This window comes from Nicotiana sylvestris, chromosome 8 (assembly GCF_000393655.2).
Source record: "Nicotiana sylvestris chromosome 8, ASM39365v2, whole genome shotgun sequence".
NCBI lineage: Eukaryota > Viridiplantae > Streptophyta > Magnoliopsida > Solanales > Solanaceae > Nicotiana > Nicotiana sylvestris.
In genome coordinates, this window is record NC_091064.1 from 60,878,468 (window position 1) to 60,950,556 (window position 72,089).

The following is a 72,089-nucleotide window of genomic DNA, read 5'->3' on the forward strand; positions in this document are numbered from 1 at the left end:
ATAGTTCGGGCATATCGTGAATAGAGAAAATCAAATAAACCTAGAAATCAAGAATACGTATTTTTATTATATTTTTTTTGAAAAGAGATAAAGACATAAAGAAAATATTTATTATTTTTTTTTAGGAAATATTTGGACTATTAGTCTGAATTTATAAAAAGGGGTACTGCGAAAGAAACAACATTTTTTTTTGAATTATGAATTTTCCGTTTTTTTTTTTACTTTTAAATAAATACCTTCTCTTTTTTGATTTTGAAAGTGATAAAAAGAAAACTTATATATATATATTTTTTTTAAAAAAAAAAAACAAAGTAGAAGACAATCTTTTTTTTATATATTTTTTAGAAGAAATTCCGGCGAGGTTTCGTCACTACTCGGACATTGGTTTTTCCAAAAGAAATAATTATCTCCCTACGCTGTTATTTTCCCTTTTATTTTTAGAAACCGGTCAGCATGCGGCACTGAAGCAAATAAATGCGCAAAACAAATAGGATGCAGCAGGATGGTCTTTTCATCTCAGGTTGCTTGTCCTAGACAGACCCAACCCCTGTGTTGAGTCTCCTAAGTCCAATGCAACATGATACAAACAAGCGTTCCTACTAGGGATCCGGCATGAAGTTTCGTTATACTAGGTTCACAACCTGGGTATTTGTTCTAGACTGTGTACCCGAGCGGACAACTCGAGTCGAGGAGGGGGCTACGTACCGGGGACCCGCGAGATCGTCCGGCTTTGTAACTTGTCCGACCTCTTTCTTATTTCAGGTATTGACACTAACAGAATAGGGAGTCTCGACCAGCGAGCTTCTCCCCGGAGGTAAGAAGAGAAAGGTTTCGGCACAGTTTATATACAGTTCAGATAATATCAAAGCGGTAAAAGACAACATTTAGCACGTTATGCAAAAACATGTAATAAAGATCAGATAATAAAGCCAAATATAACAATTATTCTAAGCTCGAATTCTTGAACCCTGAACCAGAGATTCTGGGTTCGTGTTCCCCAGCAGAGTCGCCAGAGCTGTCACACCTCCTTTTTGCGCGCCCGGCCCCGAAGGGTTAAACGCGCGAGGGGAGTTTTTCCAATTTAAGTGACAATATTCGAAATGGGATTATTTATTTAATTCAGAGTCGCCACTTGGGAAAGGTTTGGCTTTTGGTGTCCCAAGTCACTGGTTTATCTTGAATCCCAAATCGAGGAAATTTTCGACTTTTCCAAATGAAGTCTGCGAACCAGAAATTCTAAGTAAGGAATTCTGTTGACCCGAGGGAAGGTGTTAGGCACCCTCGAATCCCGTGGTTCTAGCACGGTCGCTTAAATTGTTATAATGGCTAAATATCGGATTTAAATACATGTTGTGACTTATGTGCTTTTATTAAGTTTAAAACCGCTTTTATTATTATCATTTATTTTTATAGAATTGCAACGTCATGAAAATGCATCTCGAACCACGTCACAATCAATGCACCCGTAGTTGTTAACACATTTCGACTCCGTTGAGATTTGGATTCGGGTCACATCAATGCGCACCCAAGTTTAAGAATGTAATTTAATTAAGTCGCGCCTAAAGAGTCTAACGCGTTATTGTTTTTTGAGAAGGCCATGAGATTCACTAAACGGCCTAGCCTGAATTCTAAATATTATGATTAGTTGTTGAGGGCCCCGCAATTTGCATTTTTTATTTGGCGAGGCTCGTCTCATTATTTTTAAAGGATATCCTAAAACGACTACATTTCTAATGTGTTTGTTTCTAAAAAAATACGTGCTAATTCAATTATGTGCTTTGGCCAAATCCGGATTTTTATTAATTATCTGCTTAATCATTTACGAAGTGAAGAAGCGTCATACCTCATGGAACGTGCTTTTAATTGAGTAGAAGAATTATACACGAGATTGATGAAACACTACACTTAGCCCCAAATACTCCTCGAGTTAAAACTTTGAATTTATTTTAACAGGATTAAAAAAAATAAAATTCAGAACTCAACCTAAAACTGCCTACCGAAACTTAAGCTCCTAAACTTAAAACTGTGTTGTACTCGGCAAGATTTTTCAAGCAATCATTCACCCTACATACTCAAAACATAACTGGAAGAAGAGTTTGAATTAACAATTCTACCAAATGATAGCACATTCCATAAATTATATGACTACATCACGTGTACTTCCAACAACCATATCGCAGTTTTAGACTAGAATATTTTCAATTAAGTACAAACTTACTAATGTGTTTTCTATTGGACTACAAATAAAAGAATTTATACAACTTTAACAATATTCGCAAAAGCTGTAAGTAAGGCAACAGATGATTAGACATTCTTCAGATCTTTCAATTCATGCCTTTCATGGTTACATCAGTATGAAATTGTGTACCTGGATGTCGAATACAACAGAAGAAGAGGAAGAAGATAGAGAAAATCAGCAGCAGCAGGAACAAAGTAACAGCAGCAAACAAAGCAACACAGCAGAACAGGCTCGAGTGCAAGAATGCAACTATAGCTGATAGAAAGAGTAGCCAAATGACAGCAGCACACAGTGGAGTAGAATCAGAACTCCAGGCAGACCAAAACCAGTAGTAAACCAACGAAAACACTCGACTAGTAGACTCAATTGGAACTTCAAAGAATCAGAATTGATTGAACAGGTTGAACAAATGAAACCCAAACAACAATAGGAAGAAACAGTTTCTGATTGTTGACTGTATGCTTTCTATCTCTTAAACTCTCTCTATCTGTGTTTTCCTAAAATCAGTTCTATCCTTTTTCAATCCTCTCTGTGTGTGTATCCTTCCTTTATCTCCCTCTCTATCTATTCTGAAAATCCCAGCCCCCAGTCCAGTCTGAGTTCCCTCTGTGTGTTTTTGTTGTCTCTCTATCTCTCAATGTGCCTCCCCCCTCATATCAGATGTCCTTTTTTCTGATGGAAGTTCCCCCTTTTATAGCTTAAATTCCAACCTTTTACAGCCTGTTAAACAATCAGCCCACCTCCCATGTGCTATCTATCTTTTTTCAGTTTCCACTTAGCTATTTAAGTATTAACCCCCATCACATTTCCTTGGCAGGCTTCACTTTTAGTAAGGTTTATTATTTCTGAAACTAAAGCAAAGTATGGGCAGCAGAATATATCTGACAACATATGATGTCAAACTATTTTTAAATCAAAAAGCCCTTTATGCAGGGCACAGGCTGTGCACAAATGCACATGTTGTGCAAAAAGTGCACATGCCCTCCAATTCAGAAGTTAAACAAACATTCCTTTTTACATTTCTGATTCAAATTAAACAACTATAAGTAAACAAACTCAGTTCCTAATCGATTCAAACAAATATGTCCAGAAGCAAATCGATTTGTTATTGTTCAGGCAATTGAAACTAATTGACGACACATGTCGACTCGACTATATTAATCATAACATGCACAATCGTAGCCAAAAATCAGACATTTAACAGTATCGACACATGATTTGAATTATACTGACTAAACAAAGTGGTATTCGAGGAATCAATCAGTCAGTTCAAATTTGAAAATCAGCTAATTGCACAACACTTACATACACATTATCAGAACAAATAGAAAGACTCAATCAAACAACAGAGGTTCAGGCAAAGTGGACAGGGCACAGTTGATAAAATTCAGGGACACAAACAAAACATGAACAGACCTTTAAAACAATCAGATGAACCAAAACAAATAAAGAAAAGAAAGCAAACTTACCTTAAAACCCGAAAAATCAAAAGCCTTAACTTGGATTCGGACAGACCTTTCTTAAGGCTGAACGGACTTTAATCGAGGTGTTTCTCAGATGAGAAACACTTCGATTAAGGTCCATTAGACCTTAATCTCTTCGGCTCGAACAAGACAACGGACCATCGATGAGGAACTTCAAAGTTTCGAAAATTAGATCCGGGATTCGTGCTTCCCTAGTCAGATTCGGACCAAACCATGCATGGTTTGGTCACGAGGGGGGTCTGGGGAGTGTCTGGTGTGAAGCTGGGGTTAAACGGTGTAGATCGAGTTTTGACTCGAATCTTCAAATGAAGATTCGAGAAGGTGGGATGGGATTCGAGTTAAGTAGTTGGATCCATGTTCAGGGTGTCAAGGTGGTCCTAGGGTGTTAAGGTGAAGGTCACCGGCGTTCATGCCGCCGGGTTTCTGGTGAAGGGAGATGGGGGCGGCTAGGGTTTGAAGGGGAAGGGTTTGGTAAGGATGAAGGCTGGGGTATTGGATAGGGGGGGCAGGGTATGGTAAGGGGCTTATATATGGAATGGGTGGGTTGATCTCAGCCGTCGGATCAATCAAAATCAATGGCTTGGATCTGAAGGCTTGGGGGAAACGGTGTCGTTTCATCTAAAGGGGGTTTGGGTTGGTCCGGGTGGAAATGGGTCGGGTTCATCATGGGTTGTGAGGAAGTGATCTTGGCCGTTGATCATTCAGAGATCAACGGCTCAGATCAGACTCAACCATTACGACGTCGTTTGGACGTCCTTGGTGTCAGCTGGACTGGACTGGGTTGCACATGGGTTTTGGGCTGAGTTTGTTTGGGCCAATTTATTTAAAATTGGCCCAAGTCCGAAAAGATTTTTTTTTCTTTCTTTTTTTTTTTCTTTTTATTATTATTTTATTTTCTTCTTTGTTTAAAAAAAACAAAACCTAAGTAAATCAAATTAAAATTAAATAAACACTTAATACAATTGTTTGCACAAACCTTAAAATATTTTAAAACAGGTAAAATCAAGCAAGAACAAAATCACGGACAAAGATGCCTATTTATGATTTTCTATTTAACAACCGGATTACGGTTCAAATTATGCATGACACATACATTTTTTGTATTTTGTTTTAATAAAATAAAAATGGGCAAAAAATCATAAATAATTAACAAAGTGCCATGTAAAAATCCAAAAATTGTACAGCAGGACCAATTGTTATTATTTTTTATTTCTTTTGGAGCGATTGTCGCGCGAAACAAAAATCACGTGCTCACAGCTGCCCCTCTTTGTTCGGAAACACGAAGAGTTTTCGTGCAAAGATAAAGTGAGCGTGTATGAGCGATTTTTGCCTATGGACTACTCCGTATGAAGCATGTTTTTTGAAAGATCTGACCGAATCTTGCTTCAAAGATTTCCTACATATCCTGGGCTAAACAGGAATCAGGTCAATGTAGTTCGGGAAGTTTTGGTAGCTGGGACTACCATGGGATTGCAATGCTTGCTGCTACTGCTGCTGCTGTTGTCACTGCTACGTTACTGACCGCCTTATTACAACCAAACGAAAATTAGAAACTGAACTAACTACTTATACGTATGTCAACTGCTAGTTACAAGATTCCTATCTACCGTAATTGGAAACTGGGCAGAATTTTGAGGAGGACCATCAAAATTCCGAAGTAAACTGGGGCAGAATTTTGAGGAGGACCCTCAAAATTCCCTAGCAAGAGAGGTTGCAATGTCCCGAACCACATCACAGTCGTCAGTTCATCTACAAACTGTTTTAATTATACACTTATGGCATGCTTTTACAAAAATCATTGCATGTTCATTATCAAAACCGCTTTGTTTAGAAACGCTACCCCAATGATACATATGGTATCACCAAATTCAAAGTCGAGCAAGTTAAGCAAAGCCAGCGGAAATATGAATTGACCTTCCCCTTTACAAAACTCACGATTTTTCTTTGGATACAGGCACTAGGATTGGAAAATCTTCAAACGCACATGGGACAAACATCGTCGAGAATACGACTCTATGAATCACTGCACTTGCCAACATTTGCTATCAGCATACACCAGTAACGTTTCGTCTGTCACAATGCTCTCAGTAATCACAATAACACAATCTGCTATCAGCTAAGAAAACTCTACTGTCACTCGTTATTTCTTCTTTGCGTAAGGCCACTCTACGTTCCGAGACTAAACATTGACTCCATCTGCATTCTTGCATGAGGCTACCATTCTGCCTTCTGAGGATAAGCTCTACCTCCATCTGCATTTGCATTGTATAAGGCTACTATTCTGCCTTCCAACTTGCATAAGGCTACCATTTTGCTTTCCGAGGTTAAGCTCTAACTCCATCTGCATTTGCATTGCATAAGGCTACCTTTCTGCCTTCCAATTTGCATAAGGCTACCTTTCTGCCTTCCAATTTGCATAAGGCTACCATTTTGCCTTCCGAGGTTAAGATCTACCTCTCTCCGCATTTGCATCTTTGCATAAGGCTACCATTCTGTCTTCCAAGGTTAAGCTCTACCTCTCTCCGCATTTGCATCTTTGCATAAGGCTACCATTCTGCCTTCCAAGGTTAAGCTCTACCTCTCTCCGTATTTGCATCTTTGTATAAGGCTATCATTCTGCTTTCCGAGGTTAAGCTCTGCCTACAATTTCCTTCGAAACTAAGCACTATCTCAAGCTTCATTTATTTCATTTCTCTTACGGGCTAAGCTCTGCCATTCAATTCGCAAGACGAAGCTCTGTCTTATCCGCATCATGCTATTGTATCTCATGGGCTGAAAGATCGCCTCATACTGCATCTCATAGGCTGAAAGATCACCTCATACTGCATCTCATGGGCTGAAAGATCGCCTCATACTGCATTTTATGGGCTGAAAGATTGCCAAATTATCCAAAGGCATCATCGTTCGGAGGCACCATCTTCATAGCCCGAGAACACCATGCCATGGCCTGAGGATCCGTTTTAATCTTTTGCATATCATTATTCAAAGGCATCATGGCTCGGAGGCACCATCCTCATAGCCTGAGATAATCATTTCATGGCCTGCAAATCCTTAATCATACGCTTCATGGCCTCGGACGGCATGGTCTAAGGACGTCATTCTAACCATCCAAAGACAACATTCATGGTCTGACGGGAATTTGCATCATGTTTAAATTCATGCACAGTATACGCTTGTGTTGTTCTAATTGTAGGTACACCGGTGAGCGACGGCCATCCTGGCAGGAGAAATCCCTCTCTAGTTCCCGCAACCATATCAAACCTTAACGATTCCCACAAGCCGTCCACTCACCCGACCCTAGATATTGCGCCCGTTCTTGAAAAGTCTCCATCGGCATACTCCGCCGGCATATCCTAAACTACATATGGCCTGATTCCTATAAAACCAAGGATATGTAGGCAGCTCAGAAGCCAGGGTACGGCCTATCTATTTCAAACTATTTCGCTCGATCAAAATTGGCCATCATATCTTTACCCGATAATTCTTTTCATTCTTCTCGGGTAAAGAGGGGCAGTTGTTGATACCCAATGTTTCCCTATATATTTTCAATATGCAAAATACCTTTAAAATAGCATATATGGATATATAAGCATGTCCAGATATTTTATTATTTTTTCATAATTTTTAAAGGCTTTTAAATCAATTTATTTCCCTTTTATATCCATAAAAAATCAATAATTATCTCCAAAATTATAATTTTTTGGTGATTCATTTGTTGGACATTTATATCTATGCTAAAATATAGCTAAGGTAATTTTTAAATATTTTTACAAATTTATTTAGTATTTTTAAGCTAAATTGCATATAATTACAATATTAGCCCTTTTAAGATTCAATTGTGTTTTATATTCATAAAATTAACTCCTGTATTTTTAAATTATTAATTATACATTATAAATAATTTTAGTGCTTCAATTTATTTACAGAAACTAATTTACTATTTTTATAATTTTAAAAGGAGAAAATTGGCTATTTAAATAATAGCCTAATTACATTTCAATTGTAGCCTAAATTTGATCCCAAATAAAATCCAATTTCCCAGCCCAATTCCCATTCAAACCTGATCCCTAACCTAATTTAAACGACCCAACCCGGATTCCCCACCTAACCATTTTAATCCTAGCCATTGATTATTTAGATCAACGGCCATCGTCCTCCCTTTCCATTTTTAACCTTAAACGACCCCTTACCCTACCTCATTCTTCACCAAACGACGCCCTTGAATCCCTCTTCTCTCTCAACTCTCTCTAAAACCTCTCATGAACCCTAGCCGCCGCCATCTAATCCCACCCTAATCCACCTCAACCCTTGCCTAATCCATGGCCTCTCATGGTCATTTGAGATATGTATCAGGCTCATATGGCTCCTGGGTGTTTGTTTCTATGGTTTCATGGCCAGACCTCGAGGGAATCTAGTCCAGTCCTTGCTCGACTTCTGTGCATGGCCTTTCTCCGGCCATCCATGACCTTTCTCCGGCCATTCATGGCCTTTTAGGGCAGATCCTTGACTTTCCTAGATAGATCAGAAACTTTCAAGGTCTTTCTCACCTTTTCTGGGTTTTTCGAAAACCTAATCTTTAAGATCTTTCAATTTTCTTTTAGATCTACCTTAGATCTGTATTTACTATGAATTTCTTAAGTGTTTTCTCGAATGTTCTTCAACTTTTCTTTCAAAATGACTCTTTATTTTTTCGATTAGGGTTTCTCCTAACCTCTCTTTTAAAGATCTCTTCTCTGATTTTGGTGTTGTTTCATGATTTATCTATGTTACTTGTTTATGCTTTCCTTCTACTTGAGTCAGCATGTTAAAAACCCTAGTTCCCTTTTTGTCTTATCCGAGTTCTAAAATTGTTTGCCTAAATATGTGCTTATTTTATTAAGTTCTTTGTTTCTGACTCTTTTCTCCTTGCTTGGCTTACTGATTTTGAGTTCTTAACATCTCTAAAACTCGACTACTATCAAAGTCCTAATTTCTTAGAAGGGGTTTTTCTCACCTATTACTACTGTGAGACCTTTACTTGTTTCTGATTTCTCTTACCTGATACTATGTTCTTCTTTACTGTTGATTCTATATGACTACTTGACCTACTTGACTACTAAGCTTCGAATATTTTTCTTACTACTGAATCCTAGCTTATTTCTACCACTATTGTATGTTTGTGCTATCTTTTTTGTCAATATGTTTGGCCTCGCATGTCTGATGTTTCTGTTCGCTCTATTTATATGCTGAAGTTTCTTCCTTGATTGATCTTGATCTTGTGACTGATTACAGAAGCTTTTCTTTTATGAACTCTAATTTCACTCGCCTGTTTAAAATTAATTGATTCATTTTCCTTTACTGTGATGTTTTACCTTGCTAAATTCTTTCCCAAAATAAGCCTACTTTGTACTTAGACTTGATTGTTTACTTCGTACTTTTACTGCCCCTTATATGGCAATAATCAATCTGTCCCCAAACTGATTTTCTTTCCTTAATTAAACCTGTTACTACCTATTAAACAGTGATTCCTTAATTAAAGGGAATCACTTGTATTAATTGATTCTGATTGTGATTATTTCCATGTTTGTGTTTACTTATTACCTCCTCTTCACTCATTTTCAAAACTATAAATACACATCCCCTCTTCTTTCAAGGACACGAACAATCTAAGTTAAGAACACACACTTACAGTCAAAACTTTTTTTTCTACTACTACTTGTGCTACTGCTCTGTCTAGCCGGCTGAAAGCCAAGGCTAGACTGTGGAATCTTGCTTATTTCTTTCTTTCTGCATTTTGCTTCTCTACTGATATGTCCTAGTTAATTTTCAAGCATCAACAACAACATGTTTCTTTAGCTGTTTTAGTTTCTTTCATTCTTGTCTACTTCTGTTTATGTTTCTGCAATCAAGTTACATTACTAGCATGTGAAATATGTTCCCTTCTCCTTTTTAATTAATGCTCTCCTATGTGTATGAATCCCAAACCCCACATCCCCTTCTATGTGTTTGTGTTCTCTGGCTAGTTTGTGGGCATGCCAGCATCATTTATTGTTGTGCGTGACCAAACCTGATCCTTTCTGGGGTCATATGCCTCATACAATGTATTCCCAAAACCCCTTGACCCCTTTGTGTGACTGCTGATTCTGTGTAGTTCGAGTTTTACTACTACTATTTTCAAATCACCTTTACCACTTACTATTTTCAATCCAGTTTTAAATAAATCTCTTTCAACTATGTTTTTCACTTCCACTATATTCTTAGAACCTAGGTTCTGCCCCTCTTGTGTGAGCCTTGCCTTGAGACCCTTGAGCTCCTTCTAAACTTGGACACATAAGGGTTGACCCTTCCACACTGCACTCATCTTTGTCTGGGTACGCAACCTGGGTGTAAGCACTGCCCCGGGTCCCTTGAGACCCTTAGGGAACTTTGACACCCCAGGTATGAGAAAGGCTTTGAACATCATTGGCATTTGAGGTAGTTTATTCCATAACTCAGAGAGGAAGTCAGAATCAGGCTTCCTATGGTTGTAACTTCTTATTTTGCTTTTCTGGTGTAATTCTTTCATTTTTGGGTCTGTAATAATTTGTAACAAATATTGGGAGCTGGTTAGTGAAAAAGAATGGGTGATTATGCATGCTTTAGCTATTAGAAGGGTAGATAACATGCCTATAGGATCTGTTTTAATACAATCTGCATGTTTTAATTCCACACTTAGACAACATGCCTATAGGATTTGTTTAATAAATTCTTCATGTTTTAGTTACACACTTAGACATCATGCCTATAGTATCTAAATGGCTATAATCAGACATCATGCCTACAGGGTTAAAATCAGCTTTGAAATTAGATGTCATGTCTATAAGATTAAAATCAATATTTTTATAGAAATCATGCCTATAGGAATCTTGCTATAAATCCTGCCTGCTTCATGTCACGTTCAACTAGATACCATGCCTATAGGATCCAAATCACTCGTTTAAACTGTTTACTGCTTTGCTACACTCCTAGTCAGTAATAGGCGTCATGCTTATAGAACATCACCAATACACACTTAGGCAAGCCTTAGGTAATAACAACAAAACTGAATCCGCCTTTAATTAGCAACTTCTACAACCAATAGGCTGGACTGATTCGGACTCCTTATTTGAGTTATGTAATAAATTAGTCTGCTTCAACAATTAAAACACCCTGCCTTAGTACTTTAAATTCTGACCCTACTGTATTTAAGTCATGCTATTTATGTGCATTGTCTACGGAGGTATATATGAACCTCTTAATTGTTTATATGTTTCCCCTAATATGCAGTCCTATGTGTTTTGTATGTCGCCTAAGCCTTTTACCTTTAAAACCTAAGAGTCAGCTTAAAAATCATCCCTCTCATAGGAATAATAGTCCTAATTTCCTCCGGGACCGATAGGAATGGGACGGGTAATAGCATGCAATAGAGGTCAAGACCAATTCGCTCTTTAATACCTTAATAGGGTGGGAATGGTAGATATGGTTATGATGACCGGTGCGCAAATACCACGTGTATCCCCTCTTCCGATGAGTGTCATACCGTATCGCATTGATGTGATCCATATATAAATAAACCTACCCCCCCCCTCATTTTCCCTTTACATTCTCAAGTATTTATAAAAGTGTAACTCTTTTTTCAAAGTTCGCCTTTTAACAATTGTTTTCGAACTCTTATGTGTTTAAACTCAAATCCCCTACTATTTGAGTATATACATTGTCTATCTGCTAATTGTACAAAATTCACAAAAAAACTGTCTGACCGGGAACCACACTAGTGGATCCGAGGGGTGCCTAACACCTTTCCCTTAGGATAATTTCAAAACCTTACCCTATCTCTGGTTATCAAACAAACTTAGAAATAAACCCTATAGGTGTCTTAATGTACCTTAAATCATTAGGTGGCGACTCTTCAAATGCAAACCCAGTTCCCAAAAGGAATGAGTTGTTCCATAGCAAAAATGTCATAAACCCGATTTTCCGATGCGAAGAGAGAAAAAGGGGGCGCGACAAGTTTCAAACGGGCAAAAATTGCTCGTAATTGCTCACTTTATCTTTGCCCGAAAATTCTTCATGTTTTCGAGCAAATAGGGGCAGCTGTGAGCAACTAATTTTTGCCCTATTTGAAAATAACTCCTAACGAATAGACCAAAATAATTTTAATTAATTTTTAGTAGTTTTTCTTAAATTAGTTGTATTTCATGCATTTTTAATATTTGAAAATCTTAAAAATATTATCACGTTTTAATTTCATGTCATCTTAGGTTCAATTCACATGTAGAAATTAATTTATATTAAGCAAAAAATCACAAAAATGGTCATTTTTATATATTTAAAGTTTAGTCTTTAAAATTAGTATTTTTAAGTTAATTAGTTATTTTGATGTTAAAAATAGATAAATAATTTCATTTTCTACAAAAATAGATTGATTTAGGGTTTTAATTAATTAATAAAGGCAAAAGAAAAACAAAGAAAAGGAAATTAGAAAGATTATATTTTTGGTCTTGTTTCTTTAAAATTGGGCCAATTCCTAAAATGGCCCAAACTAATTTTAAACTCCAGCCCAATTCCAATACCAATACACATTGACTCATTACCCCTTTCCCATTTTTATACCCCAATCCCTCACATAAAAGGAGACCTAACACATCAGATAAAAGGATCTTTCCTCTACAAGACAGAATGGCGGATCTCAAGGAGCTGAAGAGCATCAGCCAAAGAGAACAAATATTTTCGCCGATAACCATGGAAAAACATCAGGCCACCGATTTTCGTCCTCTACTCCATATTGAAATACCTTTAATTTCCATAATACGCCCCCTTTCACTAGTAAGGAACTATGGTGACCACCATTAGATCTCATAAAGAAATAAAGGTTTTAGCTGCTGACATTTGAAATTGTCGCTCAAGCTGATGTTTGGATTGATTGTCGCTGAAATTTGGATTTTTGGGTGTTCGAGTTCGATTTCGATTTCAGAAAGTGAAGCTGCATTTTGTTGACTCTGTTGTTGTTGAGCTCCGATTTTCTGTCTTTCAGCCTTTTATTTGGCTCCTCTAAGTTTATTTCTAGTTGTTGAGGTACCTATCCTTATTTTAGAATGTATTTACTGTTTAGATATTCTTATACTATAAAGTTTTCTTAAATATACGTCATTTGATTCGTGTGAATGTTTCATGGCTGGATGTTGTTAGCCTATTCCCTTATTTGTTTGTTGATTTCATATGTGTTTGTCAGGTTCTTTAGATGAATCAGTTCTGGGTTGTTAGGATTTAGTTTTTTATTGTGATGAATGTCTGAATTATGAAGAGATTTGATATGTAAAATCTTGAGATCTCCTTTAACTCACCTGGGAACGAAACTTTAATGCTTGTTCACTTTTATTTTGGTTAAATATTTTTGATCTTTATACTGATTCATGGTTAAGAAGTTAAGACCTAGTCTACCATTTATAAGTGTTTTCTATTTACTTATTTTGTTTATGTTAATAAAAAGAATGATCATTCAATATGATAGATGGCCGATGTGTCTCTTCTTGACCTCTCAATATCAATCATATATGTGAGTATTGTGTAGTTGAGCTAGAACATTTGGCATTTAATGTGAAGCTATTCCAGTTGCAGATTCTATCATGATTTGATTCACTAGAATTGGACAACACTAAACATGAATACTCTTTATTCTTTTACCTTTTGATGTCAGTCCCCAACACTCACACATGTAGGTTTAATGCATTTGAATTGCATTTTTGAGATCGTTTCATTTTTTTCTCCATGTCGTTCTGGTAGATTTTCCGGTGGTCGTACCTTCATTTCACCATGAATTTGTTGGCATGTGTATTTGCTTGAATAAGGAATTTCCATATTCAAATTTGTGGCATCTTATGGTTCACATTTCCATATTTCTAGAATGCATAATTGAAGTAAAATTCATACTTAATGCAATCATATGGAAGTTCAATATGTGCAATAAAAGTGAGGTAAAGTACTTTAGGTAATATAATGTCATATGAATTTAGAGCAGCAGATACAACTTATGAACACCGTAGTTTGCTTTAGGCGCGATAAATAAATCATCGTGACCATGGATACGGTTCATGTGGCATGGTCACGATACATAATCCCCAATTGGAGTGTGCATTTCATGTGACCCGATCATAACAACTTCGAATAATAATAAAATAAACATATCGCGAATCGCGGGCGCATTTCACGTAGCGTGGTTTGCGGCGTGTTCCAACACGAAAAATGTACGACAATCGTAACTTGTTCAAAAAATAATTCCATAAATCCTAAAAAGCAGTTAAATGAATAAAAGTGGTTATAAAGTTAAAAATGCACAATAGGTTTAAAACATGTAACAAATCAGATAATTAGGTCAATTTTAATAGTTTAAGCGACCGTGCTCGAACCACGAAATCCGGGAATGCCTAACACCTTCTTCCGGGTTAACAGAATTTCTTACTTAGAATTTCTGGTTACGCAGACTTTTATGTAAAGTCAAATTTTCCTCGATTTGGGATTTAAAATAAATCGGTGACTTGGGACACCAAAATAATTATCCCAAGTGGCAACTCTGAAAAATTAATAAAATAATTCCATTTCAATTAATGTCGCTTTAATTGGAAAAACTCCCTTATATTTGCCTCGGGCGGGTAAAAAGGAGGTGTAATAGTACCCACCTCCGAGGATTGACAATTTATTTGATCAGTTACAAGGTGCCAAGTGTTTTTCAAAGATAGACTAGAGGTCCGGGTACCATTAGGTAAGGGTTAAGGATGAAGATATTCCAAAGACAACATTCAGGACCAAATACGGGTACTTCAAGTTTCGTGTTATGTCGTTCGGTTTGACCAATGACCCAACAGTATTCATGGATTTGATGAACTGTGTGTTCAGGCCCTTTTTAGATCTATTCTTAATTGTTTTTATCGATAATATATTGGTGTGTTATCGTTTAAAGGCTGAGCATGCAGATCATCTGCATATTGTGCTCAGAGTTGTACAAAAAGGGAAGTTGTATGCAAAATTCTCTAAATGTGAATTTTGGTTGAACTTTGTAGCTTTCCTTGGGCATATCATTTCGGGTGAAGGAATCTGGGCAGATACACAAAAGATTGAGGCAGTAAAGACTTGGCCTAGACCCACAACACCGATGAAGGTTCATAGCTTTCTTGGTTTGGCAGGTTATTACATGAGATTTGTAGAGAAATTTTCTTCCCTTTCAACACCTTTGACAAAGTTGACTCAGAAGGGAGCAAAGTTTTAATGGACTGATGCTTGCGAACGGAGTTTCTAGGCATTAAAGTACAGATTAATATCAGCCCCGTTTCTAATGCTTCCAGAAGGAACCGATGGTTACATTATCTATTGTGATGCTTCAGGCGTTGGTTGGGTTGTTTGATGATGCAGCATGGTAAGGTTGTGGCTTATGCTTCTAGACAACCAAGAAAGCACGAGAAGAACTACCCGACCCATGATTTAAAGTTAGCTGCGGTGACTCATGCACTAAAAATGTGGAGGCATTACTTGTATGGTATTCATGTTGATATCTATACGGATCATAAGAGCCTCCAGTATATCTTCAAGCAAAAAGAATTGAATCTACGTCAAAGGAGATGGTAGGAGCTACTTAAAGACTATGACATTGATATTTTATATCATCCGGGGAAGGCGAACGTAGTAACCGACGCCCTCAGCTGTAGATCTATGGGTAGCTTATCATATTTACAGCCAGAAAAGAGGGGAATAGCCTATGAGGTTCATCAGCTATCTAGTCTTGGAGTTCGGTTACTGGACTCAGGTGATATTGGAATCATTACTCAGGATACGGCAACATCCTCTTTAGTAACTGAAGTATAGGAACGCCAGTACGAGGATCCTGTACTAGTTCATTATCGGAATACCACCCATCAAAGGGAGAAGACACAATTTGAAATTATAGAATATGGGGTCCTTAAATATTGAGGATAATTATGTGTCCCTAATGTTGCAAGGCTACGTCGGCAGGTTATGGGAGAAACTCACTATTCTCGTTATTCTATCCATCCAGGAGCAACAAAGATGTATCATGATATCAGGGAAGTGTATTGGTGGGATGGAATGAAAAAGGATATAGTAGAAGTTGTTGCTCAATGTCCTAACTGTCAGCAGGTTAAGATTGAGCATCAAAAACCCGGTGGCTTATTGCAGGCTATGGAGATTCCGACTTGGAAATGGGAAGTAATCAATATGGATTTCATCGTAGTCTTACCTCGTACCCAGCGTAAGTTCAATTCGATATGGGTGATTATTGATAGGCTTACAAAGTCAGCCCATTTTCTGCCCGTTAGGACTATATATTCCTCAAAGGATTATGCAAGGCTTTATATTAAGGAAATAGTATGATTGCATGGTGTCCCTGTATATATATCTCGATAGAGGAGCTCAATTTACAGCTAACTTCTGGAGGTCCTCCCAAAACGGATTGGGGACTCAAGTAAGTCTTAGTACAGTATTTCATCCCCATACAAACGGACAGGCTGAGCATACTATTCAAACACTGGAGGATATGTTACGAGCTTGTGTAATAGACTTCAAAGGTAGCTGGGATGATTATATGTCGCTTATTGAGTTTGCATATAATATTAGCTACCATTCCAGCATTCAGATAGCTCCATACGAAGATCTTTACGGACAGAAGTGTAGGTCGCCTATAGGGTGGTTCGATGTTGGAGAATCTGAATTACATGGGCCAGACCTGGTTCAGCAGGCCATAGAAAAAGTAAAATTGATTCGGGACCGACTGTTGACAGCTCAGAGTTGTCAAAAGTCATATTCTGACGTGCAGAGACGAGATTTAGAATTTGGGGTGATGACTGGGTATTCTTAAAGGTGTCACCTATGAATGTGATGAGATTTGGCAAGAAAGGCAAACTTAGCCCACGGTATATTAGGCCTTATAGGATCATTTGGAGAGTGGGCCAAGTAGATTGTGAGTTAGAATTGCCCTCGGAATTGGAGTCTGTCCATCTGGTTTTTCACGTATCCTACCCGAGTGGTGCCCACAGATGATGTACAGATTACAGAGGACTTGTCATACGAGGAAATTCCGGTTGCCATCCTAGACCAACAAATTTGCAAGCTGCGGAATAAGGAGGTAGCCTCTGTGAAAGTACTTTGGAGGAACAACAATGTGGAAGAAATGACTTGGGAGGCCAAGGAAGATTTAGAGTTTGGGGTGCAGATGTGAGATGTAACATCCTTCCCCCCTTAGAAATATTTGCCCTCGAATGTTTAACTCTCCGAGATCTATATAACCTTGGCAGAGTCACCTTTGTAACAACGCTACTACCAACTTTTCCTATAGAAACCCAATAATTTAATGACGATGATTGGGTTCCTATAGAAACCCAATAATCTAGACTTCATGTCTTCCTTGGCCTCCCAAGTCATTTCTTCCACATTGTTGTTCCTCCAAAGTACTTTCACAGAGGCTACCTCCTTACTCCGCAGCTTGCAGATTTGTTGGTCTAGGATGGCAACCGGAATTTCCTCGTATGACAAGTCCTCTGTAATCTGTACATCATCTGTGGGCACCACTCGGGTAGGATACGTGAAAAACCAGATGGACAGACTCCAATTCCGAGGGCAATTCTAACTCACAAGCTACTTGGCCCACTCTCCAAATGATCCTATAAGGCCCAATATACCGTGGGCTAAGTTTGCCTTTCTTGCCAAATCTCATCACATTCATAGGTTACACCTTTAAGAATACCCAGTCATCACCCCAAACTCTAAATCTCATCGCTGCACGTCAGAATATGACTTTTGACGACTCTGACCTGTCAACAGTCGGTCCCGAATTAATTTTACTTTTTCTATGGCCTGCTGAACCAGGTCTGGCCCATGTAATTCAGATTCTCCAACATCGAACCACCCTATAGGCGACCTACACTTTTGTCCATAAAGATCTTCGTATGGAGCCATCTGAATGCTGGAATGGTAGCTAATATTATATGCGAACTCAATAAGCGACATATAATCATCCCAGCTACCTTTGAAGTCTATTACACAAGCTCGTAACATATCCTTCAGTGTTTGAATAGTACGCTCAGCCTATCCGTTTGTATGGGGATGAAATACTGTACAAAGACTTACTTGAGTCCCCAATCCGTTTTGGGAGGACCTCCAAAAGTTAGCTGTAAATTGAGCTCCTCTATCCGAGATATATATACAGGGACACCATGCAATCATACTATTTCCTTAATATAAAGCCTTGCATAATCCTTTGAGGAATATATAGTCCTAACGGGCAGAAAATGGGCTGACTTTTTAAGCCTATCAATAATCACCCATATCGAATTGAACTTACGCTGGGTACGAGGTAAGACTACGATGAAGTCCATATTGACTACGTCAAAGGAGATGGTTGGAGCTACTTAAAGACTATGACGTTGATATTTTATATCATCCGGGGAAGTTAAACATTCGAAGTCCAATTATTGATGATTGGGTTTCTATAGGAAAAGTTGGTAGTAGCGTTGTTACAAAGGCGACTCTGCCAAGGTTATATAGATCCCGGAGAGTTAAACATTCGAGGGAAAACGTTTCTAAGGGGGGAAGGATGTTACATCTCACATTTTCGTACGTCAAAAGTTTCATCTTCAGTTAATTAACGTAGACTCGGGGATGAGATCATCTTAACGTTAACGTATTTACGCTATTTATAACAAGAGATAACTAAGCGTTATGAAGGATAAAGGGGTACACGAATTAAAGAAAGAGAGTTTCGTTAAAAGTGGCGAATTTGGGATAAAATACGGGTCGAGCAATAATACCCGATAACTATGAACTAGTACCATGCAAGATACCATATGACCACGGTAGTATAATGTATAAAGTATATATGAAGTATATTAAAAATAAGTAGAATTTTAAGTAATTTATGGTAATTTTTAAATTACGCGGGTAATTGATTAATTATCGGGTAACGAAATATTACCTAGTTAACTATTAACTGGATAAAAATTAACAAAATTACACCCCAAAAGAAATGTGGCAGCTCCCTTTTAATTTAAGGTGACTCATTATCCATTTATTACATGTGTCACGTTAAGGTTTAAGTGGCAAGAAAGACATTTTATAGTCTTATCATTATAACATTAAAAACGTTACAAACCTTTATTAAAGCTTTAAGATTTCAAAGCTTTAACAAAGTGGTTACAAAGCTTTAACAATTCAAAGCTTTAACAGATCTGCAATCCAAAACGTAGCCATTTCAAAGCTTTAATAAAGCTTCCTTTTCCTATTTTGAAAACAAAATCAATCCGAACGTTACAAACAGTAACAGCTCAAACAACGAGATTTCTTGCTTCCAAGTTCTCCTACAAATAATATTATACGGAGTTTTCCTTATTCCAAGTATGTTAAGGTCATCCCTTCTTTTTTTGGCATGGTCCAAATTATACTGAAGAAACGAGCAAATGCATAGTTTTCACAAATTACTCTATTCATAGAAATACTAGGGGTGTCTATATTCTTGATTCCCCATGTGAATGATTATCATCTTCTGTTCATGGGTCTCAGAATAATACGCAGTTGAAAAAGTTTATCCCGGAAGGATTATTGAGATTTTTACGTATTTTTCATGCATTTCACCAATTTATACATGTGCATTGACATATGACCAGATGGTGTTATATACGCGTATATATGTAAATATATGTATATGGGATATGGGAAAAGGTTACGGCGTTATATACGCACCACCATCTGATCAACTGGTATATGTTGTTGATGTTGCCTACAGTGGCCGAGACGATATGATGGGATGCCCTCAGTGGCTTGATGATATAATATACACACATACGTATGCATGGCATGATATTTATGTGCATGTGCATGACATTATAAATGTTTTAGAATTTACAAAGTTATTCAGATTTAAAGATGTGTTTCTATATTCCATGTTTCATATACGTCTTTTACGTTCTAAGTCTCATGTCTTACATACTCAGTACATATTTCATACTGACGCCCTATTTCATGGGGCCAACGTTTTATGCCCGCAGGTGCATGTAGGCAAGCTAATGGTCTCCCTTCTTAGGATCCTTGATCAGCGAGAGTTGGTGTGCTCCACTTGATCCGAAGCTTCTTTTGATTTTGGTACGATATGTTTGTATATATATATATATATATATATATACATATATAGGTATGACGTGGCTTAGCCCCGTCTTCGCGCAGTTATATTTCTATTAGAGGTTTGTAGACAGCATGTCTAGTTAGATAGTATGTGGCTTTGCCAGCTTCCAGTTTTGAGATGTAGAGTTGTCTATAGCAGCCTTTTCGACTCGCCCTACGTATGTTGCACGTATATGTATGTATGCCTTTTGGGCAGATTTCCTTCATGTACTTTATTCTCGTAATTCAGCAGATGTTATTTAAGTTTATATTTTAGGCGCATGCTTCGGAGTGTTTGGCAGGTAGGACTCGGGCACCCGTCGCGGCCCATCAGTTTGGGTCGTGACACATAAGTATGGAGCTTAACTGGAAAATGTAATTTGTAAATGATAGCAATACTAGTTATGCTTTAAATGGTAGAACCCTCATTGAATTGTTGGTTTTGATTTCTTGAGGACAACCAAAAGCCTTAAGTTGGAGGGTGTTGATGAGTGATGATTTTACCACTCATTCTAGTCTCTTTTCTTTAGTTTTTATATCCTTTAATTATAATATGAGGGTGTTTATGGTATGTATTGCTAGATTTTCAAGTAAATGATTCCATAAAGAGAGTTGACTTAAATTGAAGTGGAATTGAGCAAATAAGGGTTGAAACAATGCAAAACTCTTCAGTGATTCCGCATCTGCAGAAGACTGGTCGCAGAAGCGACCTCGCATCTGCGAGGAAATGGTCCGCATATGTGGAATTGAGCTACATTATTTGGGATCGCATCTACGAGACAAGAACCGCTTCTATGGTTGCGTATCTGCGCTTGAGAGTCAGCATCTGCGGAGCAATAAGTTCCCTTCAATTTTCACATCAATCTGCATCTGTGGAGCCGCACCCATGGGTTTCTTCCGCGGGTGCAGTCAACGGGCTTCAGACCTGGGCAAGAATAACATTTCATATTTTGTCAATTCCAAACCCACAAATACACGACCTAGTAGAATATTTGGACATCTTTGGGCAGTCTTTGACCAATTTTGAGAGAAGAACACAAGTTTGGAGTTTCTTGCACACACATTTTGGTCTTGAAGATTTGAAGCTTTTGGTTGAGAATTTCTTACTCATTTATGCTCATTTCTATATTTTCTTGCTTTGTATTGTTTATCTAAGTGTGTAGTATTTATTCCAACACTTGAACTTGTTTATGGAAATATTCATGTTTAAAGTGTGGATTAAATATCTTGGTGTGCTTATGTATTGAACAATTTTTATCTTTTATGAAGTAAGTTATTGCTTCTTTAATTATTCTTGTTCTTTAATGTTTCCAAATGGATTAGCTAACCCCAGGACTCACCCATTAGCTTCGAATTAATTTTGGGAAAGATTAATTAACTAGAACTTGAGGCTTTGACCCTCATTTTATAGATTCTACCTAGGGATAGGATTGAACTACTTGTAGCCATATTCGGGTGTATTTAATCTCTTAATTGTCTTAGGGACAATTCAATTAGGAAGTCTTGTTAGTCTTCAAAAGAAGCTAATATAGAATTATTTTCCGAGGCTAATTAACATAAACTTGCTCATATGTTTTAAATCGTGAAATACATTGGATCGTTACTTGAGTGTAATTCCCCGTGTATACATACTTGTAGCCATTGATCATTTTACTTACTTTCTAGGTTAGTTTAATTTTCGCATTTAGCTATAAATATTTTCTCAAGACAATTCTAAGTATTTGGAATTGCACATATAAAGACCATTGTCTGTTGACACATATAAAGAGTTGTTAGTTGTTATACAAGTCATTGGCATGAAGTACAAGATAGTTATGAGCCACAATAGCATTAGGAGAAAGCATAAAAATAGGGGAGAGTTCTTTATTAAACATGCAGAGGGCAGGGTGGAAGTACGGTCCGCACAATTCCAAGTGCGATCTGCAAAATGAAAGTGACGTCCCCAAAAATCCAAGTGTGGCCGCACTTCTGCGCTGAGGTATCAGACCTTTAGAGAGAAGTCTCTGAAGGATAGTGCAAACACGCTTCTGCGATCATAGAAATCCAAATGCGGTCCATACAATTATATGTGTGGTCCGCACTTGAGTAAAATTACTCAGGTCCTAGAGAATAAGTTTTCTGAAGGACAATGCGGACCTCTCTTTATGGACATGAAATTCTAACTACGCTATGCACAATTTAAATTACGGCTGCAGAATTTGGGCTATCAGCCAGGCTACCAAACTAGTAATTGCAAACCGCAAAATTTCAAATGTGATCCGCACAATCAAGAGTAGTAAAGACACAGTTCAGTTAATACCTAGGTTATGCAATTTTGTTCAATCCAACTAGGTAACATGTTAAAGGCATGATAGCAAATACCCATTCTTAATTTACCTCACATGGACACAGATAAAGGATGTAATATAGATGGCCTAACAAGAATTTAAAAATAAAAAAAATTCAAAAGAAAAATAAACAAGATCGAAGTGATGCATACCAGATTATGATAGTGCAAGTGGAATGATCGGGAGTGGATATGTGTGGTCAAATGTGCGTACAAATGGATCTTCAGTAAAATCTCTGTTAGTGAGTGAAAATGCCGAAAAAGGTAAAATAATGACCCACTATTTTATTTATATTATTGTATGGGCCGGTTCAGAGAGAGGTCGAGTGCGGCCACAAAATTCCAACCGCGATCCACACTCTGTTACCTGGATGATAGAGAGCATATATTTGTGTGGTCCGCACTCTTTCAAGTGTGGCCGAACTTTTGTCAACATGTTTTTAGTGACCTCTTTGCAAGTACTCTCATGTGGCCGCAAAATTGGCTCCGCATTATTGCGATAAAAGTTCAGAGGATACTCATTTTAGAATTTAGGATATCTTAGCATCTACTGTCCGCAGTAAAAATCTACGACCGCAATCAATTATTTGATGTCTGCATTTCCTCTTCTACCAATGCACAAATAAAGTATGGTCCGTAGTTTTCCATGCAATGCCACATCTTTATCCATCTTTTAATACCTAATATTGATTATTGAAGTTGTCACGACCCAAACCGATGGGCCGCGACTGGCACCCGGTACCTTACTCAACCGAGTACCAATACAACGTATATTTTCATGTCATACTATCATAAATAACTGAGCTGGATAGGCTGCCATGAAATAGGTAGAATACAACAGGTAATGCCAACTTATACATAAGACATATGGGCGACTAAGACCAAAATAATCACTTGAACACTGAACATAGGCTGACAAGACCATATGATCTTTTACGTACATGACATCGGTCTACAATCCTCTAAGGATACATAATTTTCATAAAGGTCGGGACAAAGTCCTGCCATACCAAACAATACACATCTAACTCATACTAACCAAACAAGCAACTCCGAAGCAAATGAAGCACACTAACATTTTCTGATGAGCTGACAACCTACTTGGAGGGTTCTCGACCTATCTATCGGGACCCGCAGGCATGAAACGTAGCATCCCCAGAAAAAAAAGGGACGTCGGTACGAATAATGTACCGAGTATGTAAGGCACATAAATAAGTACATAATAGACATGGAGGAAATATAGAGTAAATGGCTTCACCTGTAAGTCTGAATAACTTTGTAATTCATGAAATAATTATAGTATCATGCATATGTGTATGAATGTCATGTCGTACATAGGTATATGTTTCATAACATCATCAACCTCTGAGGGCATCCCATCATATCATCTTGGCCACTATGGGCAAAATCATCAACGTATACCAACTGATCAGGTGGTGGTGCGTAGATAACATCATAGCATTTTCCCATATCCCATATAAATATAATATACATATATACGCGTATATAACGCCATTTGGTCATTGGTTAATGTGCATGTATAAATGCATGAAATGCATAAGAAATACGTCAATAAGATTTTCTCGAAATGGCATAAAAATCGATATGCCTTACGGATAAACTTTATCAAATACGTATTTTAGTAAGACCCATGAAGAGAATAATTCACATGGGGAATCAAGAATATAGACACCGCTAGTATTTTTATGAATAGAGTCATTTATGAAAGTTGCGTATTTTGCTCATTTTATTTGTATTATTTGGACCGTGCCAAAAGAAAGAAGGGATGACCTTAACATACCTGGAGTAGGAAAAAATCCGTATAATAATCTTGTAGGAGAATTGATTGCAAGAAATCTTGTTGCTAATGTCTTCTTTCTAACATCTTGTTGGTGTCTTTTTTTGCAAGAATTTAAAATTAATCTTTGAAGGCTTGACAATAACCAACATTTTCCAGGAAATGCTAACATTTGTTTTGGATGGCAAAATGCTAATAATTTTGACTTGTAAAGTTCCAAAGTATCTGATTGTTGAAAGCTTTTGAAAATAGTTAACTTTCTTTGGATTGTAAGGATTTGTATAAGGAACATAAGAAATGATGTGTCTCTTTTTATTACTAACCTAGTTGCCACCTGTCCACGAAGACTAAAGAGTCATTTGTCTTGATTGTGGCTAGTTGCCACGTTTTTGGAGAGGTGGGTGAGAATTATGAATCTTTATCCACTTATTAGGTAATAAGTAATGTTCTGTTACACCGGTAATTAACCAATTACCCGCATAATTAAAAATTATCTCAAATTACTTAAAATACTACTCTCTTTTAACATACCTTATATACCTTATGGTCATGTAGTACCTTGTATGGCACTAGTCCATAAATACAGGTATTTTAGCTTTGGCCGTATTTTACCCTAAAATGCCAAACTTTGAAAATTTATTTTCTTTGACTTGCTTCCCCTTCCAATTTCACGAATTTACTCATCACTTGTGAAATAGCATAATCCTTATAATCTCCGAATAATCTTTTACTTGGCTGATGTCAATTACCTTACAACAAATTCAACGTATAATACTGTAGGGTACAATATTGTCGTAACTTAATACTACGAAGCATAACATCATTATAATGTATTCCTGCAAGGCGTAACATCATCTTATTATTGCGGGGTGTAACATCATTCCCCCCTTTGGAACATTCGTCCTCGAATGTTGATTGATGCTCTTATCGTTTTCATAAGTTATAGCTCTTGTGAATACCTTAATACTCTCCTTGCTATTTAAGTAGTTTCTCTGTGAATAAATCCAAAGTCTAGGGTATTCCCCCATTTAGTCATTTTGCTCATATCATGACTTGTGGTCAAAATCTTTCTAATCTCGCAATTGTTGCTACCTCCTGTCATGCAGCATGTATGACCCTGGCTTTGTAAGTGCTCTTATGCGATTCATTTTTCCTTTTCTCCTTTTATCTTTTAGTCAATCTCTAGGCCTTACTTTGTAAACATATACAAGGCTTAATAGGATGTCTCTCTAGGTATCTATAGGTGTACTGAAGTTCTTCACTCGATACTTTGCAGAACTTGCGAATATGGCCATATCCTATTTCATAGATCTGGTTATCCATTTGTATGGCTTTATTGCATCTACATGGGTCATACTATACCATTTTTTTTTACATCAATTTTTTGTTATTGAGGTATGCTTACCAAACTCCCAGTTACTTTTGTTGCCTATCCTTTAGGTATAAATCTCAGTCCTTTAATGCTCCTTCACTACCGTTCGTCTGAAGAAAGATAGTGTAATCTCATGTCATACTTTGTAACTTGTATCTGTCCATTTTTTATTCACCTCAATATTGATCTACAACCATCCATTGATAACTTGAAATTTCTTACGTAATATATTTCCACTAGGGCTTACGTTGCATCATGGAACATTTGAAATGATTTTCCTGATCCACCTGAGGGTGATACTGTACTTCCATAACCATATCTCAAATCATAGTTATCACAATGATTTGTCTTACATGGGTATTTTAATAATGTACAATTCATGAACTCATTACTCAATCGGAAGCCCAAACGTCATCCATTATTCATCATAATTGTATCCTTATTCTACAATCAGGGCAACATTCCATTTCTTCTAAATGCTATTAGTCTTAGACTCGTTTAAGTTGATTCAGGCTATACTGAGCTTTGTATAACTTAGATAAACCATCAGCTCTTTTGTTTTCATAGGCTTGTTCTAAAGACTTATCCATTTGCGCCACCTTCTCACTTGTCTTCTTCTTATCCCTACTCTTGTTTTTCTAAAACCTTGTCATTCTATCATACTCTAGCTTGCGATCGATTCCCTTATGACTTCTGGAATATCGAGACATCACATCGTCTCTAACTCTTCTTTTACTCTCTAATTAGACCTGGTACGCCACTGACAACGATGTTATCATTCCTAGATATTGAATCCTAGTGCTTCTAGCCTTCTATTCGAAGCATGGACTATTCACGATCTTCTGCCCTTGAGTATCTTGTACGTGTTCACATTTACCTTACTTACTTTAAAATCTTGCATCGTATCTTCTATTTCTTTCATGACTTCCCTTACACCTAGGTGTAATTTATGTCCAATACTTGCACCTCTGGTGTATACAAAACTCGGTGGGAGCTTCGTATTGACTTGTTATGAGGATGGTACTTTTCTGATCGGTTTCATTATAGGGTCGTTATAGAATATGGTTGTCGTATTATCCCTCTTGTACCTCTGATATTAAGAGTGACCCTGTAATGTGCTCAATCACGATTTCTATAATTTTCTGGGTCCAATAATCTACTTCGTTGATGTAACTCTTTAGTTTCCTCCTTCTTCTTATCGGCCTTTATGTCGGCTTAAGTTATCTTCCAATCTGCAACTCATGGTATTAGTTATTCTATTTAGCCTTTCATGGGCGTTGAGGAATATGCATGATACTATTATTTAACAATTTAATCCTTCGTTTATGACCTTGGCTCAATTCTTTCTTTTAATGTATACTAGAATCTTCTACGGTTGTATATGTTGCATGTATAAAACTCTGAACCCTTAAGTGCGTTCATAACGTAACCAACTCTGGATCATTGATCGAATAATTTCTTTCGTTCCATCATAGCTTTCTTTCAAGGTAAGTTATTACTTTTCCTAGTCTCTCTGCCCCCGTATTGCGTCCATACTTATCTTATCTCAGTGCCCACACATGCCAGAGTTTTCGTGCAACTCATATGATCTCGAGTATTACTTTTAATTTTTACTTCCTATTCATTAGCCACGGTAGGTGCCACTTTCCTTTGGAGTGCTTCCAATGTTGTTGTGAGACTGTTGTTACGTGACCATTCTCTCCTTAGGTCACTGAGCTTAGGTTAAAGACTTCTTCCTTATTTTCTCAGCTAGTCTTTCATTGTAGTATTTAGAGAGGATCCTCTAACTCTTGTAAGGCTGCAAGCTTATCACATTGTATGCCTGACAGAATTTTCGATGTTCTTCCTTGCTTATAATTACCCGTAGTTACTTATCTCCATGCCCTTGTGCTTGTAGGGTTACTCCTGAACAAATATTTTGACTGTCTACACGGTGGCACTTTTTTTATTTCTGTAACACTCATACGGTACCTTTTTAACTTCCCCAACTCCTATATGGATGTTTTCCAAGGATCACGATGTCATAACTATGGAGTTGAATTCCTCATATTGGGGTTCCCTATTTTATCTTGAACGATCTATTGATTTGTCTGTATTCTCTTGTCTAGCCATAGCTAAGCTCTTCTTGAATCAACTACTAATTGTTTGTTGGCCTATTCCCGTATCAATATTTCGTGTAATCTTTCTTGATCATTTCCTTTATCTTAACTTGCCTCTCACACTAGCTCCTTATTAATTAATAATATCTCGGGCAGGAATCCTTACTTCCTTTCCGTGACGTCGTGTTTGCATAATTTTCTCGTATCGTAGCATAATTGTAGGCTTTGAATAAGTGCAATCTCATCCCTTTTTTTGTTTTATCGCATTCTTCCTTTACCATTCCATAATTACAGGAACCACTTACTTCTGACGTAATGTCACGTCATTCCATATTCCCCCCTTTAGGAGAGTACTAAGATTTAGTGCTATGACTAATCTATGTATAGATCTTTTACCTCTTCATCTTTGGCGCCTTTTCACATCATCGATGACCCTTACTCGCCTTGCGGTAATCCTTCTGTACCAAGAATAACAATATTCCTTACTCGCAATGGTGACACTTAGTGTAATTGGCACATGCAGTCCCTTAAGCTGAACTTTGCTCACATTGCTCGCTTTAGGGAAGCGTATTCCTAAATGACCATTCTTTGAATTTCTCATGAATCTTCTTTTGTCATCCATTCTATTATTGCCGGAGCAAAATCTGAAATTTTTATGATGGTGACTATTATCAATCACTCAGTCCCTAATTCATGTTTAGTTTACCCTATTCACCAGCCCATACTGATTTCTATCATTCTGAGGTCTAACATTTCCTTGTGGTAGTTGCGTTGGAGTCACGAACTTATTTCTCGAAATAAGGGTATGACTTTATGGCCTATACTCTTTTGTTGTCTCAAGGCGTGTCACCTCTCGTGTTTTCCTTCTTGAGTATGGACTCTTTAGAATTGTCATCATTTTGATCTACCGTTGTCATCCATGTACCACATTTTACTCATACTGCTTCATTAACTCTCTTCTTATTTTCCCGCTAACATTTATGCCTATCACTTTATTCCAAAAGCTCGAACAAGACATTCTTTCGCTTCTAGCCCCTCTTGCTCCATCCATTGGATTCTTGAATTTCCTAACATTCTCTTTCTACCGGGGATGGGAGCCACACTAAGGTAATATTAATCCCTTCCAGGATTCCAGTGCTTATCTTTGTAATACGCATATCAGGCTGTACTATTTTAGGGTGCACCATCGAGGTGTCTTACAAGGAGATCCATTACCACGTTTGTACTATCCTTCAGAAATGTCAACTAACTCTACCAATCCGTCCACTATTTTGGATTACTCTATCCCCAGCCGGATCCTAATAACTTGTCCTTCTCTTAAGCTATGTCTGATAGCTCCCATAGGGCATATCTGAGATCGGTATGGCCGATTGTACATGCATCTATCACTGTTGCAAGTAACTCAAAATGCTTGTATCTCCCTTCCTGAATGGTAAATAATGATAATATTTATTAACTGGGCATCTTGTACCCTTCTTCATCTTGCTTCTTTTACTTCTTGAAACTTGTATTTATCTTCTAAATCTCTCATTGTCTTTCACCATTAAGGTGGATAGGTATTCTTGCCTCAAGACTCCTTATCAAGAGGCTTAAACCTTTCAATACGCACATGATCTACTGAAAACCTCACATTTACTTATCATAAGCATGATACAAAGTCGAGTTCCTCTAATTCAACACTTCCACAGCTATATCTCTTATCGATCATCTTTCTAAACGTATGCATCGTCTTATTACGAATAAAAATAGAAGTTTGGAATTTGAATTCTTATAAGTGACCTCTACCACACAATCTAGAGTAAGAAAAAGAGTGACAGTCCTAAATGCCCTGTAGCCCCCTGCTTATAAGTGTGGTGCACGACACACCCATAAACGAGACTCTGCTAGACACGGCTTGTAGACTCCCTATGACAGAACTGTTCTGATACCACTTTTGTCACGACCCAAACTGATGGGCCGCGACGGGAATCCAGTACCGTACTCAATCGAGTACCAACATAATGTATCTTTTCATGTTATACTATCATAAATAACTGAACTGGAGAGGCTGCAATGAAAGACATAGAATACAACAGGTAATTCCAACTTATACAGAAGACATATGGGCCTCTAAGACCAAAATAACCACTTGAACACTAAACATAGGCCAACAAGGCCATATGATCTTTTACGTACATGACATCTATCTACAAGCCTCTAAGATACATAATTTTCATAAAGGTCGGGATAGAGTCCCGCCATACCAAACAATACACATCTAACTCCTACTAACCAAACAAGCAACTCCGAAGCAAATGGAGTGCACCAACATCTTCCACTGAGCTGATAGTTTACTTGGAGGGCTCTTGACCTGTCTATCGAGACCTGCGGGCATGAAACACGGTGTCCCCATGAAAAAAGAGACGTCAGTACGAATAATGTACCGAGTATGTAAGGAACATAAATAAGTACATAACAAACATGAAGGAAATATAGAGTAAATGACTCCACCTGTAAGTCTGAATAACTTTGTAATTCATGAAATAATTATAGTATCATGCATATGCGTATGAATGTCACGTTGTGCATAGGTACATGTTTCATAACATCATCAGCCTCTGAGGGCATCCCATCATATCATCTTGGCCACTATGGGCAAAATCACCAACGTATACCAGCTGATCATGTGGTGGTGCGTATATAACGCCATAACCTTTTTCCCATATCCCATATAAATATAATATACATATATACGTGTATATAACGTCATCTAGTCATGGGTCAATGTGCATGTATAAATGCATCAAATGCATAAGAAATACGTCAATAAGATTTTCTCGGAATGCCATAAAAATCAATATGCCTTACGGATAAACTGTATCAAATACGTATTATACTGAGACCCATGAACATAATAATTCACATGGGAATTCAAGAATATAGACACCCCTAGTATTTCTATGAATAGAGTAATTTATGAAAGTTGCGTATTTTGCTCGTTTCATTTGTATTATTTGGACCATGCCAAAAGAAAGAAGGGATGACCTTAACATACCTGTAGTAGGGAAAATCTATATAATATTCTTGTAGGAGAATTGATTGCAAGAAATCTCGTTGCTAATGTCTTCTTTCAAACATCCTGTTGGTGTCTTTTTTTGCAAGAATTGAAATTAAGCTTTGAAAGCTTGAAAATAACCAATGTTTTCCAGGAAATGCTAACATTTGTTTTGGATGGCAAAATGCTAATAATTTTGACTTGTAAAGTTCCAAAGGATCTGATTGTTGAAAGCTTTTAAAAATAGTTAACTTTCTTTGGATTGTAAGGATTTGTATAAGGAACATAAGAAATGATGTGTCTCTTTATTTACTAACCTAGTTGCCACCCATCTAAGAAGACTAAAGAGTCACTTGTCTTAGATTGTGGCTAGTTGCCACATTTTTGGAGGGTAGGGTGAGAATTATTAATCTTTATCCACTTATTAGGTAATTAGGTAATGTTTCGTTACCCGGTAATTAACCAATTACCCGCATAATTAAAAATTATCTCAAATTACTTAAAATACTACTCTCTTTTAACATACCTTGTATACCTTATGGTCATGCAGTAACTTGTATGGCACTAGTCCATAAATACTGGGTATTTTAGCTCAGGCCGTATTTTACCCCAAAATGCCAAATTTTGAAAATTCATTTCTTTGACTTGCTTCCCTTTCACTTTCACGAATTTACTCATCACTTGTGAAATAGCATAATCCTTATAATATCCAAATAATCTTTTACTTGGACTGATGTCAATTGCCTTACGACAAATTCAACGTACAATAATACAGGGTGCAACATCGTCGTAACTTAATACTGCGAAGCGTAACATCACTGTAATGTAATACTTCTGGGTGCAACATTGTTATAACTTAATACTGCAAAGCATAATATCATCCTAATATAATAGTGCAAGGCGTAACATCATCATAATATTGTGGGGTGTAACAGAAGCACACTTCAAATATGGTTTAAAACAATAAAACAATATCTACACTAAAAGGGGAAAAGGAAAAGAACTTGGGTTGCCTCTCAAGAAGCGGCTTATTTAATGTCATGGTACGACGCAATATCAGAGCATCCTCAATTGAAATAAAGAACTACCACCATGTGGCTTTCACCAACTTTTCCCAAATAATGTTTCACTCAGTAACCATTAACCCGAAATATTTTATTGTTCTTGTTCTTCAAGTCAAAATCACCGAAGGGTGTCACACCAACAACTTCAAATGGACCAATCCATTTTGATTTAAGCTTATCGTAAAACATTCTCAACCTTGAGTTTAACAACAACAATAGATCACCAGCCTTGAACTCCTTATTCCAAATATACTTGTCATGACGGTACTTCATCTTTTCTTTGTATAAGGACGAACTCTCGTAATCATGGTATCGAAATTCATTCGATTCATTCAAATTTGCAACCAGCAAGTTAGCAGCTACATCCCAATCAAGATTTAGTTTCTTCAAGGCCCACATTGCCTTGTGCTTTAATTCCACCAAACGATAAAAAGCTTTTCCAAACACTAACTAATATCGGAACATTTCGATAGGTGTTTTGTAAGCCGTTCTATATGCCCATAAAGCATCATCAAGCTTCTTAGACCAATCCGACGGATTTGCATTCACCGCCTTGAAAAAAAACTCTTTATCTCGCTGTTGAAACTTGTCACGCCCCAAACCTGGGGAGGCGTGGTTGGCACCCGGTGCCGAACTGGCACGAGCGAACCACTTTGTAACTCATTTTTTTTCTTCTGCAACTATCATGGGCCAACATGGCCAAAACTCATAATGTGTCACGACCCCAGTTCGCCCTCCGTGAACTATCGTAATGGCACCTAGTCTCTATGACTAGCTAAGTCTAACAAATTGCAGAAAAACAAACAACAGAATAAAACTAGCCAACAACTGCAGAAATAACATAATGAAGAGTTTACGATGCCGCTCGGCATATACAGTACAAACTCTCAAACTGAAACTACATTTCCCAAAACCCGGAATCTCATGAAATCAAAAGCTGTGGAATAACTACAAGGTGTTCTAACTCCAGAGTGTTTAAACAAAAGAAAAGTACAGAAGGGCGATAACTAAAAAAAATATAGTAGATAGGGAACCCTCGGTCTACGGACGCGGCAGACATACCTCAAAGTCTCTAGAGATCGCCTCGACTAGCTAACGATATGGCTGAGCCGATGTACCTGGATCTGCACATGGAAAATATGTGCAGGAAAGGACATGAGTACACCACAACGGTACCCAGTAAGTGCCAAGTCTAACCTCGGTCGGGTAGTGACGAGGAAGGTCAGGGCCCTACCGGTTATCAATATATAAGACAAAGTAAGACAGTGTAAAGTGCAACAGTATAATCAAACAATATTAGTAAATGAGAAGAAAACATAGAAAATACACACTCAGTACACCAAAATATCGATGGGGGATCTCCCGGAATTCCGTCCCGTAGTCCCAAACGTAAATACTCGGGGATCTCTCAGTATCCCAAAGATCTCTTAGTATCCTCAATATGTGTTCTAGGGATCTCTCGGTATCCCAAAGATCTCTTAGTATCCTTAATATATATGTTGGGGATCTCTCGGTATCCTGCACTACAGTCAAAATCAATATATGTGTAGGGGATCTCCCAAAATACTCATCCGCAGTCCCAAATTAAAAACACAACAATCTCAAGGAAAGAATCCACAATTTCATTCAAGTCCGTGCCAAGAAAACAAAGACTTCTATTTTAACATGCTGTTAGGAATTTACTTAAACAGTTTAAACAGATAGGACAGTTAATTCACGTAATCATGCTTCCTTATACTACATAGTAGGCTTAAAGTACAAGTAATGCTCAAGAGGAAAGAAAATATACAGTTAATTTACACAATGAAAATGGGTTTCCAACAATTAGCACGTGTATGCACTCGTCACCTCACGTACACGACATTCATATAACAACAATACCAAATCCTAGGGGGGTGTCCCCCACACAAGGTTAGACAAGCCAATTATCTCGAACTGGCTCAAAAATCAACCCGAAACCACACTCTTGCCACGAGTAATTGACTCCAAATTGTCAAACCTATTCAAATCAATTGCATAATGTAAATATAACTTCAAGTAACTGATTCCACTAATTAATTCAAAGCTAATACGCGAAATTAAGAAAATTGCCCAAAAATTCCCCCGGGCCCACATCTCGGAATCGGGTAAAAGTTACGAATTATGAACCCTCATTCACTCACGAGTCTAACCATACCAAAATTATCCAAATCTTATGTCAAATCCCCAATCAAAACACAAAAATTAGGTCTAAGAACTTTTCCAAAATTTTCCCCAATTTCTCACCCCAAATCCAAAATTAAACGATGAATTCATGTTTAGATTAATGGGTTATAAGCAAAAAGGAGTGAAGAATCATTACCCGCAAACACCCTCCGAAAATCTCTCCAAAATTCATCTCCTACAGAGCTCCCAATTCAATTTTGTGATATGAACTCAAAACCCTCGATTTTGAACTTTATGTTCTGCCCAGACGCGACCTTAATCGCGATCACAGAAACTTCCACGCGAACGTGAAGAGAAACTTCGTTGGCTCCTAGATTTACTCTACACGAACGTGATACTCCTTATGCGAACGTGATGCTTCCGCTGCTGAGCTCTACACTATTGTGGTTGACCTCACGCGATTGCGAAGAGCAAACTTCCACTCCTCAGCCAATACGTGGGTTATGCCGCGTTCGCGATTCAACTTCTGCCAATACTAGGCGTTCGCATTCCTTTGCCCGCGATCGCGTAGAACAAAAATCCCATCTGCCTCATCTAAGCCTTCGCAATCACGAGCCTCATCACGCGATCGCGATGAAGAAAAATCTGCAACAAATACCAGCAAAAATCTTATCCTTCTCCAAGTCCAAAAATTGTCCGTTGGGCATCCAAAACACACCCGAGGCCTCCGGGACCTCAACCAAACATTCCAACCAATCCTAAAACATCATTCAAACCTGTTCCAACCTTCGGAACGCTCAAAACAACATCAAAACACCAATTTAGCATTGGATTCAAGCCTAAGAACTCCAGAAACTCTCAAATTACGCTTTCGATCAAAAAGTCTATCAAACCTCGTCCGAATGATCTGAAATTTTGCAACCACGTCACATTAAAAACTACGAAGCTACTCCAACTTCCGGAATTCCATTCCGATCCCGATATCAAAATCTCACTATGGAACCGGAAACTTCAAAAATTCAACTTTCGGCATTTCAAGCCCAAATAAGCCACGGACCTCCAAAACACAATCCGAACATGCCCCTAAGCTCGAAATCACCCAACGGAGCTAACAAAATCAATGGAATTCCATTACGTATGAACTCCGGCCAGGATGGGAGGTAAGACAAGCTCATAAGCAACCTCCCCAACACATCTTAATATCTCAAAAGGAACAATAAACCTCAGACTCAATTTCCCTTTCTTCCCTAATCTCATAATGCCCTTCATAGGCGAAACCCGAAGCAGAACCCGCTCTCCAACCATATAGGAAACATCACGAACCTTCCGATCGACGTAACGTTTTTGTCTGGACTGGGTTGTATAGAGTCTATCTTGAATCACCTTAACCTTCTCCAAAGCATCCTGAACCAAGTCTGTGCCCAATAATCTAGCCTCACCCGCCTCAAACCAATCCATCGGGGATATACACTGCCTACCATATAAAGCCTCATACGGTGCCATCTGAATGCTGAACTGATAGTTTTTGTTGTAGACAAACTCCGCCAGTGGCAAGAACGGATCCCAAGAACCTCCAAACTCTATCACACACGCACAGAGCATATCCTCAAGAATCTGAATAGTACGCTCGGACTGTCTGTCCATCTGGGGTGAAATGTTGTACTCAACTCCACCTGAGTACCCAACTCATGTTGTACGGCCCTCCAAAACCGTGATGAGAACTGAGTACCTCTATCTGAAATGATGAAAACTGGAATACCATGCAGACGAACAGTCTCCCGGATATAAATCTCTGTCAATCGCTCCGAAGAATAAGTAGTACACACAGGAATGAAGTGCGCGGACTTGGTCAGCCAATCCAAAATCACCCAAATGGCATTGAACTTTCTCAAAGTCTGTGGGAGCCCAACTACGAAGTCCATGGTGATCCGCTCCCACTTCCACTCTGGAATCTCTATCTGCTGAAGCAACCCACCCGGTCTCTGGTGCTTATACTTCACCTGCTGACAATTGAGACACCGAGCTACAAACCCAACTATATCTTTTTTCATCCGCCTCCACCAATAGTGCTGCCTCAAATCCTGGTACATCTTCGTGGCACCCGGATGAATGGAATACCACAAACTATGGGCCTCCTCTAGAATCAACTCCCGAAGCCCATCAACATTGGGCACACATAACCGACCCTGCATCCTCAATACCCCGTCATCACCAATAGTCACATCTTTGGCATCGCCATGCAGAACCTTGTCCTTGAGGACAAGCATGAGAGTCATCAAACTGACGCTCCCGGATACGATCAAACAATGAACACCGAGAAACCACGCAAGCTAGAACTTGACTAGGCTCTGAAAGATCCAATCTCATAAACTAGCTGGCTAAGGCCTGAACATCCATTGCCATGGTCCTCTCTACTGCTGTTAAATAAGCCAAACTCCCCAAACTCTCTGCTCGGCAACTCAATGCATTGGCCACCATATTTGCCTTGTCTGGGTGATACAAGATAGTGATATCATAGTCCTTCAGCAGCTCTAACTACCTCCTCTAACACAAATTAAGGTCCTACTGCTTGAATAGATGCTGCAAACTCCGGTGATCAGCATAAATCTCATAAGGCACACCATACAAATAATGATGCTAGATCTTCAAGGCGTGAACAATAGCAGCTAACTCGAGATCATGGACAGGATAATTCTTCTCATGTACCTTCAACTGTCTGGATGCGTAGGCAATCACCCTACTGTCCTGCATCAATACCGCTCCAAGAACAATCCTCAAGGCATCATAATAGATAGTATAAGACCCCAAACCTGTAGGCAATATCAAAACTAGGGCCATAGTCAAATCTGTCTTGAGCTTCTGAAAGCTCGCCTCACACTCTTCTGTCTACTAGAACGGAGCACCCTTCTGGGTTAGCCTGGTCATAGGAGCTGCAATAGATGAAAACCCCTCAACAAATCGACGGTAATAACCCGCCAAGCCAAGAAAACTATGGATCTCTGTAGCCGAGGATGGTCTGGGCCAACTCTGCACTGCTTCCACTTTCTTCGGATCCACCTAAATACCCTCACTCGATACCACTTGGCCTAAGAATTCCACGGAATCCAACCAAAACTCACATTTCGAGAACTTGCATATAACTTCTTTTCCCTCAAAGTCTGAAGCACTGTCCTCAGGTGCTGCTCATGATCTTGCCGACTCCGGGACTATACCAGAATATCATCAATAAAGACAATGATGATTGAGTCAAGATATGGCCAGAACACATTGTGCATCAAATGCATGAAGGTTGCATGGGCATTGGTCAGCCCAAATGACATAACAAGGAACTTGTAATGACTATATAGAGTCCTGAAAGCAGTCTTTGGGATATCTGGCTCCTGAATCTTCAACTGATGGTAACCTGAATGCAAGTCAATCTTAGAAAACACTCGTGCACCCTGTAGTTGGTCAAACAAATAATCAATACGAGGCAAAGGATAACGGTTCTTCACTGTAACCTTGTTCAACTGACGATAATTAATGCACATACGCATAGAACCATCCTTCTTCTTCACAAACAAGATAGGAGCACCCCAAGGTGATACACTGGGCCGAATAAAACCCTTATCAAGCAATTCATGTAATTGATCCTTCAACTCAGGAGGGGCCATACGATACGGAGGAATAGAAATGGGCTGAGTGCTCGGCAACATATCAATGCCAAAATCAATATCTCTATCGGGCGGCATGCCCGAAAGATAAGCTAGAAACACATCAGGAAAATCAGGTACTACTAAGACTGAATCAACTATTGCTAGAAGTATGATCTAAGGTACCCCTCCAATCTACTCGTGGTACACCTAGCATAGCCAGCATCACGGTTTTGGCGTGACAATCAAGAATAGCATAATGGGGCGACAACCAGTCCATGCCCAAGATAACATCAAAATTTACCATGCTGAGAAATACTAAATCGGCTCTGGTTTCAAAACCACTAAGAGCTACCACACACGATCAATAAACGCAGTTCCCAACAAGAGAATCTCCCACATGAGTAGAAACATAAATAGGGGAACTCAAAGAATTCTGAGATACACCCAAATATAGGGAAAAATAAGAAGACACATAAGAATAGGTGGAGCCTGAATCAAATAAAACCGATGCATCTCTATGACAAACCAGGACAATACCTGTGATAACAGAATCAAAGGAGACGGCCTCAGTACGGGTAGGAAGAGCATAATATTTGTCCTGGCCTCCCCCTTTAGGGCGACCTCTACCTCCCCGACCTCTACGTCTAGCTAGTTGAGCAGGTGCGGTAGCAACTGGTATTGTAACCATAGCTTGAGAACTCTACGGGGCACGCTATGGCTGAAAAGTCTATGGAGGTGCACACCTCCCAAGTCTAGGGCAATCCCTCACCACATGGCATGTGTCACCACACTCAAAACAAGCTCTGGGAGGACATGGCGGATGTGGCTGTCTCGGGCCAAGTCTATTGGACTGACCTCTAAAAGCACCCCGCGTAGAAGGCGCCGTAGATACTGGAGGTGCATAATAAGGCTTCTTAGTCCTATGAGGAGATGGAATACGACTGGCTTCTTGAAGATCTGAACGAACGGGGCGACTCATATAACCCCTACCATGACGAACTGTAGTCGGAGCACGGGCACCAGAATAATTGCCCGACTCTTGAGACCTCTTTGCCTCCCTCTCCTATCTATCCCGAGCATGCATACCCTCCACTCTCTTAGCAATGCTCACCACCTGATAATAAGAAATATCAATCTCCAACTCACGAGCCATGCTAGACCTGATGCTGGGAATGAGCCCTTCAATAAACTGGCGGACCCTCTCGCGAACAGTAGAAACCAAGGCTGGTGCATGTCTACCTAGGCTAGTGAAACGGACAACATACTCTGAGACAGTCATAAAACCCTAGCGCAAATGCGCAAACTCTATGCACCATATGTCCCTGAGGCTCTAAGGAACATACTTTCTCAGGAACATATCTGAAAACTGAGTCCAAGTCAGGGAAGCTGCCTCATCCGGACTGTCTAACTCATAAGTATGCCACCACTCATAGGCGACCCCTCGAAGCTAGAAGGTAGTGAAGGAAACCTCACTCGATCCTGATACACCCATGGTATAGAGGATACGGTGGCACTCATCTATAAATCCCATAGCATCATCTTATGCTAGACCACTGAATACAAGAGGCTTGTACTTCTTGAACCTCTCAAGCCTTAGTTGTTCATCCTCGGAAGCCACTGCCCTGTCCTCGAGCTGATCTGGGATTGCAGGTTGTACCAGAATAATCTCTGGGACCTGATCAACATACACTCGCTGCTCAGGAGTGCGGGCGACGGGAGACTATGCTCCTCCCCCGGCGTGAGATGTGGCTGCAGCAAGGGGAAGCAACCCTGCCTGAGCCAGAGTGGTGTACATGCTCATGAACTGTGCAAGTCTCCTGAAGAGCTGGAGTAGTAGTAGTAGTAGGCGTATCAGGTGCCTGGACTCCAGCTGGAACTTCTAGTGGCACCTCGGTGGTAGCTCACGCAGGTGCTCTGGCTGCACCACGTGCGCATCCTCAGCCTCTACCCCGACCCCGACCTATGACGGCTCCAGTAGGGGGCACAGGTGCTTGATCATCTTTAGTAGCACGTGTCCTCACCATCTGTGAGATAATCGAAGACAAAAGATTAGAATTGTGATATCAAAATCTCGCACGACAAAGAAATCAAATGAAGTGGAATTTCTTTACAGTTACATAGACTCTCGAAGATAAGTACAGACGTCTCCGTACCGATCCTCGAGACTCTAATAAACCGACTTGTGATTCATGACTCCTATGAACCTAGAGCTCTGATACCAACTTGTCACGACCCCAATTTGCCCTCCGTGAACTATTGTGACGGCACCTAGTCTCTACGACTAGGTAAGCCTAAAAAATTGCAGAAAAGAAACAACAGAATAAAACTAGCCAGCAACTGCAGAAATAACATAATGAAGCGTTTACGATGCTGCTCGACATATACAGTACAAACTCTCAAGCTGAAACTACATTTCCCAAAATTCGGAATCTCATGAAATCACAAGTTGTGGAATAACTACAAGGTGTTCTAACTCTAGAGTGTCTAAACAAAAGAAAAGTACATAAGGGCTATAACTAAAAGAGAGAGAGTAGATAGGGACGCCTCGGTCTGCGGACGCGGCAGATATACCACAAAGTCTCTAGAGATCGCCTCGCCTCACTAACGATATGTCTGAGCCGATGTACCTGGATCTGCACACGGAAAACAAGTGCAGGAAAGGGCATGAGTATACCACAACAGTACCCAGTAAGTGCCAAGCCTAACCTCGGTCGGGTAGTAACGAGGAAGGTTAGGTCCCTATCAGTTATCAATATATAAGACAAAGTAAGACAGTGTAAGGTGCAATAGTATAATACAATATCAGTAAATGAGAAGAAAACACAGATAATACACACTTAGTACACCGAAATATCTACGGGGGATCTCTTGGGATCCCGTCCCTTAGTCCCAAACGTAAATACTTGGGGATCTCTCAGTATCCCGAGGATCTCTTTGTATCCTCAATATGTGTGTTTGGGATCTCTCGGTATCCCAAGGATCTCTTAGTATCCTCAATATATGTGCTGGGTATCTCACGGTATCCCGAGGATTTCTTAGTATCCTTGATATATGTGATGGGGATCTCTCGGTATCCCGCACTACAGTCCAAATTAATATATGTGCAGGGGATCTCCCAAAATACTCATCCGTAGTCCCAAATTGAAAACCCAACAATCTCAAGGAAAGAATCCACAATTTCATTCAAGTCTGTACCAAGAAAATAGAGACTTCTATTCTAACATGTTGCACAGAATTTACGTAAACAGTTTAAAGAGATAGGACAGTTAATTCACGTAATTATGCTTCCCTATACTACAAAGTAGGCTTAACGTACAAGTAATGTTCAAGAGGAAAGAAAAAACACAGTTAATTTACTTAATGAAAATGGGTTTCTAACAATTAGCAATGTACACACTCATCACCTCACGTACACGGAATTCATATAACAACAATACCAAATTCTAGGGGGGGATGTCCCCCATACAAGGTTAGATAAGCCACTTACCTCGTACCGGCTCAAAAATCAACCCGAAATCACGCTCTTGCCACGAGTACTCGACTCCAAATGGCCCAAATCTATTCAAATCAATTGCATAATGTAAATATAACTTCAAGTAACTGATTCCACTAATTAATTTGAAGATAATACGCGAAATTAAGAAAATTGCCCAAAAAGTCCCCCGATCCCACGTATCGGAATTGGGTGGAAGTTACGAATTATGAACCCCAATTCACTCACGAGTCTAACCATACCAAAATTATCCAAATCCGATATCAAATCCCCAATCAAAACTCGAAAATTAGGTCTAAGAACTTTTCCAAATTTCTCCCCAATTTCTCACCCCAAATGCGAAATTAAACAATGAATTCATATTTAGATTAATGGGTTATAAGCAAAAAGGAGTTAAGAATCATTACCTGCAAACTCCCTCCGAAAATTTCTATAAAATTCATCTCCTACCGAGCTCCCAATTCAACTTTGTGATATGAACTCATAACCCTCGATTTTGAACTTTATGTTCTGCCCATACGCGACCTTAATCGCGATCGCAGAAACTCCCATGCGATCGCGAAGAGCAACTTTGCTGGCTCCCAAATTTACTTTACGCGAACGTGATACTCCTTACGCGAACGCGATGCTTCCGCTTATCAGCTCTACGCATTCACGGTTGACCTCACGCCATCGCGAAGAGCAAACTTCCACTCCTCAGCTGCCTCACTTTTTCCGCTCCGCGAACGCGGCGTGGCCACGCGTTCGCGATTCAACTTCTGCCAATACTACGCGTTCGCACTCCCTTGCCCGCGATCACATTGAACAAAAATCCCCTCTGGCTCATCTAAGACTTCGCGATCGCTATGAAGAAAAGTCTGCAGCAAATACCAGCAAAAATCGTATCCTTCTCCAAGTCCAAAAATGGTCCGTTGAGCATCCGAAACACACCCGAGGCCCCCAGGACCTCAACCAAACATGTCAACCAATCCTAAAACATCATTCAAACTTGTTCCAACCTTGGGAACGCTCAAAACAACATCAAAACACCAATTTAGCATCGGATTCAAGCCTAAGAACTCCAAAAACTCTCAAATTACGCTTTTGATCAAAAAGTCTATCAAACCTCGTCCGAATGACCTGAAATTTTGCAGACACGTCACATTCAACACGACGGAGCTACTCCAACTTCCAGAATTCCATTCCCACCCTGATATCAAAATCTCACTATCGAATCGGAAACTTCAAAAATTCAACTTTCGGCATTGCAAGCCTAAATAAGATACGGACCTCCAAAACACAATCCGAACATGCCCCTAAGCCCTAAATAACCCAACGGAGCTAACGGAACCAAACAGAATTCCATTCCGAGGCCATCTTCACACTACTCCGACTACGTTCTAAATTTCTAAAGCTTAAGCTCTCTTTTAGGGACTAAGTGTATCAAAATACTCTGAAACTCAAAACAAATCATCCCGGCAAATCACAATCGCAAAAACAAACACGGGGAAAGCAGTTAATAGGGGATCAGGGCATTAATTCTTAAAACAACCGGCCGGGTCATTACATAATGTATAACTATAAGTGAGCAATCACTGTATCATTGAACCATCGTTCATAAAATATGAGTACATATGGGCCGTCAAAGCCTCTGACATACTGTACAAAATGAACCTCTGTCTACAAAGCCTCTAAGAATAATTGACATCAAATGGGATAGGGTACCGGCCTACCTATAAGTCTGTAGTAAAACTCTGACACGATGACTCATAGACTTGGCTGCACTCTGAATGGGGTGGAGTCTTACCGATCCTTCGCTGAATTCCAATCCCGTCTACTATGAGGACTCGTCAAACTAATTATCTATGCCTGCATACATGAATGCAGCGTCCCCAACAAAAAGACGTCAGTACGAATAATGTACTGAGTATGTAAGGCGTGTAAATAAATATGTAAAGAGCATGGAAGAAACATGGAGTAAAGGACTCAACTTATAAGTCTGAATAGCTCTGTAAATCATGAAATATTTATAAAACCATGCATATGCATATAAATGTCATGTAATGCATAGGTCTGTATGTACATAACATTATCAGGCCTCTGAAGGCATCCCGTCATATCATCTCGGTCATTGTGGGCAAATCATCAATGTATACCAGCTGATCATGTGGTGGTGCATATATAACGACGTAACCTTTTCCCATATCTCATATACATATATACGCGTATATAACGTCGTCTGAGTCATGGGTCAATGTACATGTATAAATGCATGAAATGCATAAGAAATACGTTAAATAAGATTTTCTCGGATCCCATAAAACAATATACCTTTTGGATAAACTTTATCAAATACATATTTTTCTGAGACCCATAAACAGACGATAGAATAATAAGACTTATGGGAGAACAAGAATATGCACATCTCTAGCATATCTACAAATAGAATAATTTATGAAAATTGTACATTTGCTCGTTTTGCTTGTGTCATATAGATTATAAAAAAAAAAGGGATAACATTAGCATACCTGAATCGATTCTCTTGACAAAATTCTGGTTACTAGTGCATTCTGACATGATTGCAATTGCAAAACTTCTCTGGTGACTTCCGACATGTTCTTAGAAAACAGCAACTAGAATTCAATTATAGGTTTTCAAGTACACCTTGTACAACTTACCTTAATTTGGTTGAGAAAACCTCCCAACGATTGCTACAATTGTTGTTCCAAACTAAAGAATATTTGTGGAATTTAAAAAGTTGAGTTTTAACGTTGATCTAGTGATTGTGCTTTATTAGCAAGTCTACCACCGTTTGTAACTTAGCCATAGGACAAAAAGGATATAAACTCCTTGAAGAAATAAATTGAGTCCTAAAAGGCCTATTTCTATAGTCCACATACTACAAGGATACAAAGCAGGAGTTTGGCGTTCCATACATAGCCCCTTAGCAATTGTTCAACTTTCTTCATAACCTCAAACGCAATCGTTCATGCTAGTAAAGAGTTAGAAACTAAATTTCTTCTAACTATTATTTACTGACAAATGACTTAGAAAATCTCATCGGAGAAAAATGATATTACTTAGTAGTTGACACCGACGACAAGGGAGCAACAGATCTCTTTCCTTCTCCTATTCTCACTTTCTTATTCTTTCACCAACACTTTACCCGGAATGAACCCAAAATCAGAAATAGAGTGGAACCCCTGCTCCAAAAACAAAATCACTCTAAGCCAGTAGTAATAAAAATACTAACTTCTACTCCCAATATGATGACAAGTTAACCATTTATGGTATATGAATCACGTAGTATATGCATATGAGTCACTTAATGCATTTGCATGTGGCTGCCACGTGAGTGGGGAAAAGTTTTAATTCTATCCAATTTATTAGTGAATTAGGTAATGTTTCATTATCCGATAATTAACCAATTACTCGTATAATTAAGAATTATCTAAACTTATTTAAAATTTTACTTATTTTTAATACACTTTATACAACTTCCTATAATATACTTTACTATCATGGTCATGTGGTACCATATTTTATTAATACATACACTATTATTTCATTAAAATATCCATCTAAAAAATGCACATATTTTCTCAACTTACAATTTTCCTAATCTCACAAAAAGAGTACAAATTTTCATACGCTTATTCCTTAAAATGGTAAAAAGATAACCTTCTTTTCATGTGAGAAAATAATTTATTTCTTTACAATAAAGAAAATCTCGTAAACTTTCTCATATTATGTGTATAATTGAAAGTAGTAATATTAATAACTATATAAAATCATAATTTTCAAACTTTTTACAAAAGTATTCCACTAAAAATATCATATCCAATGTATATAACGGTATCAAGGTTGTTAAACTTACGGGTTGTAACAAAACTTTCACTTGACCACTTGCTTATGGGTGATATGGGGTTATGTCATGACCCCAATCTCCAACCTTAGAATGTCATGATGGCACCTAGTCTTTAAGAATAGGTAAGCCTAACATACATTAAGAAACAGCATAAATAATAATAAAACCTCAATTTAACCATTAAGTTATCATAATAAAACTCAACAGTACAACTGTCAACAACTTCCCAAAACCTGGTAGAACAGAGTCATATGCTCTACAGGAATGCACTAATAGTCTCAAATACAACATTGTTTTGTAATAAGAAATAAACAATAGAATATCTAAAAGCAGAAGGTGACTTCGAGGCTTGCGAACGTCGAGCAGGTATACCTTGAAGTCTCCAAAAGTAGCTAATCAATCACTGGCATTCAGCACGGGAAGATGTACCTGAATATGCACAAAAATATGCAGAAGCGTAGTATGAGTACACAACAACGATACCCAATAAGTATCAAGTCTAACCTCGGTAGAGTAGTGATGAGGCCAGGTTAAGACACATACTAGGATAAAATAAACTAAAAAAGGTATAACAAAGACAATTAACAGTAAATGAGAAAATGAATGATAACTAAGCAGTGTAATAATGTAAGCTAATGACAAAAATTAGAACAAATAGGCAACAAGAAGAGAACACATAATGAGAACCACAAGTAATCAAATACGAACAAACGGGTAAGACCAGGAAGAGAAACAACGAGAATTGTGCAACCAATCATCTTTTCAACATTACAAAGGCCTTACCCGTAGCAAGGAAAGGCCTATCAAGAATGATATGAACTTCATAATCAACCTCACAATCTAGAATCACAAGGTCCGCCGAAAGAATAAATTTATCAGCTCGGGCCAATACATCCTCAATCGCACCCAACAGTTTTTTCATTGTGCAGTCGGTCATTTGTGACCTCATAGATGTGGGTCTTGGTTTTCCAATTCCAAAAGTTTTGAACACCGAATAGGGTATCAAGTTGATTTTCTCCCCAAGATCACATAAAGCTTTAGCAAAATTGTCACTTCCAATAGTACAAGGAATTGTGTCAGCGTCGGGATCCTCCCAACTTAGGAGCCATGGAATGAACAATAGCACTAACTTGATGAGTGACCTTGATCGTTTCAAAGTTCATCGACCTCTTCTTGGTCACAAGATCTTTCATAAATTTGGCATAATCGGGCATTTTCTCCAAAGCTTCTACGAATGGCTTATTGATAGAGAGACTTTTATTATTTGAATAAACTTCTTGAATTGATTCTCACCATTTTTCTTAGAGAGCCTTTGAGTGTAAGGAGGTGGAGGCTTTTGCAAGGGCTTCATAGCCTTTTGCACCACTGGATCTGGCATGTGACTAGATGGGTTCACCTCCTCTCAAGTCTCCTCCACACTATCATCAATATCAATCAGAACTTCATCATGTACTTGAACGTCATTTTGTAGGACTTCCTCCTCTTGGAACATTTGGTCATCATCACCAATTTGCTTTTCATTTGAGGTGGGTGAATTTTTGCCTCTTCCACTTCTTGTGATAACGAACATGCATGTCCCGTATTGTTACTAACCTTTGGATTCACTATTGTATCACTTGGTAATGCATCTTTGGAACAAGTATTAAGAGCTTGAGAAATTTTTTTCCACTTGAAATTCAAGATTCCAGATCGATGTTGTCACGACCCTAAACCGGACCCGGTCATGATGGCGCCTATCGTGAAATAAGGCCAGTCGACACAAACCCCCAATATCTATTAAACAGTTATAATAATTTAATTTAAGTCATTAATATGCAATAAATCCTAAATAAAGAGTGAAATAGAATAATTGTGGAAACAACACAGTCCGACATCGGGGTGTCACCAGTCATGAGCATCTAAACATCCGTCTAAGAGTATGAAAAAGGACTACATAGTCTATTACAGAGCTAGTACAAAGGAAGGTAAGGATAGGAAGGAGAAGCACTGGGCTACGAACGCCGAGCAGCTACCTAGAGAACTCCGAACAGCCTGGTAGAAGCAATCAGCCCTCGTTAGCGTGACCCGAGGCTCCTGAATCTGCACACAAGGTACAGGGAGTAATGTGAGTATGCCAACTCAGTAAGTAATAAAAGTAAAGGTAGCTGAGCGATAAGAAAACACATAAAATACAGCAAAATGCTACAAAGAGGCAGTGTAAAACCAGAACAAGGCAATAATCAGTAAAAACTCGTAGAAACACCTTAGTGCAGTAAATACCTCTTTGAAACATATTTTAGTAGTTAAACGAGTGAATGAAAAGCAGTGAGAAAATATAGACACATAAAATCAGCCCATCGGGTAAAATACCAACAAAATCAGCCCATCGGGCTATCTTACAATCACTCGTATCAGCCCCTCAGGCAATAACATGGAACAACATCAGCCCTTCGGGCTATATCACATGTCACACTGGGTACCCGCGCTCACTAGGGGTGTACAGACTCCAGGAGGAGCCCTTACGGCCCAGGCACAATAACAAGTTATCTCGTGGCATAATCAAACAGGCTCTCGGCCTCATATCAAGCCACCTCATGGCAAAACAACTCAGGCCCTCGGCCTCATAATCATTAATCAGTACAATACCACTGTAGCGTGCAGCCCAAACCCATAATATTCTCACAACACAGGCCCTCGACCTTACTCAGTCAGAATCTCACAAAGCCACTCGGGCACAGTAAAATATGATGTTCAACCCAAAAATATCATTTAAGATGTCAAAATAGAGTAAATATGGTTGGGTTATGAAAATAGTAGAATACAGCACGACTGAGTACAAATATAAAGTCAAAACATTGAGGAATAGTAGTAAAAATCCCCTAAGGGTCCAAACCAGTTGGCACAAGGCCCAAATATAGCATTCAGCCCAAAACATGATGATAACAAACAGTTTTCAATCAAATGCGTGGTTAAACAGTCATACGGGACGAACTAAGTCACGATCCCCAACAGTGCACGACCCCACGCTTGTCATCTAGCATGTGTGTCACCTTAAAATAGCACAACAATGTAAAATCCGGGGTTTCATACCCTCAGGATAGCATTTACAATCATTACTCACCTCTATCCGGTCCAAACTCTAGCCAGAGATGCCATTGCCTCATGAATTGGCCTCTGGATGCTCCAAATCTAACCAAAATGAGTATATAATCATCAAAACATGCTAAGGGAACAACGCCCACTCGAAAATAATCAAATTACAACACACCAAACCCGACCCCCGGGTCCACGTCTTGAAATCCGATAAAAATTACATCAATAAACTCCTTATCTTCCCACGAGTTCATCCATATCAAAAGTACAAAAATCCGACCATAAATGACCCCTCAAATCCTTATTCAAAGGTCTCCAATCTTAGGCCCTAGTTTCTTCAATATTTACCCACCAATTTCCATAAATTTCAAGTTCAAAATCCCCCAAAAAGCTCCAAAATCGATTTAAAAATGGTGAAGAAAGGCTGAAATTGGCAAAGGATGAAATATATACTTTCTGACCCAGGCTTTACGCACCTGTGATCTATTCTCGCTTCTGCGCTACCGCTTTTGCGGTTTTTCACTTAAGTCCAATTTCCGCATCTGCGATTAAATGCTTGCACCTGTGCTATCGCAGGTGTGCTCCAGTAGCCACTTCTGCAGTTCCAGCTGACCTTCCTCTTGGCTGCATCTACGGCTCCATCTACGCTTCTGCAAGTCCGCACCTGCGGCCCCTAGCCACAAGTGCGGTTATGATAGCAATAGAAAAGCTTCAACTACCAAACCCAACTCAAAATCTTCCAACAACCATCCGAAATCACCCTAAGGCCCCCGGGACCTCAACCAAATGCACAAACAAGTCATATACCACTATCCAAACTTATACCAATCTTCAAAACTCCTCAAACAATATCGAATCAACCAAATCACATCGGATTCAAGCCTAAGGTTCCAAAAATATTTCGAATTCTGCTTTTGATCAAAAGGTCTATCCAACCACGTCCGAATGACCTAAAGTTTTGCGCACATATCCCAAATGATACAATGGACCTACTGAAACTCCCATAATTCTATTCCGACCCCTATATCTAAATCACACCTATCAACTGGAAAACGCCAAAATTCCAATTTCGCCAATTCAAGCCTAAATCTACTTCGGACCTCCAAAACACGTTGTGACCACACTCCTAAGTCCCAAATCATCTCTCGAATCTATTTGAACCATCAGAATTCACATCCGAGCTATTTTTCACATAAGTCAACATCTAGTTGACTTTTCCAACTTAAGCTTACTCAAAAGAGACTGTGTCTCAAACCTTACCAAAACCTCTCCGAAGCCAAACCAATCAACCCGATAGCACCTAATACAGTTGAACAAGACAATAAGAAGCAGAAATGGGGGAAATAAAGCGGTAACTCATGAAACGACCGGTCGGGTCGTTACATCCTCCCCCTCTTAAACAAAAGTTCGTCCTTGAACGAGTCAAGAAACATAACTGAAGCCTCAAATAGGTGATGATATCTGCTCAGATAAGCTGGGTGGCAAAGCAAGCTCATAAGCCACCTCCCCAATCCTCCGAATCACCTCAAAAGGCCCAATGAACTGAGGACTCAATTTACCCTTCTTTCCAAATCTCATAACACCCTTCATGGGTAAAACCTTCAACAGAACCTTCTCACCAACCATGTAGGACACATCCCGAACCTTCATGTCAGCATAACTCTTTTGTCTTGATTGCACTGCACAAAGCCTCTCTCGAATCACTTTTACCTTGTCTAAAGCATCCTACACCAAGTATGTACCCAATAGCCTAGCCTCACCCGGCTCAAACCAACCCACTGGAGATCTACACCTCCTCCTATACAAAACCTCATATGGAGCCATCTGAATACTCGACTAATAACTATTGTTATAAGCAAACTCTGCGAGCGGTAGAAACTGATCCCATGACCCTGCAAAATCAATAAAACAAATGCGCAACATGTCCTCCAATATCTGAATAGTGCGCTGGGACTGCCCGTCCGTCTGAGGGTGCAAAGTTGTGCTCAAGTCAACCTGAGTACCCAACTCTCGCTACACAGACCTCCAAAACTGTGAAGTAAACTGAGTGCACCTATCCGAAATGATGGAAACTGGGACACCATGCAAACGAACAATCTCCAAAATAAAGATCTCTGCCAATCGCTCTGAAGAATAGGTAGTACACACAGGAATGAAGTGCGGGACTTGGTCAGCCGATCCACAATCACCCAAATAGCATCGAACTTCTTCAAATTCCATGGGAGCCCAACTACAAAGTCCATGGTGATCCGCTCCCACTTCCACTCAGGAATATCCATCTGCTGAAGCAAGCTAGCCGCTCTTTGATGCTCATATTTCACCTGCTGATAATTGAGACACCGAGCTACAAATTCCACAATGTCCTTCTTCAGTCTCCTCCGCCAATAATGCTATCTCAGATCCTGATACATCTTCGCGGCACCTGGATGAATGGAATATCGCAAGCTATGGGCCTTCTCCAGAATCAACTCCCGAAGTCCATCTACATTGGGCACACATATCCGGCCCTACATCCTCAACACCCTATCATCACCAATAGTCACGTTTCTAGCATCGTCGTGCTAGAACTCTGTCCTTAAGGACAAGCAAATGAGGATCATCATATTGGCACTCTCTAATGCGATCAAATAAGGAAGACCGAGAAATCACACAAGCCAATACCCGACTGGGATCCGAAATATCTAACCTCATGAACCGATTGGCCAAGGCCTGAACATCCACTGCAAGAGGTCTCTCCCCAACTAGAATATATGCTAAACTCCCCATACTCACTGCCTTCCTACTCAAGGCATCGGCTACTACATTGGCCTTCCCCGGATGGTAAAAAATAGTAATATCATAATCCTTTAGCAACTCCAAGCATCTCAGCTGCCTCAAATTGAGATCCTTCTACTTGAACAAGTGTCGGAGGCTACGATGATCAGTAAACACCTCACAAGACACACCATGCAAATAATGCCTCCAAATCTTCAACATGTGAACAATGGCAGCCAACTCCAAATCATGAACACTATAGTTCATCTCATAGGGCTTCAACTGACGAGAAGCATAAGCAATAACTCTACCCTCCTGCATCAACACACACCCAATACAAACTCTCAAAGCATTATAATACACGGTATATGAACCTGAAGCTGATGATAAAACTAACACTAGAGTTGTGGTCAAGGTAGTTTTGAGCTTCAAAAAGCTCTCCTCACACTCATCCGACCACATGAATGGAGCACCTTTTTAAGTCAACTTGGTCAAGGGTGAGGTATAGATGAAAATCCCTGAACAAATCGACAGTAATAACCCACCAAACCAAGGAAGCTATGAATTTCTGTGGCTGAGGACGGTTTGGGCCAACTCTGAACTGCCTCTATCTTCTTCGGATCAACCTAAATACCCTCACTGGACACCACGTGCCCCAGGAAAGCCACTGAACTGAGCCAAAACTCACACTTGGAGAACTTTGCATAAATGTTCTCCTGCCTCAATCTCTGCAACACAACCCTCAAAAGCTCTACATGCTCCTCCTAACTACGCAAGTATACCAGAATATCATCAATGAAAACTATCGCAAATAAATCGAGATAAGGACGAAATACATTGTTCATAAAATGCATGAATGTTGCTGGGGCATTTGTCAGCCCAAAAGACATCACCAGGAACTCATAATGACCATATCGGGTCCTAAAAGTTGTCTTAAGAATATCCGAGTCCCTGATCTTCAACAGGTAATAACCTGAACGGAGATCAATTTTAGAGAACACTCTCGCTTCCTGAAGCTAGACAAACAAATCATCGATACGAGGCAAAGGATATTTGTTCTTGATTGTAACTTTGTTCAACTGCTTGTAACCAATGCACATCCTCATCGTGCCATCCTTCTTCTTCACAAATAGGACAGGGGCACCCCAAGGCGACACACTAGGCCGAATAAACCCCTTATCAAGGAGTTCCTGAAGCTGCTCTTTTAACTTCTTCAACTCTATTGGTGCCATATGATACGATGGAATAAAAATGGGCTAAGTGCCCGGCACCATATTAATACCAAAATCAATATCCCTATCCATTGGCATGCCTAGCAGTTCTGCAGGAAATACATCGGGAAAATCCCTCACAACAGGAATAGAATCAATACTAGGAGTCTCTGCATCGACATCCCTCAGAAAGGCTAAGTACGAAAGACAACCCTTACCAACCATCCACTGGGCCTTCAAGAATGAAATCACCCTACTGGTAACATAATCAGTCAAACCTCGCCACTTAATCTGTGGCACACCCGGCGTAGCCAAAGTCACGGTCTTAGCATGACAATACAAAATAGCGCGGCACGAAGATAGCCAATCCATGCCCAATATAACATTGAAGTCTACCATACATAATAACAAAAGATCCAATCGGGTCTCCAGACCCCCAATAGTCACCACAAATGACCGGTACACATGGTCTACAACAACAGTATCACCCACCGTAGTAGATATACGAATAGATAAAACAAGGGACTCACAGGGCGTATCTAAATAACGAGAAAAATATGATGACATATGAAAAAATGGAATCGAGATCGAATAATACAGAGGCATCTCTGTGGCAGACTGAGACAATACCTGTGATCACAGCATCTGAAGCAATAGCATCGGGTCTAGCTGGGAGTGCATAGAAATGGGCCTGACCGCCACCTGATCGACCTCCCCCTTTAGGGAGACCCCTAGCTGACTGACCTCCACCCTTGGCTGGCTAGGTGGGTCATGGTAAAGTGACTGGTGTTGAAGCCGATGGCTGACTCCTTTGCTGAGATGAACCCCCAAGACGACGAGGACACTGCCTCCACATATGGCCCAACTCTTCACACTTATAACAACTCCCTGGTGCTGGAGACGGGAACTGAAGGGAACCCCTAGCACCGAAATGACTAGCAGATGCACCTGGCATAGAAAAGCCCTGAACTGATGGAGCACGGGACAAACTCTAGGCTGGAAGGGCACTGAGTGATGACTGGCCCTAATGAGAACTGTGAGAACCATGACCCAATGATGCCCCACGATAACCTGGGCGAACTGACTGAGCATGCCTGAATGGACAGCCTCTGTTATGCTGAAACTGACCCCTCGAAGGAGCACCACCATAACTACCAGATCTCCGAGGCCTCTTGGCCTCTCTCTCATCTCGCTTCTGGCGACGAACTGACTCAATCTCATGAGCAATGTCAACAACCTCATCAAAAGTAGAACCAGACACCTTCTCCCTAGTCATGAGAATACAAAGCTGATATGTGAGGCCATCAATGAACCTCTTAATCCTCTCTCTCTCTATAGTAACAACCAAACCGTATGACGAGATAACTCGAGAACCTCATCTCATATTGCGTCACAGTCATATCTCCCTGACGCAACCACTCGAACCACCTATGTAGCTCATCTCTGTGAGACTGTGGCACATACTTCTCCAAAAGGAGAATGGAGAAATGCTGCCAGGTAAAGGGTGCTGCACTAACAGGCCTACGCCTCTCATAAGCCTCCCACCAAGTGAAGGCAGCTCCAGAAAATTGAAAAGTAGTAAATGCGACCCTACTGGTCTCCAAAATACCCGTTGTATGAAGAATTCTCTAACACTTGTCCAAGAAACCCTAGGCATCCTCGCCCTCTGTACCACTGAAAGTCGGAGGCTGAAGTCTATCAAACCTCTCCAACCTGCGTTGCTCATCCTCTGGCATAGCAGGAGCTACATAGTCCTGAATAGCTACAACTGGCTGGGATGGAGGTGCCCCCAGTGTCTGAAGTACCTGCATGACCTGCTCAGGTGTGCAAGCGGCAGGAGTATGGGTGCCTCCCCTAGCCTGAGAAGTAGTTGCGGCTATAGCAACTGAGAACGCTTGAGCTAGGCCAGTTCATACTGATAGAATTTGAGCCAGGGCCTCCTGAAGACTCGAAATTACAATGGGCATAGCTGGTGCCTGAGCTGGTGCTGCTAGAGCATCCACAACTGGGACCTGATCATGAACTAGGGCAGCTGGTGGATCTGCAAGTGCTTCCCTAGCTGCTGTGCAGGCTACACCCTTGTCTTTACCACAGCCTCGACCGCGTTCTCCGCCTCTAGTAGCCCCAACTAGTGGTATTGGTGGTCGTCCATCCTGACCGGTAGAATGTGTCCTCACTATCTGTGTGTGAGAACAGAATAACAGGGGTTTAGCACTCGGATCCACAGATTCGCACAACAAAATTTCAAGAATATGAAGTTTTTCCTAAAGGTTCTGCAGCCTCCCGAGGATAAATACAGACGTCTTCGTACCGATCCGCGAGACTCTACTAAACCTACTCATAACTCGTGAGACCTATGTAACCTAGGCTTTGATACCAACTTATCACGACCCTAAACCGGACATGATCGTGATGTCGCCTATCGTGAAATAAGGCCAGCCGACACAAACCCCCATCTTTAATTAAACAGTTATAAAAATTTAATTTTAAGTCATAAATATGCTATAAATCCCAAATAAAGAGTGAAATAGAACAATTGCAGAAACAACACAGCCCGACATCGGGGTATCACCAGTCATGAGCATCTAAACATCTGTTTAAGAGTATGAAAAAAGGATTACACAGTCTATTACAGAGCTAGTACAAAGGAAGGTAAGGATATGAGGGAGAAGCACCAGGCTGCAAATGTCGAGCATTTACCTAGTGAACTCCGAACAGCCTACTAGAAGCAATCAGCCCTCGTTAGCGTGACCCGAGGCTCCTGAATCTACACACAAGGTGCAGGGAGTAATGTGAGTATGCCAACTCAGTAAGTAGTAAAAGTAAAGGCAGCTGAGCGATAAGAAAACACGTAAAACATTGCAAAATGCTACAAAGAGGCAATGTAAAACCATAACGAGGCAATAATCAGTAAAAACTCATAGAAACACCTTACTTCAATAAAAACCTCTTTAAACATCTTTTAGAAGTTACACGAGTGAATGAAAAGCAGTGAGAAAAGATAGACACATAAAATCAGCCCCTCGGACAAAATACCAAAAGAATTAGCCCCTCGGGCTATCTCACAATCACTCGTATCAGCCCTTCGGGCTATATCACCTCTCAAACTGGGTACCCACGCTCACTGGGGGTGTACAGACTCTGGGAGGGGCCCCTTACAGCCCAAGCGCAATAACAAGCCATCTCGTGGCATAATCAAACAGGCTCTCAGCCTCATATCAAGCAACCTCGTGGCGTAACAACTTAGGCCCTTGGCCTTATAATCATGAATCAGTATAATACCGTTGTGGCGTGCAGACCGATCCCATAATATCCTCACAATACATGCCCTCGGCCTTACTCAGTCAGAATCTCACAAAGCAACTCGGGCATAGTAAAATATGATGCTCAGCCCAAAATATCATTTAAGATGTCAAAACAGAGTAAATATAGTTGGTTATAAAAATAGTAGAATACAACATGATTGAGTATAAATATGAAGTCAAAACAGTGAGGAATAGTACTAAAAATCCCCAAAGGGTCCAAAACAGTTGGCACGAGGCCCAAATATGGCATTCAGCCCAAAACATGATGATAGAAAACAGTTTCCAATCAAATACGCGGTTAAACAGTCATACGGGACGGACTAAGTCAGGATCCCCAATAGTGTATGATGTCACGCTCATCATCTAGCGTGTGCGTCACCTCAAAATAGCACAACGATGTGAAATCCGGGGTTTCATACCCTCAGGACAGCATTTCAAGCATTGCTTACCTCTATCTGGTCCAAACTCTAGCCCGCAATGCCTTTGCCTCTCGAATCAGCTTTCGGATGCTCCAAACTCAAAATCTTCCGCCAACCATCTGAAATCACCCCGAGGCCCCCGGGACCTCAACCAAAAGCGCAAACAAGTCATATACTACTATCCAAACTTATACGAATCTTCAAATCACCTCAAATAATATTGAATCAACCAAATCACACCGAATTCAAGCCTAAGGTTCCAAAAATCTTCTGAATTCCGCTTTTGATCAAAAAGTCTGTCAAACCACGTCGGAATGACCTAAAATTTTGCCCACACATCCCAAATACTACTGAAACTCCCGAAATTTCATTTCGAACTCTATATCAAAATCTCACCTATCAATCGGAAAACACCAAAATTTCAATTTCACCAATTCAAGCCTAAATCTATTCCGGACCTCCAAAACACATTCCGATCACACTCCTAAGTCCCAAATTATCTCCCGAAGCTATCTGAACCATCTTAATTCACATCCGAGCACTTTTTCGCATAAGTCAATATCCGATTGACTTTTCCAACTTAAGCTTACTCAAAAGAGACTAAGTGTCTCAAACCTTACCAAAACCTCTCTAAACCCGAACCAATCAACCCGATAACACCTAATACAGCTGAACAAGACAATAAAAAAGCAGAAATGGGGGAAACAAAGTGGTAACTCATGAAACGACCGGTCGGGTCATTACAGATTTGGTATGTGAGCCAAGTTGGGCATCCGAATCCGCATTCTTTTTCATCATTTACTTGAACATATTCTCATTACGGCCCATTTCATTGCTGGAAGAAGTTGAACCATGGGAAAGATATGGAGGTGGGTTTCTTGGTTGTTGGTACATTGGGGGTCTTTTAAAACCTGAACTCTGATTTTCATGATTTTTATTGTTTTCCCAATTTCCTTTGTTGTTACCTCCCCAATCCCTTGGTTGTTTTTTTATGCCAATTCCCTTGATTGTTAGAACCTAGATTGTCTAGGTTGTTTTGAGATCACCATTGATTATGATTGGAGCCTTGAAAATTGTTCTGTTGTCGTTGGTAATTGTTTACAAATTATACCTACTCTTCTTACTCTTGATAAGAGTCATCTTCATCATAACCACCATCATCATATGCATAAGTCTCTACTTAGGGTTGAAATTGGGGATATTTAGTCCTCTTCTTGCTAGCTAAAACACTCACCCCTCTATGGCATGAACTTGCTTAGGAGCTTGAGTTTGATAAAGTTGAACCTTAGCAAGTTGAGTCATGGTGGTGGTCATTTCTGTAATATTTTGCCCATGGGCTTGCAATGTTTTAGTAAGTTTAATCATGCTGAGATCACCTTGAATAACATTGGCTCGGGATTGCCAAGCCAAAGAAGTTTCCACCATCTCATCAAGAATGTCACAGGCCTCCACATAAGGTTTTGTCATTAAATTTCCTCCGACCAATTGATTGACCATATCTTGATTCGTGGTATTAATACCATGGTAGAAAGTTTTTTAGATCATGTTGTTGGTCATATCATTGTTCAGGAACTCCTTCGCCAAAGTCCTATACATATCCCAAATCTCATGCAAAGGTTTACTGGACTCTTGCTTGAAAGCAATATTTTATCCCATAGAGTTGTCATATGCCTGGGAGAGAAGAACTTAGAAATAAATTTGCCGTCAATTCATCCCATGTATGAATAAAATGATTAGGCAAGCGTTCCAATAAATCTAAATTCTTACCCCTTAGTAAGAAGGAAGAAAGCCTTAACCGCAATGCATCTTCCGAAATATTTATCTATTTGCTTTCCCAACACGCATCCATAAAACCTTTCAAATTCTTGTAAGCATTTTGATGCGGTGCCCCGGTAAAATAACCTCGTTGATCGAGCAAAATGAGCATCACATTGGTAATTTTTAAGTTGCCCCCTAATGCGAGGGGGGACTATAGAACTTGCAAACTCTTTATTGGGAATATTCTGATATTGAGCCGTTTGGGGTTGTGGTGGTGGTGGAGGTGGGGGAGGTGGAGGTACACTATCTTGTTGCCCACAACCTCAGCGGTGTTGTTATGGAACTTGTGGCATTTCATCAAATTGTTCCTCTTCACCATCCACCTCTCCAAATGGTACGTTTCCAAATTCGATGTTCACCATTTGAAACCTAGAATCAACAACAAGTTAAAATCATGAAAGTAAAAGAAGATACTCAAGAAACAAGCACAAGTATATAGATAACATCACAAACTCCCCGACAGTGATGCTAAAAATTGATCACGTCCAATTCATACCCCAAATAAGGGAATATGAAACAATCGTTACAATTGTGACAACCTGGCTAGTCGTCTTAAGAATTAACGCCCCAATCCCCTATTAATTGTTTTTTCAAGTTTATTTCTACTATTTTGATTTTCCGGGATATTTGATTTTGAGTTTCAGGGAGTTTTGGGACACTTAGTTCCAGAATGAGAGCTTAAGTGTTGGAAAGTTGACCATAGTCGGAACAGTATGAAGACGGCCTCAGAATGAAAATCTAACGGTTCCGTTGGGTGATTTCGGGCTTAGGGGCGTGATCGGATTGTGTTTTGGAGGTCCGTAGCTAATTTAGGCTTGAAATGGCGAGAGTCAAATTTTTGAAGTTTCCGGTCCGATAGTGAGATTTTGATCTAAGGGTAGGAATGGAATTCCAAAAATTGGAGTAGTTCCTTAGTGTTGAATGTGATGTGCTTGCAAAATTTCAGGTCATTCGGACGAGATTTGATAGACTTTTTTATCGAAAGCATGAGTTAAGAGTTCTTGGAGTTCTTAGGCTTGTATCCTATGTTAAATTGGTGCTTTGATGTTGTTGTTTGCGTTTCGAAGTTTTGAACAAGTTTGAACGATGTCATGGGATGTGTTGGTACAATTGGTTTGAAGTCCCGGGGACTCGAGTGAGTTCCGAGTAGATTCCAGGATATTTTGGGCCAAAAATCATAGCTGTTGCAGGTCTAGAAGAGTTACAGGACTCGGAACCCACCAGTGCGGGCCGCACAAAATCCAGTGTGTCCGCGGTGGGGGCTGTGCGGCCGCACAAAATGCAGTGCGGTCCGCGGTGGGAAAAATTTCACTGGTCCTACTTCGGAAGCTCATATCTTTTGATATACAAGGAATTTTAGGATGACTCAAAAATGAAGTTGTATCCATTTGTGTCTAGTTTCCAGAAAGGTAAAGACATCACAATTTAGACATATGTAGAGAAAGTTATGGCCACAATACTAAAGCCTGTCACTGCAGTCAAAACTTGTGCGGACAGCACTCATTTTTGTGCGGACCGCACTGGTTTTGTGCGGACAACACTCGTTTTTGTGCGGTCCGCAGTGGTGGAACTCGGGGGGTGCTCTATAAATACGAGGTTTTGGGTTTTATTTCATATTTTGACCTAGAGAGCTCGGATTTTGGCGATTTTTTGAAGGTTTTTCAAGAAATTCATCGAGGTAAGTGATTTTAATTTAGATTTGGCTATAGTACTTGATTCCATCATTGAATTCATAATTTAATTCGTGATTTGGGATGGAATTTGGGAAGATAACTTGTTAAATCTTTCAAAAATATAAAATGATGATTTGAAGGATCAAATGGTATCGGAATTGGATAGTTTTGGTATGGTTAGACTCGTGAGGATATGAGAATTCTGAAAATGTAAAATTTACCAGATTCCGAGACATGGATGCGAGGGGCATTTTGGTCATTTTACCTAATTTCGCGTATTAGCTTAGAATTTAATTGTAGAATCAGTTACTTGAAGTGCTATTTACATTATGCTATTGAATTGAATAGATTTAGGCCATTTGGAGTCGAGTACTCGTGGCAAAGACGTGGTTTTGGATTAATTTTGAGCCGGTTCGAGGAAAGTAGCTTGTCTAACCTTGTGTGGGGGACCTTCCCCTTAGGATTGGTATATTTGGTAATTGAAATTCCTTGTACGTGAGGTGAAGAGTGCGTACTTGTGCTAATTGTTGGAAATCCGGTTTTCTTTAAGTAATTACTAGTATATTTCCTTTCTTGTTTCTATTTCTTGCACTATTAAGCCTTTTGTTAGCTTAGGAAAGCATGTCTAAGTGACTTAATTGCTTTATTTGATTCAACTTGCCTTACTTGAATTATGTGCAGCATGCTACGCTATAATCACTTATTTCCTTAATATGAAATTTTTGCCATTTCTGTTTATCTTCCTGCTGCTGTGTATTTATTTTGGGACTACGGATGTGGGATTCCGGTAGCTCCCCCTTGTCTGTTTACTTTGGGACTATGGGTTAGATTCCCGGTAGATCCCCCTGTACATTTACTCTGGGATTACGGGTTAGATTCCCGGTAGATCCCCCTGCACATTTACTCTGGGACTACGGGTTAGATTCCCGGTAGATCGCCCTACACAATTATATGGAACTACGGGAATGCACCCAATAGATTCCCCCAGAACTGGGTATTTATATTTGGGACTACGGATCAGAATTCTGGTAGATCCCCGCGCATTAATAGTTGGACTACGGGACGGGATCCCAGGAGATCCTTCGGGCATATATATGATGGACTACGGGACGGTATCCCGGGAGATCCACTAGACAGTTGTAATTGGGACTACAGGACGGTATCTTGGAAGGTGCCCTGGTTGTTATCTCTATGTTGAGTTGTATTTCTTTTGGTGGCTTGTTTTGCCTCTATTCTAATTGTTGTTGTTCTGTCAATTCTATGTTATTTCTTACTGTTGCACTTATTTATACTGTTTTATTCCACACTGGTAACCTTTATATTGTATTTAACTCAGTAGGGCCCTGACCTTCCTCGTCATTACCCGACCGAGGTTAGGCTTGGCACTTACTGAGTACCGCTGTGGTGTACTCATGCCCCTTCTGCGCATGTTTTTCATCTGCAGATCCAGGTACTTCTACTCAGGCCTACCATCCTTAAGGGAGGGGACTACTTAGAGACTTCGAGGTACATCTGTTGTGTCCGCAGACCGAGGAGTCCCTTTCTATTCCTACCATTTAGTATTTAGCCCTTCTGTACTTTCTGCTCTTATTAGAAAAATTACGGAGTTAGAGCTATGTAGTATTTCTTTTTCTTAGCTTGTGATTCGTGGGTTTCCGGGTCTTGGATTTAGATATTGGTTTTGAGATCTATATAAATATGGTGTATGCTGAGCGGCACATTTAACACTGTTATTGCTTTATTTCTATTTTGAAATTGTTTTACTTCCGCAAGTTTTGGTTATCTTACTTAAGTTTAGGCTTACCTAGTCGTAGAGACTAGGTGCCATCACGATGATTCACGGAGGGTGAACCGGGGGTCGTGACAAGTTGGTATCAGAGCTCTAGGCTCATAGGAGTCATGGATCACAAGCTGGTTTATTAGAGTCTCGCTGATCGGTGCAGAAACATCTGTACTTATCTACGAGAGGCTATGTAACTGTTAGGAAAATTTCCACTTTATTTGATTTCCTTGTCGTGCGATATTTTGACATCACAATTCTAAACTTCTATCTTCTATTCTCTCACAGATGGTGAGCACACGTGCTACTCGATATGATCAGGCACCCACGCCCCCTACTGCAGCCGTCAAAGGCCGAGGCCGGGGTAGAGGTCGGGGATGCGCATGTGGTGCAGCCAGAGCACCTGCATGAGCTGTCGTCGAGGTACCACCAGCGGATCCAGTCGGAGTCCAGGCACCTGACACGCCTACTGCTACTATCAATCCAGCTCTTCAGGAGACTTTGGCATAGTTCATGAGCATGTACACCACCTTGGCTCAGGCAGGGTTGCTTCCCCTTGCTGCAGCCACATCTCAAGCCGGGGGAGGAGCATAGACTCCCACCGCCTGTAGTGCCAGTTCAGTCCGAGGACAGGGCAGCGGCTTCCGAGGATGAGCAGCTGAGGCTTGAGAGGTTCAAGAAGTACAAGCCCCCTGTATTCAGTGGTCTAGCATCGAACGATGCTCTAGGATTTCTTGATGTGTGTTACCGCATTCTCCGTACCATGGGTATCTCAAGATTGAGCGGGGTTTCTTTCACTACCTTCCAGCTTCGAGGAGCCACCTATGAGTGGTGGCGCACCTATGAGTTAGACAGTCCAGATTAGGCTACTTCATTGACTTGGACTCATTTTTCAGATCTGTTCCTGAGAGAGTACACTCCTCAGAGCCTCTGGGATACATGGTATGTAGAGTTTGAGCATTTGCGCCAGGGCTCTATGACTATCTTAGAGTGTGCTATCTGTTACACCAGTTTGGCTAGGCATGCGCCATCCTTGGTTTCTACTATTTGCGAGAGGGTTCGCCGGTTTATTGAGTGCCTTATTCCCAGCATCAGATCTAGTATGGCTCGTGAGTTGGAGATGGATATTTCTTATCAGTAGGTGGTGAGCATTGCTAGGAGGATCGAGGGTATGCATGCTAGGGAGAGATAGGAGAGGGAGGCCAAGAGGTCTCGAGAGTCGGGCCATTATTATGGTACCCGTACCCCAGCTATAGATCTTCATGGTAGGGATTATATGAGTCGCTCTGTACATTCAGCTCTTTCAGTAGCCAGTGGTATTCCAGCTCTTCCTAGACCTCAGGAGCCTTATCATGCACCACCGGTATCTAGTACGCCTCCTGCGCAGGGTGCTTTCAGAGGTCAGTCCAGCAGACCTAGCCCTAGCCAGTCACAACCACCACGTCCTCCCATAGCTTGTTTTGAGTGTGGTGACACATGCCATATGGTGAGGGATTTCCCCAGACTTAGGAGGGGTGCACCTCCACAGACTTCTCAACCACAGCGTGTCCCGCAGAGTTCTCAGGCTATGGTTATAGCTCCAGTTGCTACCCCACCTACTCAGACAGATAGAGGTGGAGGTCGGGGAGGTAGAGGTCGCCCTATAGGGGGAAGTCGGGCTAGATACTATGCCCTTCCTGCCCGTACCGAGGTTGTTGCCTCCGATTCTGTCATCATAGGTATTATATTGGTTTGTTGCAGAAATGCATCGGTTCTATTCGATCCAGGCTCTACTTACTCTTATGTGTCTTCTTATTTTGCTCCACATTTTGGTGTACCTCGGGATCCTTTGAGTTCCCCTGTTTATGTTTCTACTCTTGTGGGGGATTCTATTGTTGTGGACCACGTTTATCGGTCGTGTTTGGTTGATCTTAGTGGTTTTGAGACCAGAGCCAATCTATTATTACTCAACATGGTTGATTTTGATATTATCTTGGGCATAGACTAATGTCGCCCCATTATGTTATTCTTGATTGTCACATCAAAACTGTGACTCTGGCTATGCTAGGTGTACCGCGTGTTAAGTCGAGGGGTACTTTAGATCACACTCCCAGTAGAGTTATTTCTTTTCTTAAAGCTCAGTGTATGTTTGAGAAGGGGTGTTATGCGTATTTAGCTTATGTGAGAGATGTCAGTATTGATACCCCTTCAGTTGATTCAGTTCCAGTAGTATGGGATTTTCCCGATGTGTTTCCAGTTGATCTTCCAGGCATACCGCTTGATAGAGATATTGATTTTGGCATTGATCTGTTGTTGGGTACTCAGCCCATTTCTATCCCTCTGTATCGTATGGCTCCTCCTGAGTTGAAGGATCAGTTATAGGAATTGCTTGATAAGGGTTTTATTCGGCCCAGTGTATCACCTTGGGGTGCTTCTGTCTTGTTTGTAAAGAAAAAGGATGGGTCTATGCGTATGTGTATTGATTATCGCCAGTTGAACAAGGTTACAATGAAAAACCATTATCATTTGCCTCATATTGATGATCTGTTTGACCAGCTTCAAGGCGCACGTGTGTTTTGTAAGATTAATTTGCGCTCAGGTTACTATCAGTTGAAGATTCAGGAGCCAGATATCCTGAATACTGCCTTCAGGACACGGTATGGTCATTACGAGTTCCTTGTTATGTCATTTGGGATGACCAATGCCCCAGCAGCCTTTATGCATTTGATGCACAGTATGTTCCGACCATATTTTGACTCGTTCATTATTGTATTTATTGATGATATTCTGGTGTATTCCCGGAGTCGGGAAGATCACGAGCAGCACCTGAGGACCGTGCTTCAGACTTTGAGAGAGAAGAAGTTATATGCTAAATTCTCGAAATGTGAGTTCTGGTTGGATTTAGTGGCATTCTTAGGCCACGTGGTATCGAGTGAGGGTATTCAGGTGGATCCGAAGAAGATAGAGGTCGTGCAGAGTTGGCCCAGACCATCCTCAGCTACTGAGATCTGCAGTTTCCTTGGTTTGGTGGGCTACTACCGTCATTTTGTGGATGGGTTTTCATCGATTACAGCCCCGATGACCAGGTTGACACTGAAGGGTGCTCCGTTTCAGTGGACAAAGGAGTGTGAGGCGAGCTTTCAGAAGCTCAAGACAGCTTTGACCACAACCCCAATTTTGATACTGCCTACAGGTTCGGGGTCTTGTACGGTCTATTGTAATGCCTCGAGGGTTGGCCTCGGAGCGGTGTTGATGCAGAACGGTAGGGTGATTGTCTACGTGTCTAGACAGTTGAAGATACATGAGAAGAACTATCATGTTCATGACCTTGATTTAGCTGCCATTGTTCACGCCCTTAAGATTTGGCGCCATTACTTATACGATGTTCCCTGTGAGATTTATACTGACCATCGGAGCTTGCATCACTTGTTCAAGCAAAAGGATCTAAATTTGTGCCAGAGGAGGTGGTTAGAGTTGCTGAAAGACTATGACATCACCATTTTGTATCACCCGGGCAAGGCCAATGTGGTGGTTGATGCTTTGAGTCGCCGGGCAGAGAGTTTGGGGAGTTTGGCTTATTTACCAGCATCAGAGAGGCCTATGGCAATTGATGTTCAGGCTTTAGCTAGCTAGTTTGTGAGATTGGATCTTTCAGAGCCCAGTTGGGTTCTAGCTTGCGTGGTTTCTCGGTCTTCCTTATTCGATCGTATTAGGGAGCGGCAGTATGATGACCCTTATTTGCTTGTCCTCAAGGACAAGGTTCAGCACAGTGATGCTAGAGATGTGACTATTGGTGATGATGGGGTATTAAGGATGCAGGGTCGGATTTGTGTACCCAATGTTGATGTGCTTTGAGAGTTGATTCTAGAGGAGGCCCATAGTTCGTGGTTTTCCATCCATCTGGGTGTCGCAAAGATGTATCAGGATTTGAGACAACACTATTCGTGGAGGCGGATGAAGAAGGAAATAGTTGGATTTGCAGCTCGGTGCCTCAACTGTCAGCAGGTGAAGTATGAACACCAGAGACCGGGTGGATTACTTCAGCAGATAGAGATTCCGGAGTGGAAGTGGGAGCGGATTACCATGGACTTTGTAGTTAGGCTCCCACGGACTTTGAGAAAGTTCGATGTTGTTTGGGTGATTGTGGATCAGCTGACCAAGTCCGCTCATTTTATTCCTGTGTGTACTACTTATTCCTCGGAGCGGCTGGCAGAGATCTATATCCGGGAGATTGTTCGTCTGCATGGTATCCCGGTTTCCATCATTTCACATAGAGGTACCCAGTTCACATCACGGTTTTGGAGAGCCATTCAGTATGAGTTGGGTACTCGGGTGGAGTTGAGTACAGCATTTCACCCTCAGACGGACGTACAGTTGGAGCGCACTATTCAGATTCTTGATGATATGCTCCATGCGTGTGTGATTGAGTTTGGAGGGTCTTGGGATCAGTTCTTGCCATTAGCAGAGTTTGCTTATAACAACAGCTATCAGTCCAGCATTCAGATGGCACTGTATGAGGCTTTATATGGGAGGCGGTGTAGATCTCTGATGGGTTGGTTTGAGCCGGGTGAGGCCAGATTGTTGGGCACAGACCTGGTCCAGGATGCTTTGGAGAAAGTTAAGGGGATTCAGGATAGACTTCGCACAGCCCAGTCCAGACAGAAGAGTTACGCAGACCGGAAGGTTCGTGATGTTTCCTATATGGTTGGATAGCAAGTTTTGCTTCGGGTTTCGCTTATGAAGGGCGTTATGAGATTCGGGAAGAAAGGGAAGTTGAGTCCAAGGTTTATTGGCCCTTTTTAGATATTGAGGCGTGTTGGGGAGGTTGCTTATGAGCTTGCCTTACCTCCCAGCTTGGCAGGAGTTCATCCGGTATTTCATGTTTCGATGCTCTGGAGGTATCACGGCGATCTGTCGCATGTGTTGGATTTCAGTTCAGTCCAGTTGGACAAGGATCTATCTTATGTTGAGGAGCCAGGCAATATTGGACAGGCAGGTCAGAAAACTGAGGTCAAAGAACATTGTATCGGTGAAGGATTAATAGCAGGGCCATCCGGTCAAGGAGGCGACCTGGGAGACCGAGCAATATATGCGCAGCCGTTACCCTCATCTTTTCACTACTTCAGGTATGTCTCTATGCTCATTCGAGCACAAATGAATGTTTAAGTGTAGGAGGATGTGACGACTCGGACGGTCCTCTTAAGAATTAACGTCCCAATCCCCTATTAATTACTTTCCCGAGTTTATTTCTGCTATTTTGATTTGCCGGGATGTTTGGTTTTGAGTTTCGGGGAATTTTGGGACACTTAGTCCCAGAATGAGAGCTTAAGTGTTGGAAAGTTGACCGTAGTCATAACAGTATTAAGACGGCCTCCGAATGGAAATCTGACGGTTCCGTTAGCTCCGTTGGATGATTTCGGGCTTAGGGGCGTGATCGGATTGTGTTTTGGAGGTTCGTAGCTAATTTAGGCTTGAAATGGCGAAATTTTTGAAGTTTCCGGTCCGATAGTGAGATTTTGATCTAAGGGTTGGAATGGAATTCCGAAAATTGGAGTAGCTCCGTAGTGTTGAATGTGACGTGCTTGCAAAATTTTAGGTCATTCGGACGAGATTTAATAGACTTTTTGATCGAAAGCATGAGTTAAGAGTTCTTGGAGTTCTTAGGCTTGAATCCTATGTTAAATTGGTGATTTGATGTTGTTGTGAGCGTTCCGAAGTTTTGAAAAAGTTTGAACGATGTCATGGGATGTGTTGGTACAATTGGTTTGAAGTCCCGGGGACTCGAGTGAGTTCCGGGTAGGTTCCGGAATATTTTAAGCCGAAAATCATAGCTATTGCAGGTCCAGAAGAGTTGCAGGCCTCGGAACCCACCAGTTCGGGCTGCACAAAATCCAGTGCGTCCGCGGTGGGGGCTGTGCAGCCGCATAAAATGCAGTGCAGTCCGCAGTGAGGAAAATTTCACCGGTCCTACTTCGGAAGCTCATATCTTTTGATGTACAAGAAATTTTGGGATGATTCAAAAACAAAACGTGTAGCCCTTTGTGTCTAGTTTCCAGAAAGGAAAAGAAATCACAATTTGAACATATGTAGAAAACGTTATGGCCAAAATACTAAAGCCTGTCACTGCAGTCAAAACCTGTGCGGACAGCACTCGTTTTTGTGCAGTCCGCAGTTGTGAAAATCTGGGGGTGCTCTATAAATACGAGGTTTTGGGTTTTATTTCATATTTTGACCTAGAGATCTCGGAGTTTGGCGATTTTTTGAAGGTTTTTCAAGAAATTCATCGGGGTAAGTGATTCTAATTCAGATTTGGCTAGAGTACATGAATCCATCATTGAATTCATCATTTAATTCATGATTTGGGATGGAATTTGGGAAGAAAACTTGTGAAATCTTTCAAAAATGTAAAATGATGATTTGAAGGACCAAATGGTATCGGAATTGGATAATTTTGGTATGGTTAGACTCGTGAGGGTATGAGGATTCTGAAAATGTAAATTTTACCCGATTCCGAGACGTGGGCCCGGGGCTCGGGTTTTGGTTTTCGCGTATTAGCTTAGAATCTAATAGTAGAATCAGTTACTTGAAGTGCTATTTACATTATGCTATTGAATTGAATAGATTTGGGCCATTTGGAGTCGAGTACTCGTGGCAAAGGCGTGGTTTTGGATTAATTTTGAGCCGGTTCGAGGAAAGTGGCTTGTCTAACCTTGTGGGGGGGACCTTCCCCTTAGGATTGGTATATTTGGTAATTGAAATGCCTTGTACGTGAGGTGAAGAGTGCGCACTTGTGCTAATTGTTGGAAATCCAGTTTTGTTTTAGTAATTACTAGTATGTTTCCTTTCATGTTTCTATTTCTTGCACTATTAAGCCTTTTATTAGCTTAGGAAAGCATGTCTAAGTGACTTAATTTCTTTATTTGATTCAACCTGCCTTACTTGAATTCTGTGCAGCATGCTAGGCTAGAATCACTTATTTCCTTAATATGAAATTTTTGTCATTTCTGTTTATCTTTCTGCTGCTGCTGTGTATTTATTTTGGGACTATGGATGTGGGATTCCGGTAGCTCCCCCTTGTCTGTTTACTTTGGGACTATGGGTTAGATTCCCGGTAGATCCCCCCTGCACATTTACTCTGGGACTATGGGTTAGATTCCCGGTAGATCCCCTACACAATTATATGGAACTACGGGAATGAACCCGGTAGATTCCCCTAGTACTGGGTATTTACATTTGGGACTACGGATCGGAATTCTGGTAGATCCCCGCGCATTGATAGTTGGACTACGGGACGGGATCCCGGGAGATCCTTCGGACATATATATGATGGACTACGGGATGGTATCCTCGGAGATCCACTAGACAGTTGTAATTGGGACTACAGGATGGTATCTTGGAAGGTGCCCTGGTTGTTATCTCTATGTTGAGCTGTATTTCTTTTGATGGCTTGTTTTGCCTCTGTTCTAATTGTTGTTGTTCTGTCAATTCTATGTTATTTCTTACTGTTGCACTTATTTATACTGTTTTATTCCACACTGTTAATCCTTACATTGTATTTAACCTCAGTAGGGCCCTAACCTTCCTCGTCACTACCTGACCGAGGTTAGGCTTGGCACTTACTGAGTACCGTTGTGGTGTACTCATGCCCCTTCTGCGCATGTTTTTCATGTGCAGATCCAGGTACTTCTACTCAGGCCTACCATCCTTAAGGGAGGCGACTACTTAGAGACTTTGAGGCACATCTGCCGCGTCTGCAGATCGAGGAGTCCCTTTCTATTCGTGCCTTTTAGTATTTAGCCCTTCTATACTTTCTGTTCTTATTAGACAAATTCCGGAGTTAGAGCTATGTAGTATTTCTTTTTCTTAGCATGTGATTTGTAGGTTTCCGGTTCTTGGATTTAGATATTGGTTTTCCGATCTATATAAATATGGTGAATGACGAGCGGCACATTTAACACTTTTATTGCCTTATTTCTGTTTTTAAATTATTTTACTTCCACAAGTTTTGGTTATCTTTCGTAAGTTTAGGCTTACCTAGTCGTAGAGACTAGCAGTCGTCACGATGGGAGGGCGAATCGGGGTCGTGACAACAATAATAAAATCTAACGCGAGTGGGGGTCAAACCACAAGGAGTTTAGATTGGGCGTTAAGGTAAACACTTAAGAGAGCAACTTGAAATAACTAAATTTAACTTCCAAACAAAGATGTATATTAATTTTGCTAATTAAACTAATAAGGATTGTGACTAAGCTAGTAAAGAAGTAATAATTGAAATATATTTGAAGTTTTATCAAATAGAGAAAATCCTAGGGCTGAAATCTTAACCTAGGTGTAAACCTAACGGGTAAAGTAAATTTATACTGTCTTAGTAGATCGGGGTTGTTATGATTCTCAATACTCAAGTACTCACTCAGTAGCTCTCGATTAAGGAGTGAATATGCCCAATTTAGCTCTCTCAAGTCCAAGTTGTATCTATAACTGCAATTGAATATGAGTCTAAGTTAGATTATCCTTATCTCTAGTTCAAATCCATCAATTAAACAAATCAATAACTCAACTAGTTCAATTTCTTGTTACATAAGTTTTCCTAGACTAAATTCCTCTTTTTCAAGTAAGAACAAAGTCAAAAAGGCATGAATCAATGTTTGCAACTTCAATTCTAACTTCAAAGCATAAACAAGGCTAAATAATATTAAATCAATAAATAGCAAACATAATATTAATAACCCGTAAATTTTACACTCTAGTGTGGGATCACACCCTAGATTAAAATCTAGATACTCATGTTAATAGACATGAAAAGATAAAAATAAGGAGAAATTAAAGATATAAAACAAAAATAAAATGAAAGAGTAGATGATGCTCTCTAATTGTAGCTCAAAATTGCTCCAAATGGCTAAAAATACCAAACTCCTAGCTGCTGCAATAAAAAGATACCCTAAAAAGTCAAAACGTCCTATTTATATCCGAAATCTCTAACAAAAATTCCCTTCGAAGGGTTTTGTGGCCGCACTTCGACTTCTGCGGTCCGCACTTTGATAGATTGTTGTTGCATGTACTTTCAGTTGGAGGAATTATATGTTCGCACTTCAGCTTCTGCGGCCACACTTGGATTTCTACGGACTGCACTTTAGGAGGCTTCAGACTTGTTCAACTACTCATTCTCTGATCTTTCAAACTTATCAGTACAAATCTATTTTGCGGACCAAGTGCTACCGCATATTTCAATATGCAGACTGAACTTTTGCCAACTATTCCTAAAGCTTCAGTTCTTTTTTTGCGATCGCATCCGTCATTTACGTATCGCACTTGCTTTGGTGGACGCAGTTGGAATTCTACGGACTGTATTTTTTCTAGCAATTCTCCTGATTGCTGAACTTGGCTAGAACATCCCCTTTTTAGTCATTTTTCTGCATTGAATTTACATTCTCTAGTACACATGTAATTCAACCATTTTTATTAGATTCGGAGAAAAAAATTAGTACTTTCGGATTAAAAATTATAGCAAGGTACTTATAAGTGGTTAAAATCCCTACTTATCAGTAGCATTAATCCGAATGCTTGTACATGAGTCTGGAATATTTATGTGTGACCAAGACTTAAACTTTACATTAATCTGGCACCGTACAAGTGTCCAACAACCTGCTAACAAGTCTCATATATATGTAAACTAGATGCTCGTTCCATGTTCTCTGCACGGGCCCAACACTATAGTAGCATATTCTGGAATCCTTTCTTTTGATAAAGCTTTATTAAGTACGTAACACTTGTTACGACCCGACCGGTCGTTTTGAGATTTTGCACTTTGCTTGTTAGTTCTCGGGTATGGCTATCCCCGTGTTATGTATTATGACTTATGCAAATCGTTGGTTTTGATTTTCAGGGTAATCGGAATGAATTTGGAAGAACAGTTCTCAGTTTGAAGCTTAAAATTTGAAAGGTTTGACCAAGTTTTGACTTGTTAGTATATGATCTCAGATTGGAATTTTTATGATTTGGTTAGCTCCGTAGGGTGAGTTGGGACTTAGGAGCATAATCGTAATGTATTTTGGAGGACCGTGGAAGGTTTAGGCTTGAATTTGCGAAATTGGGATTTTGGCATTTTCCAGTTGATAGGTGAGATTTTGATATAAGGGTTGGAATAAAATTCCGGAAGTTGGAGTAGGTCCTTGTGTCATTTGTGATGTGTGTGCAAAATTTCAGGTCATTCGGACAAGGTTTGGTAGACTTTTTGATCGAAAGCGGAATTTGGAAGTTTTTGGAATTCTTAGGCTTGAATCCGATGCAAATTTGGTGTTTTAATGTTGTTTTGAGTGTTCCGAAGGTTGGAACAAGTTTGAATGATGATATGAGATATGTTGGTATGTTTGGTTGAGGTCTCGAGGGCCTCGGGTGAGTTTCAGGTGGTTAAACAGATCAAATTCTTATTTTTAAAGTTGCAGATTTCTTCATTTCAGTGTTGCAGAGTTTTGCTCTTCGTGTTCGCAAAGAGATGTTGAGTAAGGCAGGCCAGTTACCCTTTGCGTTCATGATGTTGGCCCTCATTCGTGAAGGTTAAGTCTGATTGTGCATTGTGAACGCATGGCATGGTTCGCGTTCGCGTAGAAGGGTGAAGCAGACTTGGGCACCAGGCCCTAAAGCATCATGTTCGCGACTGAAGAAATGCGTTTGTGTAGGGTATGTTGAATAAGGCATCGTTTTCATGACTAAAGAAACGCATTCGCGTAGGCTAAGCTGAGTAAGGCATCGCATTAGCGAGAGTAGTGATCGCGTTCGTGTAAGAGGAAATTTGAGCTGTGAACTATTTGTGCTTCGCGAACGCGAGGCTTTGAACGTGTTTGCGAAGAAGGAATTTTTGGCCTGGGCAGAATGTTTAAATAGCCATACTCACGATTTTTGGTCTATCTTACACCATTTTTGAGCGATTTTGGAGCTTTTTGAGAAGGATTGAAAAGGGAATCAAAAGGGAACACTTGGAGGTAAGATTTTTTAACTCAATACTCGATCCTATGTTGATTCTTACTTGTTTAATAATGAAATTTGTGGAATTTAAAGCCAAAAATTAGGGAATTAGGGCTTGAAATTGGAGAGTATAAAGTAGGAATTTGAGGGGCCATTTGAGGTCCGATTTTGATGTTCTTGGTATGTACGAACTCGTGAGAGTGTAAGGATTCTATTGGTAAGATTTTTATCGGATTCCGAGACATTGGCCTAGGGGTCGGGTTTGGCCAATTTTAGGATTTTTGGTATAAATTGGATATTTTCGTGTGGCCGTTGTTCCCTTAGCATATTTTGATAGTATGAATCTGCTTTTGGCTAGATTTGAAGCATTCGAAGGCCGAGTTGAGAGGGAAATGCATCGCGGGCTAGATTTTGGACCGGATTGA

At 40.2% G+C, this 72,089-nt stretch overlaps 1 protein-coding gene across 1 annotated transcript; it reads right to left on the minus strand.

The window, feature by feature from the left end:
- Positions 1–31,637: 31,637 nt before the first annotated feature.
- Positions 31,638–31,970, minus strand: LOC138875104 (uncharacterized). The gene has a single exon (XM_070153924.1). The coding sequence runs from the start codon at positions 31,968–31,970 to the stop codon at positions 31,638–31,640; it is 333 nt and encodes a 110-aa protein (XP_070010025.1).
- Between the last annotated feature and the right edge of the window lie 40,119 nt (positions 31,971–72,089).

Coding starts and splice junctions, on each gene's coding strand:
- LOC138875104 (XM_070153924.1), bottom strand. CDS start 31,970: ATGTGGGCCTTGAAGAAACTAAATCTTGATTGGGATGTAGCTGCTAAC.